Source organism: Larus michahellis, chromosome 1, assembly GCF_964199755.1.
Source record: "Larus michahellis chromosome 1, bLarMic1.1, whole genome shotgun sequence".
Lineage (NCBI taxonomy): Eukaryota > Metazoa > Chordata > Aves > Charadriiformes > Laridae > Larus > Larus michahellis.
In genome coordinates, this window is record NC_133896.1 from 15,877,043 (window position 1) to 15,949,131 (window position 72,089).

Below are 72,089 nucleotides of genomic sequence, written 5' to 3' on the forward strand. Positions count from 1 at the left end.
TGGTGGAGGTGCCGGCCCACTTCAGGTGAGCTCCGTTTCTCCCCTAAACTGAGATCCTGCGCCCCCTTAAAACCTGCTGGATGTCTGCCCGCATTACTTTTAGTTGTAGCATTTTCTATTCCTTGAATGTATGTCAAATGTTATTTGATGCGATTCTGCTTCAAAACGCCTGAGTTGCGATTTATATCAATTTCCCTAAATATTCTAATAATTTATGGTTCAGTAATGGTTGATAGCATTCCTTATAACCCATTTAAAATTACTGTGAATTCACGCCAGCACATATCTAAATATCTAATAAATATCTAAACTGGATAATTTGAAACCCTTGATGATTTTGACCATTTTCAAGAATATTGTTATAAAGAATGAATAAAAATAGATTTATATTGCCTTGAGAACTGGGCTTTTAGTTTGTACATTTTAAAATGAAAGAAATGATTCTCTGTAGCTGTAGATAATCTTCATTTCAATCTAGACACCGTGACTGATGCTAGCTGAGGTTTTGACCCTATACATGATCTGCATTATTATAAAGTCTCTCCTCAAAAGACAATAATATTCAAGGCAAGTTCCCCCTTGGTGAACCTGCAATGGCTCCAGGTGGTTGAGTAGCTCATTTACCAGTATTTTAAAATTACCTTTCAGAAATGCAGTGAATTACTTAATGTGCTTATTCTCACAGAGGCATATACATATTATGAATGCTGTCAACCAGCAATTGCATAACATATTTTCCAAAATATACAAGTGCCCCAAACTTTCATTATAAAGCGAAAAAGTCATCAAAGTTAACATATCACCCATATTCGACCCCCATTCCCCTCAGCTACCTTTGGAAGGCTCCTCCAAATAAGAAATGGTAGTGGTTTAATCTTTTACTAATTTAATTAAACCCATGCTAAGCCCTGGTGCAGTCACTCGCTCCAGTTTATTTTATACTGGCTCCTATTCAAGTTAAACTCAATGAGACATTGTTGCTCACATTGAAGAGTACCCACATAAGGGTTAGCACGGGTTTAATTAAAGCCATCTAATTAAGCCAGAATTTTCACTGCCATTAGCATTCTCTTACATCTGCATTTTGACACTAGGAGCCTAAAGTTAAAGTCCCAGTATATTGTCTGGAGGGAGCTGCTCGGTGCTTAGCGTTTGCAGTTCATGGCCTGAGCCATTCATTATTCCCTTGCAGGCAATGAGAACTGCAAATGTCCCATCACTTTGGAAAAAGTGGTCATTATTTAGAAGTGTAAATGAAGATGCCAGAGGCTAAGCTCAGGTCCTGTCTGAAACAAAGAGCGGTGTCTTTAATTTCTGGACTGTAGCAATGGATTGGACATATCTTAACAGAGAACTACTACATTTATCCTCAACATTATGTATTACACACACCAGAACTATTTTTCCTTGCGTATTCCTCATAGTCTCCATTCCTTTTCTAGCTTCTTCCTGATCATTCCTCCCTCACTGAAAGCTGAATCACTGAAATTCCTGCTCATTTGCTTCCTGCCAAAATGAGCCGGTATTTCCAAAAGCACCGCTTCCTCCCAGTGACTAATATCTTACAATACAGGTTTGCTTTGCTTGCTACGTGTCCTGGTTTGTCCCACAATGGATATAGAATTAAACAATTTAGTTAGAGAGCAAATATGATAATATGCAGATCTTGATCTGTATATGCCATGTATATGACAATAACAAAGGAAAAACGAGTCAGGAAAGAAACAACAGAGAAAACTGAAAAGCTGAGACTCCAGGACTCATGTAAAAATTATCAATAATGAAGAGTTGAGCCATTGCTGAAAATGGTTGCCAGATACATTCTCTATTTGCATGAAATATCTCACCAAGGCAGAGACTATAGAATGGCTTTCTCCAGCAGCAGGCATTTCCTAGCAAAAAGCTCTAGTGCTAGAAGTTAAAACACGTGAAGATGGAACTCGAAGTGAAGTTGCCCAGTTATAGAAAAGTGGAAGGATTAGAAAGTGATTAGAAAATGAGCAGAGAAAGACAAGTAGATTGCAAGGGACTGGCTCACCTAATGGGAAACTAAACCAGACACATTTTAAATTGCTAAAGCATCCAAGGTAGGCTGTCAGGGTGGACACAGGCATTTCATCCATTTATCTCCACTTTAGAAAAATATTATGAGTAGTTTAGATGGGAGACCTTATGAAAGTGAACTTAATTCTATCACAGGTGTAAATATGTTTTCAGTCAAAACTGATGGTTGCCTTCAGCCAGTCTCTTCTTTAAATTAACCTCCGTCGATTATGTGATACCCAGAGCAGAAGTGGAGAGATGTGTAGCAAAACCAAACTGGTCATTGCTAAATTAGTTCAGCCCCTATGCAGCCTTGTCCAGTCCCTCCTCATGGACTATCCTCCAGCACATTAGCTTCCCTAGAAGTCACTCACCACTTTGTGTTCAAATCCCTAGTTGTTTCCACTCTGAACAACATCTCCAGGTTCTGATCCAGAGATGCACCATTTAGTTATGGACAGTAAAAAAGGCATTATTTTCAGCTGTATGTCATGTGCTGATATTAAAGATGAATGAACCTAGAAAAACTAGGTAAAAGAGTTTTCACTGTGTAACCGTTTCGATATACAGCTCCTAGTACAGACTGGAGCTACTGGTTATCTGTCACACCCATGTTTGACTTCTAACTCTCCCATTATCACTTTTCAAACCAGTTCTCTCAAACTATTGCTAATATAGCACAGGATTCCTTAAGCACAGCGCATTGGCATGACTGCATTTTGTAGATCTGATTGATTACACACTGGTAGAAAAAAATAAGCCATGGTCTCCCCCAAAAAAATGTTGTATGCCCTGAACTGTTGCTTACTTGGGATTTATCACCAAAATAACTACTCTGAAAATCCTGAGGTCTGCGTCAAGATAAAATACTATTGAAATATTTTATATATATTTTATATTTGAAAATGTCTTCAGAATAAAAAACCTCTTTCCTGCCCAAGCTCAGCTGGCATGAAAATACACTTCACCATGTCTAACAGTTTCTGCATTTGAAATGCACAGCTCGGTAAGACGACATGAACGGCGTCAGGGAGCAGCACAGGCAAGCTGCCCCACCAGGGAAGGTGTGGAGGCCAGGGGCTGAGGGTGACAGTGACACAGGCAGGAGCATTGCCTCGCCGATGAGGCGTCCAGAAGTGGAGCCAGCGATTCTGGATAGGGACCAGGTCTGGATGCAGTGATCAGAGTCAGCCTCATGCCACCGATCAACTGGGAGACCTGTTGTGATGAAGAAGGTCTGAGGCCACGCCAGGGAGTTAAGTCAGTGAGTCCAGGGCAGAACGAGCATTAACTCAGAAGCATTAACTCAAAAGCAGCTCTCAAGGGAAGGAGGGGCAGGCTCTCTCTCTTCATTTCCTTCACAGCAGCTCTTACCAATGAAGAAGCTGAGCTTGACTCAGTCAGCCAAACTCCCTGGAGCTGCGGGAGGCACTGAGGGCTCTGGCAACAGTGCACTGGGATAGACTGAAGGTCCATCTGTGATAGTGGCCAGCTGTAGAAAAGAACTGGCTTCATCCACTTTGTTTTCCACAGTAGGCCAGGCACAGTTGCTGAACAAGAAGCCCTGCTCCTAGATGTCTTTCTCTGTGTTTTCTTCGCCCCTAACACCCAAGTAAAGAGAGGCAGAAACAAGGAGGGGAAGAACCAGCACCACCACGGCTGCAGCCCTCAGTGCCACCACCACCAGCATCAACAGTGTGAACACCACCTTCTGAAATTTCATCACCCATTATGTTTGGGAAGAGTCAAGGACTCTGTGACTACTGCTGCACCCAATACCTTAACATTACAGCATTACAGCATACACAACAACATTACAGCATAACCCACAATCATCACCTGAAGAAATGGCTCCCACCATTCCCAAATTTTCTTCTATGCCCCCAAGGGCTATCAAGGGCAGCCTTCTTTTCTCATGTGTATCACTACCCTTCTCAGCTACTGCTTCTCCCTTCCCTCCACTTACTGCCTCTTCTTTTTGAGCACAAACAAAACCCATTCACCTTTCATTTCCTCTCTATAATGTTTCTTTTGCATGCAGCTCCTCCTGCTCGCAGTCTGGTTTAATTTTCTTCTTTGTTGCTTTTTTTTTCATTTTTCTTTCACCTGTCAACAAACCATGTAATTTCTTCCCACTTGTCTACAGGCAAAGAGTGAGTTGCATTGTATCGGAGTGCACCTCTTGGCTCCTGCCATTTGCCATGGTTAGGTGGTGGTATCAGTGGAGGATCAGCCAGCAGCGCTAACAGAAGTGCTGCAAATTCAGCTGCAAGGTGGAAACTGTGTAGTGCTGTGGTGGGGTCCCTCTTTTTTTTATCCCTGTGCAAGGCTTGTGAGGGTGCAAGAAAAAAGCTCCAGTCTAGTTGTACATGCCTCCATTTCCCTCTGTTTGCTTGTGCAGGATGCTGAGGGAGAGAAGATCCTCTAATCACAGCTGGTGGCAAGTCGTGGCCAGCAGCTGGGCTAGCATCCGCATTAGGTGGAGTGCTGCTGCTCTGGAGCAACTGAGAGGCCACAGGGTTCTCCTCCATAACTGTGCTCAGGCTTACCCTAATCCACGAGAATTTTTAGCACTCACAACATCGCCTGCCCAGGAGCAACATGGGTCTCCTGCGCAATGAACACAGCCTGGAAACTGGCAGCTGGGGTTTAGATTACTCTGGAAAGAATCACAAGGAGAACATAAAGTGTTTTAAGGAGACCTACAGAAAGGCTAAAAGCAACAGTCCAGAAGAAGCTGATTTTATGAAGAAATAGACCGCATTACCGGTACCACAAACTCACAGCCTAAATGTATCCCGTGCACAGCGCTGGGCCAAAGCCATTATAAAGAGGAGGAGATCAAGACTGAAACTCTTGTTGCAGTGGGTTAACCAGAAACATGCGGTTCAATCATTCCTTTTTGGAAGGAACATTTGTAGTTGCTGTTGGTGAAAACATCCTCCTTAGCTTCACAAACATTGTACAAAAGATGTGATGCCTCTAAACGGCTGTGGCGTTCCTTGCACTGCAATGTCAACTGCCTGGAAAGCACTATGGCGGTAGTTTCAGGTAGGCAGCAGTACACACTACTGTCATCCCTTTGCTAAGTGTGTATTTCAAGAGCGTGCAAGCAAAGTTCCTGAAAGTAAGATTAATCATAGCCAGCCAGTGAGGGGCTAATCCCTTCTGTGCTCGTGTTTGATTTCATTGGCTTTGGTGTAGAGCTAGACTGCCTGTTGAGGGTACCTTTCCTCTAGCATCTATTGGCACAACTCTTCCTAAATCTTTGGATAGCGTAAGACTTAGGAAGCTGCGGATCAAACATCCTCCTCTCTCCAAGGGGCAAATGAGTCCAGGTGATACATTATTTAAGCGAAAAGGCATTTTTAGTAAAGGACGGGAAACCAAAATAGAAAATATCGGTCTGACTATAAATCTGTGGCGCGCCCCTTTGCATGCCATGTACAGGTCTCATCAATAGCTTTGGTATAGCAGACCTAGAAAAGTTGTGAGGATGAAATTTAATATGGTGAAGAAGCAATGGGATGGTTTCTGTACAAGAAATGAGTGCTTGGGCTTTTAGCCTGAGAAAAATAGGTTTATGGCAGAGAAAGAAAATCATGAGTGCACGGGACAGACAAATGGGGAATGGTTATGTGCTGTCTCTCATAATATGAGACCTAGAAGGCATAAAATCAAATTCTCAGGTGGCAAACAAAAGAGACACTTTTCTAGGCAATGCATAATCAAGCTGTGGAACTAATTGCAAGATGCCATGAATTTCAAAAGCTTACATGATTCAAAGAACAATTAGACAAATTCGTGGCCGAAAATAATCTCCCAAGCACTTAAATGAATTCATACCATGGGATCAGGCCTGGGTCTGGATGTGCTAGTGAGAAGCCCGGTTGTCTCCCCAGGATTAAGCACAAAGGATTGCCTGGACATGCTGATCCTCCTCCAGGTACATAAGTGGCAGTTGCTGTACTGATGATGATGAAAATAATAATTAACATTACAGGGCTAGATAAAATTATAGTTCTGAAGGATACTGCAATAGGGTGGACCTAATTTGAAGGTGGGAAGCATGGCAGAGACAGGGGCCCAGGGTTCCCCTCTAGCATGTGAAAACTAAACCTTATAAGGAAACTAGTGATTTTTGTTTACAAACTTTGCACTTATTCATTTAAAAAGTAATAAATATTAGTAAAAGGCATGTCATGATTGCTGTAACCTATAAGCAGGCCTCAAAGACTATAATTAGAAGGGGGGAAAAAGCATAAAAGGAGAGTCTTACCATAACCAGTTTTAACTGGGAATATGTTAATACAAAGTGGTACCTGCTGAACGAAGTAGTTTAACAAGAGGAAACAGAAACCTAGAAGGCTGATAAAAATATCCAACTTGTCTTGTCCTAATGCAGCAAGTGAAGGATGCAATCACATACTTATTTTAGGCATCTAAGTTAAGTTAAATGCTGAAAAGCCCATGGAAAATGCATAATTCTTGAAGTAAAGAAAAAAATGTGGCCTTCTAGTTTCAGATGCTCTGAATTTGTGTTGAAAGTAGGCTAAGGTAGGCAGTTTGCATGCCCCAGGATGGCATTCTCGTATTTTTCCGGGCTCTTATATACAATGTACTCTTCCGTTTTCTAAGCGTTAGCTGTACTGAGGCAACACAAGGGAATTCTTATGGATCCACTACAAGAAGGAAAACTATTAAAGGCCAGTAATGAGGCAGTCATCGCACTTCACCCAAGATAAATAGGCACCAGGATCAGAGCAAAGCAAAGGGAACACAAGAGAGATACCACCCTGAAGAGGTGCCTGTCACTTCCCTAAAGATTTTTTGACAGAACGGGGGCCAACCAGGGCCAGGTGCTGTACAGATATTTGTTCTGGTTACCTGTGGGAAACACTGGAAAATCCCGGAATTGGGCATCCTGTGCACCAGGACATGCAGATGTGTCCTGGGCCATCCCCTTGAGTACAGCAAACCTCCCTACGCTGAGTCTTGTTCTGAAATGAAGGCCACCCTTAGGACACTGTGCTTCAGTTAATGCCAAACGGCGGCAATCCAGTTTTGAGTTCAGCGCACACATTTGTAGCTAGCTGTTTGCAGCTGGCTAGCTGCCTGCCTGCAAAATTCCAGTAACATCAAGGTTATTTTATTAACACTGAACTTCTTACCGAATGGATTTGGTTATGTGACACATGGCTGTACGACCACTTGCAAAAAACGCAAACCATAAAATAGCAACCCAACTTTAAGTACCATAAACCAAACCTCAGACAAACAGTAATAAGACAACTGCCTGAAAAGGAATGGCAATGTGCCTTCTTCATTGCACAGTGCTATATTCCTCCACTGCAGTCTAAAATGACCTCATCTGAGTGCTCACCATTCGTCAGCGCGAGGCTGTGAGCACGAGACATTCCCTGTTTGTGTTACCGTCCCAGCCCAGCCCCATGAGTCATTTACCTACGAACTGCCTCTTGTACATCACCGGTGCCTTACCCTCCCCTCCCTGCATAAACTTCTTCCTTCTCCTGATAGGCACTTTGGAGGTGGCTGCATGCAGCAGCAATACAGGGTGGCTTTGGCTTCACTAGGGTTGTAGGCATGTGCTGCCCCCGAGTCTGACAGGAACGGACCGAAGGCTGGAGCATGCCCATGTGGAAAGTCCTTGGCTGAACATGTCAGGAAGCTACACCCACTCCAACCAAAACAAGCCAAATGGCAGATATTTTCTCTTTCTAAAGGGAAACAACCAGCTTCTCTGCTTTCCCCTCTCTCTTTCTTTTCTCTGGGAGCAAACAAACTTTGCAGCAGGCTGTTCTTCAGCTCAAGCCCACCACGCGAGTGCCCATGAGCCACATCTCCCAGCAGCCCCTTGCACTGAGGCTCCCAGTGAGTTCCAGCTCTCCCTTTTGGAAATAAGCTGTTGTGCCCTCACTGGTATTTGGAGTTTCTTCCTGACCAGTGAAGGACCAAGACTACCTGCAACTTAGCAAATATAGTCCTTCTCCCATGGCCAGTGACTGAGGACAAGGAGACAAGGGAGGGCAGTGCCACCATCAGCTCCAAAGGGTCACTTCATGCTTCTACCTACCCACACAGGTTTTCTGGAAATTTTTAATCCAAGGAGGCGTTTTTGTGGTTTTGATGTTATTCTAAATGTCTTTAAAACTTTTAAATTGAGGTCTAACTTTTTAAACTTCCATCTTTCAACTTAAAGCTACAAGTTTCTTAAAATTTCAATTTGCCCCAGAAAAGCCTAGTGTTGAAACTAATTAGTATTGCTGACTGCATACCATTCAGCTTCATATTGTTCTCCAGAAACTGTGACTTCTCCTTTTAAAAATATCATTTCCCATAAGTCAGCATGCGGTTCTACTGGTATGCTTTTCTTTCTCTTTTTTCTTGAATACAGTATAACTTGGTCCCCTTCTCATGTTACTGGAAAAATATTTATGTTTCATAACCATTTGGCTTCTTTTATTGAACTTGATAATATTTGCTGTATCCCTTTCGCTAAAATCATGACTAGGATCTTTACATCTGAATTTAATAATAACTTTGTCCTGTACTCTGCTTTCCTATATTACGGATAACTATTATCTTATGAGCTTGAATAGAAGCCGGCTCATCAGCTCCCCATCAGATTTGCTGGTGCTGTGAGGGTGCAGAGTTTTACCATCCTCCATGGTGATATTCTAGCAGATAATATTCTGTCATCAATATCCCACTGTGTCTATTAACTGGAGTGACAGTAGCTTTCCTACATGATGAAAGATTTTTACTTGAGAAGCTGTGGAGAGAAGGTGGCTGCACAAAAGCAGAGGGTTTGAGGAAAAAGGCTAAGCTGGGGGACAATTTTAACACCTTTGAGTTGATATCCAGCATCACGCACGGCAGGGTCACTGTTTCTGCTATCACGCACGCAGTCCTTCATGCTTGGGGTAGTTATCTGATTCGGAGAGCAGAAGAAATAACGTATGTAAGTTCCTCAAATGTGGCCCATGTAGAGCTGAGAGAAGGAAGAGCGCAGGGCTGATGGAAAGGCTCGACAAAAGCACAGGTGGCGCTCATGCTCCTGGGTACGCGTATAAGGTAGGGAAACATTTTGCAGAAAATAGTCAGAGAGATGAAGAAGACAGAAATGAAAATGGAGTCGAGATTCATGTTGTTGGGGAATGACAGCAGCCAGAACCAGCCCCGGCATCAGCAGCCACCCCGTCAAGCAATGCTCTTCAGTGCTGATTTCAGACCGACCTCGTATGTGAGAGAGATCCATACAACAGTGCCCTTAAGATGTCAGTGGTCTCACTGGTCTGTGGGACACCCCTGGATAAGCAAGTTTTGCCGACAATCCCCAGCTGTAACCCCTGGCAGAGGCAAGTTGTGAAGTTGTTGGAGACGCCAAGTCCACGTCTGAGCTCCTCAGCCTAAGCTCTCTGCTCAACTCTGGCGAAGCCTTGGCTCAAAACGCGGTGGGCAACTGATACACACACCGCTGACAGACTGAGCTCTCGCACCAAGCCTGTCCTCAGCAGCAGAAGTCACACTCTCTCCTGCTCTGCTCCTCTCTGCCAAGTCATATCCAGAACTGTACTTAGGGGTTTATTTGACGCAGTTTACGTGGTGACTTGGTGGGATGCGAAAGCTCTGCCAACACTCATTTTGAAAGACACATGTAGTTGTAGCACAATGTCCTGATTTGAGGAACAGAGGACTAATTTCTCTTCTAATGCTTGGGAAAACTGCACTTTTAGAAGACTCTAGTAGCTGAATTCATGAAAATATTCACTTTACAGCCAGATATGGTGTGTGGGCTTCAAGGTCTCAGTGTTTTCGAGCCTTACCAGGTACAGGGACAAGGAGGAGCGAGACCTGGGCACTTGACCCAAGATGGCCAACAGGATTATTTCATACCATGAACATCACATTCAATATAAATTAGAAAGTTTGCTGAGAAGTCCTCTTTCTCCCTTGATGGCTGCGATCCTGAGAACTTCTTGCCCCGGTGACGGACCCCTGAGCCCTACCCTTCCTCTCAAAGCCGCAGCGCTCACAGTCTCCCACATTTGTGGTCCACTGCTGGGAGTGCACAGCTTCCTACGGATAGAATGGGCTGAGTATAATCCTTGCATATTTCATATTAGTATTGGGATCAATACTGGTTCTTTAGTATTATTAATGTTAATTATTTAGTCTTATCCTAGTAAATCTATTTATATTTCAACCCCCGTGTTTCCTTGTTTTTCCCTGATTCCCCTTCCTGGGTGGGAAGGGGTCATTGGGTGAGAGAATAATTGTCTAAATGACAATAAATTGTTGTGGGTTTCTCAAACCATAACACACAGATATGCTAAAATAATGTCACCAACTCTCTCCCATAAACACACAAATATTTTGCATTTCCATACCCTAAGGATCTTAAATTACTCCAGACATTAATGAACGAAAACACACAAGAGCTGCGTGGGTAACTTTGGTGACCAACATTATCCTCCACATCCCATGGATGAACAAGAGACAGAAAGCCAAAGACCTCCCTTGCAAGCACACTGGAAGTGGGAAGAAGATCCATCGGCTCCCAAGTCTCCTCATAGAAATTCTTTGTCATCCAGTTTTATTTCTAAGGACGTGAAAGAAGAAGGAAGAGGACACGCTCTTTAAAACCCCCGGGCAGAAGGTATAGCTTTCCCCTGCGCCTGTTTTCCTCACGCCCACCGCCACAGGGCTCAGGGACCTTCCCTGTGGCAGCAGGGACGCGCTGTCACCCGGCTCCTGGTGGCAGCCAGGCAGCGAGTCCCTGTCCCGCCCGCTCGGGTCCCTGCGGCGGGACGGGGACGAAACGCGGCGCGTCCCGCCCCGGGACTCGGGGGGCCGGGAGCCGCGGGGCGGCGGGGACGGAGCCGCCGCGATGTTCCTCCGTCCCAGCAGGTGTCACCACAGCACCGGCGTCGCCTCCGTCCCGGCGGCGTGACGCAATGCCGGCACGGGCCGGGCGGGTGCTGACGTCAGACCCGCGGCCGGTGACGCGGGCGGGCGGCGGCAGCCCAAGCGAGCGGGAAAACTCAAAGGGCGGCTCTGGAGAGAAGAAATTTGTAGGAGCGGATTAATTTTGCGTCCTTCGGGCGGGCCAGTGTTGCCGCCATGTATGTCGGTGCAGCCGGGCACGATGCCTGGGGAAAGGTCAGGGCCCCGCCGCAGCGAGCGAACCCAAGGCGGGTGCCCAGGAAAGGTTACCCGCTACATTGCCCAGGCAGAAAATGGGGGCCCAGGGGCCCGTCTTTGGTCGGGATGGCAGGTCCGAGAGGTTTGGTACCAAAGCTCACGCACAGTGAAGTCACACGGAGCGTTTGCAGTCAACAGCGCAGCTGGAAGGTCAGCTATTGTAGTCATCACAGACAGACACCTCCAAAGGCTGATTTAAATCCTCCTCCATGGGCTAAATCTGGACTTCTGTTCAATTTCCTGGCAAGTTACCGTGGCAGAGATGGCTCACGCATCTCCCCAGGCGCATCAAACACGAGACCTTCCCTTCTCCCTGACTACAGGACCTGTGGTGGATTTGCTTATCTCAGAAATCCACAGTGTTTCAACATACATAATTTGTTTAAATGGGATTATCAGACTAACTCAAACAGCTGTTTTTTCCCCCCATTTATTAGTGAAGAGAATCCTTGTTTTTTGTATTCCTCCTTTCATGGAATTAAGGCTGGATGACAGGGTAATGATGACAGGGTAATGCCAAGTCCCTTTGAAACGACTGCCAACACACACTGCTACCATTGCACATGCACCCTCTGTGCACAAAATCAGATTTTTTCTGGACCTCCAGTATTGGCTCTGCATTTTTCAACTCTTGAGTAAATAGAACTTTTTTTTTGGGGGGGGGAGGAGGAGGGGGAGGGGGATTGACCATGCATTAGATAATGTTTTTGTTAATTAAGGATGGCTTGTATAGTCCACTGGCCTCCATGAATTTTATCTGCTGTAAGTTTCAGGCAGGTTAGTTCATGCTACTCACCTCACTAGTACTGGAGTGGTGGTAATATCTGGCAAGCTAAATCTGGGATTTCAGCTCAATCAGCTTTTGACACACCTTCATTCTTAGCAGACAGACACTGCCGTGAGTGTCTTGCTGTTTATCTAAGTGATATTCAGAGAGTCAAAGAAACTCAGCCAACACTGTTCCTTCCTGAGCGATTAACACAAGCATCTAATGTATTGAGCATGTCACAGTAAAACCACGGTCTTCTGGGATGCTTCCCTTCATTAACACCCTCCCAGACCCAAATCCTCAACTCCTGAACTCCCAGCAACACCTTTTCAAAGGTTCCGTTCATCTACAACTATTGCAATCCCAATTATTTGAAACAGAGGCAAAAATAAGGAAAAGGACGAACCAAAGTGTGGTTCTACCTCCAGTGCTCAACCTGTCAAGATACAAGGAGTCATTACACTCTTCTGAGGTTCACTTTTTGATGGGGCCAAAGTCTGAGACGCCCCTCCTCTGTACAGGCGCTGACACCCAAGGGACCATGCAACCTTGCACCACCCGCACATGTGGCTGTGGTGAAGCCAACCCGCTTCCCACCACATCTGCAGCCACTCCTCAGGGGTGGGCCTTGCAGTACCTGCTATCCCAGTGCCAGCAACTTCTGTTCCTAAAACTCTGCTAAGTGGCCTTCTGTGGCCCATTAGGGGAACCACCTCTTCTTGAGGGATTTTCAAAACGCTGCATTCAAAGTCACTCATTTATTTGGGTTCATTACACATCTCAAATATCAATCACTCCCCTATGGAGAGAGGGCATTCCTGATGAAAGGTCCTTCCCTAGAAGAAACTGCCCTCCTAGTCCTCCTCCTCTGGGCATAGCAGGGATTCACCATCAATGCTTCTGTTTTCTTCTCTTGGGGGGGTTGGAACTAGATGAGCTTTAAGGTCCCTTCCAATCTAAACCATTCTATGATTCTATTCTATGATTCTATGTCTATATCCTTATTCTTGTCAACCGACCGGACACTTTGGGGTACTGACGTACTTTGGAAAGGCTGCAGCATCTCGTCTACCCAGTACTAGGTCACCCTCTTCAAGGAGGAAAATTACACAATCTCAGCCACAGCATTTTGTTATTGGAGGCACATGGGAAAAATACTGGGAAAGAACATCAGCTTCCCAGGGAAGAACAATTGCTCCCTGCTGGGATGAAACACAAGGCTCCTCCATGTCTGCCTCATTATGTGAATTTAGGAAGACTTCCCGTAGCTTCTGAAATGCATCAGAGAGACTCTGAACGTTGTTCAAGAGATAAATATTGTGGGCTATGTCTCTTCAGCAGCTGATAGACAGCCAGGCGAACAACTACAAAGATCCAACTCCATGCCCTGCCTGTTTTCAGCCACACAGCTGCATTGCAGGCAGCCTGGAGGTGCATCAGTCTGACCAACATACTTGGGATCACTGTGTCCTACACACTCTGGAAAGCATGATCTCTCTGTCTGCCACATTTTAACTGCAAAAATAAAAGACGTAAAAAGTTTCTATCAATCACACCTATCTAGCTGGTACCTGAGGTGGTGTGACTCCAGCTGAGTCATGGTGCAGAGACAGACATTGCTACGTTCCCTTTGGGATGCAGAACTGCAGATCAATGGAGAATAGGGCACAGCTTACTTTCTTGGGCACAGGAGCGTGTGAAGAGCAGGCTCTGACCAGCACTTTGCAGCAGTTACTGCCTCCCACCAGGCACGAGGGCAGGCCCAGCCAAACTGGGCTAAAGTACCATGTCCTCCCCCGCTGAACAGCTCAGGCTTCATGCTGTAAAAAGGGAAAGAATAAAGAGGCTTCACAGAAGTTTGCTGGAGAGCCCTGGCTTTCTGCTGCAGGCAGGAAGGTATGGGGACATGCATTTTTTAGGTAATAAATTATTTGTGATGGTAACTCAAGGATGAGTCTGGCAATACCAGCTGTTTCATCTGGGCGATACTCCTGCGTTTGTCTTTAACCATCCCTAGCAGACATAGACAACGGAGGGCCACTTATGCAGACCAGACTGCCACATGATGAAGCACTAATATCCACAGCATAATGCTGCTCTCATTTTGTGGGTAAGGGTGGTTGACACTTCCTATCTTACTGGTTCCCAGCTTTTCTTATCTGTTCATTTCTAGGAAGCCAGTATACAAAGTTTCAGGTCTGAATCCGGCTTTTTACTCATTGTGGTTGTGCCGGCTGTCTGTCAAGGCTTTGATTTGTCTGTAAAGACAGAAGCTCTATACTCCAGTGTGAGGATAGGTGTTTATTTAGCAAAGATACCACTATGATGAGGTTCTGTCTCCTGCATATGAAGCGCTGTCACAGATGCGACCCCGACACCCCAACGGAAAACCCAGAACCCAGATGGGATCCCCCACCTCCTCCTAACAGAGAGACCTGCTCGCAGGCTCTCCTACAAGGGATGCAGCCCTTGGGAACGAAATCCTCTTATTCTGTCCAAAAAATCCCAAATGTGGTGATCTTCTGGGCCCTCTGCTAAGGCCACCTGTTAAAACTGTTGGAGAAGGTTAAAAGTATGTTTCCAGAAAAGATCAGGCTGCGAAAGAGCTTTCTTTGTAGCTGCTTTTGTATTCAACTAAACTCTGTGGAGCAAATATATTCCTACTTGAATGACTTTTTAGTACTACAAGTATTATGACAGCAGATCAATTAGCCTGCAGGGTGCCTGTAACTCTGGTAAGAAACACTTCTGTGCGCAAAGGATATGTTACTTCAATATACAACGAGAGGCAAGGAGGTAGTTTGAAGGGAAAACATTTTATGTTACTCATTTACAACAAAATACAGAAATCCTCTGATACAAGTCTACCCTCACATAACTGGTATGCAACACAAATATATTTACCTCCTCACAGACAGAAGGATGCACCAACAAATAAGCATACAGCTGAGCAAATTTTCAAAGACTGAGAGTAATAAATATCAGGACAGGAAGATAACACAGCAACACAGTTCAGAGAGCTTGTCCATGTAGTGTAGTCTGGGACGCAAATTAGACTCATTATTTTTGGCGTCAGAAACTTTAAAAGACTGAGGAAATCCTATCCATATCTTATATTTAGGAGTACTGAATATAACGCTACTAGACTAGAGGCCTTGTAGGAAGTGTGAGCTCCTTTACATTTCTATTTCTGACCTCTTTCATTTCCCCTGTCAAGTCCCAATACCACAAGATGATGCAATATTGCATCACCACCTAATACTGAGACCTCTGACAGCAGCACCAAAGAAACTCCTGAGTTTCCCCACCCCTCATGAATAACCAGTGGTCATAAAGATCTGCTTACGCACACTCTGCTGCCACGAGGAGTCCATCTCTCTCTGACAAACTCACACACATAGGAACAGACAAAAATAGGTATTCAAGCCAGGAAGTGATATTACGTGAGTTTTACATCTCAGCTCATGTGTGCACGTATGTGGTATGGAGGAAACAGCTTGCACTCCCACCCCTGTGCTTTAAATACCTATTCTGAAGTATAAGAGCCTAAATCAGTAAAATGGGAGACAAAGCCTTCAGCAGATGTATCTCAGAAGGTTTCTGAACACCTGCTGTTTCCTGTTTTGAAAGCTTTAGGTGTTTGAAGTGAGGGATTTTGTGCAGAATCTTGATCACCAGGAGCACTGACCTGGCAGGAGAAAAGAGTTTTTCTTGGAGGAGGAGGGACTAGAGATAGGCAAGATTCCTCTTCTCCTCGTTTGAGCTTTCCTGACTCTGCTCCACCCACAGATGTTCACAGAGATCGTTCTGGATCAGGCCACAAGACTACTTTCATGCCCAGCAGATCTTAAAAGATTCCCCTGGATGCCTCTCCCTGGGAATCCAAGCTCCCGTAGGAGACATCTAACGGAGATTTAACTGCTCGCTGGTATCCCTTCAGAGGGGCGCAGCAAGAGCCCAGCCTTAATTTGCTTTTCTTCTGGATCCACCCCCACTCCCCCAAGGTCTTCTACTGCTTCCCCAAGCAATGACCCAAAACTGGCATAAAAAGAGATGGGCTGCCTTTCCTATCAAATAAAGCTGTGAATGGAGGACAGATCTGCAGGCAACACTTAGCTATCAGTTATATGCATTACACGACCAGCCACCATTCCTAGAACATGATGCAAAAGCCAAACTAAAATCCAGTTTACTCCTCCTCTGCTTGTTGGCAAGTTATAGCAAGAAGAAAACCTTATTTTTGACACCAAAGTTGCCATATGATTGTGCAAATGGACAAAGCAACTGCAGTGATGTTAACGCAACTGATCGCGTATTTACATGATCAGTTTTCAGAGCAGAGCTGTAAAATAAAGGGATTCTGTCAATTTATTTTAAATCCTGCACTGAATACATCATAAAGTGCTTACAACCTAATCAGAAAATCCCAACATATAAATTTTGCAAGAAAGGAGAAAGCTACCTACCATTCCATCAGGAAGCACATTATATCCCACGATGGTTTATTTTTTTTCAATTTTCTTGACATAAGGAAGCAATTACAAAACTGAACGTAGCTATTGCTGGTATTGGGCAAGCAGGCTCTGGCTTTGTTGGTACAGGACCTACAAAGCTTTTGCATTTAATTTTTTTCTTTGCTGGCAATATAGAAAATGAAAAACAACCCAAGCTATTAGATACTATTTCCTAAATTGCAATGAACCCAGTCTGTCAATGACAACAGAACGTTTACATCCAGTTCCAACATATGTCAGTATATAAAGTTGCTGCTGAGCATTTAATGTGGCTGTTATTCTTTATTGTAGTTCTCCACGAAACAACATAAAAACTGATGTTTGACTGTGCAGAGGACACGAAAGATACCATCTTACATTTTTCCAACCTCCAAAACTCCCATTTAAGATCATGACAACAATTCCTTGTCATATTTTTATTACAGCTGAAAGATAAAGGAAATAATTGCATTTTGCCTGCACCCCACAAGATTATATTAGCAAAATGATTGCTTCTTTGCATGACTAATTTTGATTAAATCAGCTTCATTTAAATACCAAATTGTGTTCTTCACCTTCCTTCATTAAGCTATGGTATTCCTGACTGTTTTAAAGTTCCATTTTTTATATGGTAAAATGTGCGTTTCAATTTATTGTACAGGCTGTTCTTCACTGAAAAAAAAAAAGACCAACAGATAATTTATGGGTAAGGGTTTAAGTCACATTTGGAAACCCACAGGAATAAAGTAATGCTAAAGTGTGTATTTCCAAAGAATATACCACCTATAAGGAGAGCATCCTTGGCAATAGGAAAGTTTGTATTACTTGATTTGCCACAAAAGGCAATAAGGAAAACTGTGCTGTATATAGAGGAGCTGAAGATTAACTGCAAAAATTTCATATTTTATTAACTTACTAAGTCCCAAAAAGACAAAGATTTTCAGTTTACCTCCTTTTCTCAAATACAATACATAAAATAATTTATTCTTTCATTGCAAATAACATTTTGCTGACTTAGAGCTATTTTAAAAATATTTTATACAATTCTGGCTGAAGTCAACATGAAACGTGTCATTTGCTCCAGCTGTAAGTTATTCCCTTTATAACTGTCTTTTGACAAATGCCAGTCTTTTTTATTCAGCTGCTCAAATCTCCGTATGTTTGTGCATCCCCAAATAAAGTCCACGGGTTTTAACAGGATTAGTCGCCAAACTGGCTGCACTTGTGTTCCTGGAGTCATCCATCTGGGGATCCAGCCAACAACAACAGCAAAAAAGGCTTCCTATTTTGATAAGGTTTTTTAATCTCTTTTAAAGCATTCAGTAATACACGTGCTGTGCAAAGCTGAACTTCTTTGACCGGTACTACCCGTTATATCAGGCAAAACCAAGCAGAAAGTGAGCGAGTCTTCACCGTGTTTCCCCCATGCTGCACACACATCACGTGGAGTCATTAAAGGTTTTTACTTTGCTTTCTTCTTCGTAAAAAGGGGAACTTGAGGCCAGTACAGAGGTGTGATTTCTTAGAGCCACAGTTTGCTATAACGTATATTCATTTTGAAACTCCATGTTTATACAACAGTTTCTCAATTACTTTCTGCTTCAGGCTGGTATTATGATTCTTAATGTTGTCATGCAAATAATTTTTAAGTCAAAAGAACCCTACTGCTATAATGGCAATTATCCAACTTTTTATAATAGCATCTGTATGCGTAACATACTAGTTATTTCCTTCTGATATTTTATTTCTATGGAAGTTAATAACACGTACCTAGAAAAATCAAATCCATTTTTATAGTCTTTGTGGCAACCTATGGTCTTGTAAAGTGCTCCCTGAAGATGTAACCTTATGTCAGCATGTCTTTCAGGGCAAGCGTGCAGGCTTCATGCTATGCAGGGCTCACCTGAGAATCTCATTGCAAGATCAGGGTCAAAAAAGGTCTCAGCATAATCATGAAAAGAGTTTTGCTGCTCATTCCAAAAAAGAGCTGCAGAGATACAAACACTCAGCTCTGTTCCGAGCCAAACAGCCGGCAGCCAGGGTGGAGAAAAAGTGGTGAGGGGGAGTTGTCTGTTTGTTGGAAGTGAATGGTTATGCCTGAGCTGCATTTGGAGTCCTGGCACCGTAAGGCTGATGAATTAATCCCCCTGCTGCGGGCAGCCTTGGCAAGGCCTTAGCTGGAGTACTACTATGTCCAGTTTTGAGCAGTGCCTTCCAAAAACATCATGGCCCATTTGGCAAGAGCCCGGAGGCAAGCTAGAGGAATCGCAGGAGGTCTAAGGAACATGACCTAAAAGGAGAGAGCCAGGACTGCCCAGTCTGGAGATGGGTAAATAGCAGAAAAACAAGAATGCAGACCTTCGAACAAAAAGTAGCTGAGAAAAAAAAAAAAAAAAGAGGAATTAGACAAGTAAGAGGCTAAACCTGTAGGAGCAGACATTTAATCAGACAGCATGAAAATCTTTCTGAAGGAGAATGCCGCTGCGCACTAGAGTGAACTGCCATCTCCAGGGGTTTCTGAGGACAGCTTAGACAAAAGAACCTTGTCCTGGCCTTTGTGGGGGGGGCTGGACGGGCCCTCATCAGTCCCATGCATGGGCTTGGACGGGTGGCTGTGGCCTCTGGTGGCTGTGGCCTCTGGTGGCCGTGGCCTCTGGAAGCCAGCACCCCCAAGGTGGTGGCCACTCAGCAGTAGCCTGCTGCCAAGCCTGCCGCCGTTCAGGGCCCATGGGCGATGAGCACCTCTTGAAGCTGCGTCCAGGGAGGCTTCCTACAGCCTGTACTGACACCAGGACAAGCCCTGCGTGCCTTGTGCTGGACACTAAACCACACCAAGGCTGTGGGGCCTTACCCTAAGAGCGGACATACCCCCACGCCGGCTGATGTGGCCTAGTGGGCCCCGGACTGCGGCGGGGCTGCCCGCTGCCTGCAGGCGGCCAGGCCGGGCACGGCGCTCCGCAGACCCGCGGGGCGTCCCGGCCCCGCGCCGGCCCCTTCCCCGGGCCCACGCCTCGATCGGGGGAAGGGGCCCGGGCCCGGCGCCCGGCTCGTCGGCCGGCGGCGGGGGCCGGGCGCAGCGGCGGCGGCCGGGGCACGGCACCCCGGGGCCGGGCGGCGGCGGCCAAGCGGGGCGGGGAGGCCCCACAGCCGGTTCCCTCTTTGCCCGGCGTGTGATTGGCGGCGGCTCCGGAGCTGCCTACCGCCGGCCATGGAGCCTCCCCTCCGGCCCCCGGCCCGCTCCGCTTCCTGCTGAGGAAAACACCTGTCCGCAGCCGGAGCCGGCGCCGTGGCCGCGCCGCTGCGGTGAGTAGCTCCGTCCTGGGGGCCGGCGGGGGTCGCCGGCGGACCCTGCTCCGGGCCGGCGCTGCCCGAGGCCCCGGCTCGCCGGTGGCGGCGGGGCCGCAGGGCCGGGGTGGCGCGGCGCGGCCCGGCTCCCCGCGGTGGCGGTGCCCGGGGCACCCGGCTGCCCCGCCGGGCTGGGCGCGGCCAGGTTTGCCCTCGATGCGGCGACGACTCGGGCGCTGTGGGGCGGCGCGGCCCCGGCCGCCATCTCGGGTCGGCGGGGCCGGCAAGGACGGGCGCGGCCTCGGGGCCGAGTGAGGGAGGCAGCCCGGAGCCGCTGCTTCCCGCTGCGTCGCGCCTCCCGGGGCTGGCGCAGGCGAAGGGCTTCGGCCAGAGCCCCCTTCCAGCAGGGCATGTGTGGGCTACTGCAATCGGCAGGGGAAGGGATGAGCCCCCCCTTACGCTGCCCCGTCCTTCGCTCCTCACGGCCTTGGTCCCGGCTCACCTCCTGGCCCAAACAGGAGTCACTGGTTTGATGCAAAATCTGAGGAAACTATGTGGCATAAAACGATGCTAAGGGGTCACGCTAGACAGTGGTAGCAGTTCCCTCTGGTCTTAAGATCGGTGAGTCAGCTCTGCTACAACACAGCTTTTAAACAATAAATAACTGTTATTTCCTCATCCAACAAATAAGAACCTCTTGTGTCTGTCCGGTATGTATAGACCATAAAACTTTCCCCCACCACAAAGCATCTGAAATAACAGCTGAGGGCATTCAGGAGGTGGTGGTCGGTGGAGAGTAGGTCACGCTGTTAAAGACAGGTGTTTGAAGAGCTGGGCACAAGCTGAAAGGATAGGCAGTACCCAAATAGAGAATGTGTCCCTGCAGGAGCCATGGCTGCGATCTCTGTGTTCTCAAACTCTGTGAAGTGTTAGTTTAAAGGTAGAGCACCATCACTCATAAAACTCAGTTCTAGAACTTTGCCAAAGTTCTTACCTAAATTTTTGGAACCAGATAGAAGTTATTGTTTGTTCCGGAGGTACCTCCAAGTAGATCCCTCGTGTAGAAACCAAAATACACAAAGATCTGTAGTGAAGGCAGGGGGGTCCTGAAAATATTACAGCCATAATAGCAGCCAGATTCACTGTGCAGCCTCCTGGCAGAGATGTTCAGCTGTATCTGCTGATTAGCACGCTTTTTGATGAAGAATGTGACTATGTTATCTGTGAAGTTTACAAATGGGAAGCTGCACTGATTTAATTCCTGTCAGAGCTAGCAGTTTCTAGAGGATTTGGCAAAAGAACTGAGCAAAGCAGTTTTTATTGTTGTGTTCATACTTAACACGTTAGTCTGTAACTTGCCTCTTCAGCGCTGGATCATCATAGATGTAGGGAAGATGTATGGTACTCCTATCCAGCAAATGCAAAGTGGTCTCCTGCTCCGGGACAATGCGGGCAAGTAGATGTAGTGTGCTGCCTGGAAAACTTTGGGTCATGTCATAGGTGGGTTTTTTCATTTATCTTAAAGCGTGAATGTAAATAGATTATTATTATATTTGCATAACATGCGCATGAGGTGGTTCTTACTCTGATAGACAGTGTCTGTTTTCTTGCAGGTTATGTTGCCTGGGAAGGAGCTGACAGTAAAGTGAAAAGAATAATTTAAAAACATGGTGGATTAAACCAGCAGCAGAAACTAGTATAGAATTAGCATAAAAATAACAGTGAAGAATAAGTAACTGGTAAAACTCTTAACAAAGCAGTAACGTTTGACAGATATCTTGAATTTTTTGTAGCAAAATGTATGAAGTAAGTAATGATAGTACCACCTTGTCCTTTTAAAGCACCTTTCAACCCGTGTTGTCAAATCCTTTAACAAGTTTACTCGTTAATTTATCTCCTAATCTGGCTGTGAATTATGGTTCAGTCTCAGTTATCCTAAACTGCGCTGGCTCCATTCCCTTCCCTTCTTTTCCCTACCACTCTTGCAAGTGATGAGTCATATTAAGGAACTGATCCAGCTGAAAATTAACCACATTTTTTGGTTGTTGTTGTTATGGTCGTTTTGCTGACCTGAGTGATGAGATAGGAACACAACTGGAAACAAAGACGAGCATGTTTGCTTGCATTAGTTACCTTTTACAGGCCCACCTGCTGCTCCATTGCACCCCATCAGGATTTGTGGACTAGTGGTAGAGCAGTTCTCCTAATACAGGGAAATGTGGGGTTAGAATTAAATTAGAATTAATAATAAATAAAAAAGTTACTTTTTTATTTTTTTCTGGTGTTGTTGCAGTAGGCATGTAGAAATGTTAATCATGTAAGTAATGCTTCGGCATGACAACAGTTTTAGGAAGTCATTTTAAATTATTTTCAGTTATAAACATCCTAGTTTTCTGATGCATATGCATGAGGAAGTATGGTTTTGCCATGCCTACATACAGCGTAGCAGGAAACAGATGCAATTTGGTGTCATCCTAGGAATGGGGTCACTTTTGTGCCTGTCATTGCAGAGATGGATTAGAGACAGTCATCACTCCGAGAACTGGCTTCTGAAGCTGATGAAAAGGGGTCAGAGTTGGACTGGAGATGGGGATTGGGCTAGACTGGACATGGCAGGTCACGGCGCAAATGAATGTAGGAGAAGAGACAATCTTGTATGGGCAGTTAGAATGCAGAATGCGCGACAGTTGTGTATCTGATGCAGTTTGTGGGAGAATACTTGAACCTTTCACAGTGTTGCTCTGACAGTCTTTTTAAGTGGACGAAAGTGTCAAAAAATTACGTTCATTGAGCACTGTACAGGGTAGTTCTCTGCTGCACGAAGTAGAGATGCTGCTTTTGATTTTCTTGATGGTCTTGATGAATGGAGTACTACCAGAATAGCTTAGCAGGAGATGGAATATTTCTGCGTATATGTGTTTGAAAAATTAATCTTTAGGTGCATATCACGTGGCAGCAAGATGAGGACATTTTAAACCGGTATGCTTTCTTAGGTCTGGCAAAACTCAATCAGACTGTGATGCATCCAGGTTGACTTGATAGGGTCAGCACAACAGCTTTTAGAACAAGAGATATTTGCAAAAAACATATGTAGCCTGTTGGCATGAAAAAAAGCCTCACTGCTTATGTTTAAATGAAGAAAAATATGCAACTGTTTTACACATTTTAGGAATTATACTTCAAAATACAGACTCTGCAAAAGCATTGCAAAGTCAAGCTATCCAAAGTGGAGAAATTTCAAAACGTAGGTTTTGCAAAATACGTTTTCCCCTTTAGCATTGCTCCTTTTTTTTCCCCTACATCTCCAGCTCCTTTTCCTTTTTATGTGAAACCGGGTGCTTCCTTCTCCTCCGTCATCCTGGGCACTGCTGTTGAGGTTACAGGTGCTCGAGCTTTCCAGCAGCCAAGTGCTTTTTTCAGACAAGAGGAGAACTGGAGAGGAAAGCAGTGTGTAGTGCTGAGATGCCACAGAGACTGTGCCTGATGAATGCTAACGGGCTACACATGCGCAGAGGATGAGTGTTGGAGATGTGTTAGCCAAGATGAGTAGATTTCATGGCAGCGACAAAATGTTCAGGGCACCTTCACCACTTCCTTGAGAAGTTTCAAGTACTGTCTCTAAAAGATAGAGGGAGCTAGGGCAGAGTGTTTTTTCCCCAGACTCCCTTCCTGAGACCTCTAAAAAGAAATCAGTCTTAGCTGCCAAGCAAAACGATGCTCTGAGAATGAAGAGGTATGTCTATGGTGGAGGGTATTTTCTTTTTTTAACCTGGGCAAAGTGTTAATTTCAGAGCTTGTGAGTGCCATATTGGAGGCAGGTAAGAGACTGTCAGATTTTTTTGCCAATATAGAGAGAGCTTTTCTTCCCCCTTTTTAATGTGGAACGTGTCTTACAAGATAGCAAGCGTGCATACGTTAAAAAGGAAAAAAAGACACTACCATTTCACTGTTGCTAGAAGGCGTTTCATTTGTTTCACATTTTTTTCTCCTTCTCAAGAGTCATCATTTTTGTTGGATGTGTACTGATGTAGGATGGGTACTAGTTATTGCTTTTCAAAATGGTCAGTATTTCACTGGAAAAGTCATAAGGAAAAGGGATAAGATTAGAGGCTTTTCTCTCTCTTTCTGATTTGTACATGTTTTCCCAAAGCTTTTCCTATGGGGACTTTTTTTTAGTAAAGGAACAGCTGTTCAGGTTGTAGTTAACCACAAGAATTAGGGTTGAAAGTCCATGGTTTAAATTCTTCCCAAATCTTAAGTCATCATTTCTGGTGTGTGGTGTGTGAATTTAAGTTGTGAGTCCTCAAAGGGCTATCACCATGAAAATGAAAATCAGGAAACATTGCAGATTTCGTTGTCTTTTGTCTAATATTTTTATTTAACTCTTTTATGAAGTAGTTAGGCTCTCTAAAATATCTTGTTTTTAAAATGTTTTATTTGGATTCATTAGATTTATTGCCCGGATTATTCTTAGCTATTTTTAAAAGGCTTTAAGCGTGTCTTCTATGCATGTGTGTTAAAATTAAATTGATGGACTCTTAGTGCATTTTTACTGTTGTAACAGGAAAAGCATTCTGACTTTTTTTAAAATGAGCAATCTTATATATAATCAACTTGGTTAAAACTTCCTTCCTGGTAAGTGCAGCACTTCCTTTGCATCTGGATATGAGGGCGAGCAAGAAAAGCAGAACAGCTTAAACAAAGAAATTTTGTGTGAATGATATTCCTTTAAAAAAATAGGAACTTCAGAAATCAAACAAATGAATCGTCTTCAGCAATTCAGCCGTTATTTTATAAGCAGGTAATATTTCCTTGTGCTTTGTCAATTATAGAAGTGGTGTGTCCACAGTCGTTGCTTTCCGGAACTTGAAAGGAGGATTTTAGTTCGCATACTGTATTGTTTCAGTTAGCCTTTTATATTTTTATCTTGTTGTTCTGTTATCTGTTAAGGCATCATTACTTCGGTTTTAGTTTTTCCAGCAGAAAGATTTTATGAGAAATAGGAGAAGATTTAATGTGTGAAAAGCGTTGTCTGTAAAAGACGTTCAGTATGTTGCTGTAACTTAGCTTGCGTGAGCATGCTCAATCAACGCTGCCTTCCTCTTCCAAGCTCTCTGTGAATAATTTCCACTTCAGTATTGTTCAATGGAGATTAACTGCGAGCAACAATATTTTTTGTTTACTGAAAGCTGATAAGGTAGGCTACTAGTGTTCGAGGTTGTTTTACAGGTGTTTTAGGTGGATTTTATGTATAGGGTAATAAATCAGCATCAGTTTGGGAGTTTTTTCTTCTCTAAAACACAGATAGTTTATACTGGAAGTGTTTACTTTCAAAATGGATGGATGTTATCAGTCTGGTTAATTGATTTATTTAAAAGAAGCCCATCTAAGGATACTAGGCTTGAATTTAGATGCACGTTAAATATGTCTTCAGAAGTAGTCCCTGACTTTTGAATCTTAAGGGCTTTATTTGGTGTAAGTCCTTATTCTTCATCACTAAAAAGAGCAGAGGAAAATGGGAATAGGCTCACCTCTGTCCAGTCTGCAAATAAGTCGCTTGTTTTGTCATTCCTGTAGCTCGGTAGGATCGTATTCTCCTCAAACACAGTCTTTTGATTTCTGTGAAAATCCACTTATGTTAATAGCAGCATCAAAACCGATGAGGCAGCAGAAGAATCAGTGCTTGATCAAATAGAAGTAAGAACAAGTCTCAGTATGGAGGAAATATATATTGTCAGTGAAATCTAGGAAGGCTGTTTAAAAGCTCTAATTATTTAATCATTGAAGGGTTGTTGTTTGTTTTGTTGTTTTTTTTTTTAATATTTGGTGTTGAACTGAATACATTAAGTCTGAGGTGGCTTATGTAAATCAAGTCTTTATGACCAGAAATGAAGGGGAAGGGGAAATACAAAAAAACGTACACATAGCAGGATTCTGACTGACTTGTAATTTTAATTAAGAAGAGTTAAAAAATGTAAATGAGAAAGTAATTAAGTATTTTTATTGTATGTTTTGCTAGATTTCTTCTGGCATGGAGTTGGGCGATTATGAACAGCCTGTTGTTATGAGAGAGGAAAACAAACGAAGGAGAAGAAGAATGAAACCTCATTGTACATCAGCTAATTTGTCGTCAATGGAACTGATATCCATTGAGTTCATTTTACCTACCAGCAATAAACATACTAAAGTACCGGAAATGATGTTACTCGAAATAGCTGGCAACTGTACGGTTGAGCAAATGAAAGCACAGATTTGGATGCGTGCAATAGAGATGAGTCAAACCACAGACTTCTACCACACATTCACCCCAGATCAATTTATTCTGCAGTATCAGAAGAAAGGGCAATGGTATGAAATTTATGATAAACATCAAGTATTACAGACATTGGACTGCATACTGTATTGGAAAGTGTTACAGAAAAAGGTAGGCAAGATCTATGTTGTCCAGAAACAAAAACCATCAGAAGAAGTTCAGGAATTTCAGCGTCAGCTTAACGATTTAATTGGTTATGATGTCACTGATGTAAGCAACGTGCATGATGATGAACTAGAATTTACCCGTCGCAGATTAGTCACCCCACGAATGATAGAGGTAGCTTGTAGAGATCCTAAATTGTATGCAATGCACCCATGGACTACATCTAAGCCACTCCCAGAATATTTATTTAGAAAGATCACAAATAATAACATTTTCATAATCATACATAGAGGAACAACTAGCCAAAAAATTAAAGTGTCAATAGATGACACTCCGGATATGATTCTCCATAGCTTTTTCACAAAAATGGCAAAGAAAAAGTCTTTGATGGACATTCCTGAAGATCATAGTGAACTGGATTTTGTTCTCAGGATTTGTGGCAGAGATGAGTACATTACTGGAGAGACACCAATCAAAGATTTTCACTGGATAAGACAGTGCCTTAAGAATGGGGAAGAAATCCACCTTGTCTTAGACAATCCCCCTGACCCAAGTGAGGATGAGGTTCAGAAGGAAGAGTGGCCTTTGGTGGATGACTGCACAGGAGTTACAGGGTATCATGAACAATTGACAATAGATGGAAAAGATCATGAGAAGGTCTTCACTATCTCTTTGTGGGATTGTAATAGGAAATTTCGGGTGAAAATAATTGGCATTGATATCCCAGTTTTACCGAGAAACACTGATCTTACAGTATTTGTGGAGGCTAACATTCAACATGGGCAGCAGCTCCTTTCACAGAGGAGGACTTCGTCAAAGCCTTTTACTGAGGAGGTTCTGTGGAATATTTGGTTGGAGTTTGATATCAAAATCAAGGATTTGCCTAAAGGAGCACTCCTAAATCTTCAGATATACTGCGGCAAAGCACAGGGACTATCCACAAAGACGAACCTTCAGTCACATGAATCCCCCAACTCTGATTCAAAATGCAAAATTCAGCTTCTTTATTATGTCAATCTTTTGTTGATAGATCACCGTTTCTTGCTACGAAGTGGGGAGTATGTGCTCCACATGTGGAAAATTCCAGGCAAGGGGGAAGAACAAGGAAGCATCAATGCAGACAAACTCACGTCAGCAACTAACCCAGATAAAGAAAACTCAATGGCTATCTCTATTGTTCTGGACAAATATTGTCACCCAATTGCCTTGCCCAAGCACAGGATAACATCAGACCCTCAAGGGGATAGGACACGAGCTGAAATGCCCAACCAGCTTCGCAAGCAACTGGAAGAGATCATAGCAACTGACCCACTAAATCCACTTTCTCCTGAGGACAAAGAACTGTTGTGGCACTTTAGATATGAAAGCATAAAGCACCCCAAGGCATATCCTAAGCTGCTTAGCTCTGTGAAATGGGGACAACAAGAAATAGTGGCCAAAACATACCAGTTGCTAGCTAAAAAGGAGGTTTGGGATCAAAGCACTTTAGATGTTGGACTCACAATGCAGCTTCTGGACTGTAACTTTTCAGATGAAAATGTCAGAGCAATGGCAGTTCAAAAACTGGAAAGTTTAGAAGATGATGATGTTCTTCATTATCTTTTACAGCTTGTGCAGGTAAGGTGTGTTTGCATTCTTCAGCTCTACCTTCCGGGAATATTTGCATTACACCATCATCATTCCCATCGTAGTAGGTCTAGTTAGTAATCCCTGGGTTTGAACTCTTCAGTGTTTAGTCAAAGCAGTGGTAGTAACCAAATTAACTCAAAACACACTTTCTACATTCGCCTTTTGCCTATGTTGTTATTTTTGTGTTACCGTTGCCCTGCATCTTACAATTTGCATCTTGCATTTATGGTAGTATTTTTTTCTGGGAATTGTCAGCCCTAGCTCAGCTGTGATGGGAGCAAATCCTAACTGTGCTGTCTCTAATCCTAATCAAGGAACCTAATCTAATTCAAGTCTGAATCACATAGCACTGAAGAATTGTTGACCAGCTTTGCCAATGCTTTAGAAAGAAAGTAGACAGAAAGTAAAGGCAGATGTTGACATGGGCAAGGCATGAAGAAAAATCTGGGATTGGATTTTAGGTCAAGAATAACAGTGTAGTTACATAGCATATGGCAATGACTTCAATCTTGTGCTGTTTAAGGAGACCAAATTTATCTAGAATGGTCCAAAAAATTTTTAAAAGTAAATAAAGTGTTGCTAGGACTCCATAATAAGATTAATTTATTCAGGAAGGTTGGGTGAAAAACTGTTTTTAATGGCAGTGAATCACCACTGTGTCGATTTGAAGTGCTTTGTGTGTGGATCTGCCAGATGAAACGTCAGGAATGTTTATATCAGTTATACAAGAAAATTGGTTTGTTTGCTTTTTTGCAACGCGGTGCTGGAGCTGGGCAGCCTGTAAGTGGCAAAGTCATGTCTGATGGCTGATGAAAGGTGTAACCCTGCGGTTCTTCCTGGTAAATGCATCCCCTGAAGCAAGGTGACTCCACAGGCTTCCCACACCCAACAGGGCTCTGGTTCATGCGGAAGGGCTGTTGCCCCGCAGAGCAGGAAATGCTTTTTTCACAGAATCAGAGGACAGAATTGGCATTCAAAATTAAAAAAAAAAAAAAAAGGAACTGCTGCAGCCTGGGAACCTGTGGGATGGGGCTTTTAATTTCTGCAGGTTCAGAGAGAGAGACCAGGTTCCCCGGAAAATGAAGTTAGTATTTCAGATTTTGCTGCGCATCAGTAGGGCTTTAAACAAAGCCTTTTTAGCCCTGTCCTTGCTTGTCTAAAGATTGGGCTCCCCAGGCAGAATTTATGCACTTCTGCATTAACCAAAGGAGCCGCTACGGTTACCTCATTGGGCCTCCCACGTAGCTGCTGCTATATATGTGCCTGGCTTGTGAGCTTTTGCTGTCTACATGTGGCTCAGCAATTTTATTCGCTTTTGTGTCCAAATTAGGGGTTTTGGATGGTGATTGGTTGATATCAAAGTGCCTGAGAGAATGGGGGAAATAGGCTTTTTTTTCCATTTGTTTTTGAAATTAATTGTTTTCAGGAAGTACAAATATGGAGACTTTTAAAAAGAATAAATCTCTCTAACAGTAAATTAAATTACTGTAGCATAAAATCATAGTAGCTTAACTTCACTGTGTCATTTTTAGTAAGAGATGGAATAAGAAATGAGAAGATTGCCATCCCCAAAAAGGAAAAAAATACTAGATACCAATTTTTACCTCTCTGCTGCTTCCTTGTCTTTCCTTCCTTGGCTAACAATGGAATATAGGCCATCAGCATCCTGCAGCAAAGTATTGGTACCACAGTGTATTTCAAAATCCACGTTTTTCAGAGAATGGATGTCAGCCATTCGTCTATTCTACTGGACACATCCGAGATGTCTCTTCTGGAAACAGTCATCACTTTTCACATGCATGTCTTCATGAAAGCTTTATGGCTTATTTCACTCTGCTCAGGATATTCCCATTTTACCTCCCAGTTGAGTTAGAAATCAAGCAAACATTTTATTTCCCCCTAGGTTTATGCCAAAGAGAAGTAGCCATGCCATAAATAAACCTGCTGAGCTTCCTATAAAGGTTTGTTGTTCTCTGCGCAGTTGATAAAACATGGATAGGATAGTTAAAATACAACAAAATCCATTGTAAAACAAACACCAGTGACTGTACTGCTTGTATATGGCAGTGAGTAAAGCTCCTCTTCTGCTGAATTGGCAAGGGAAAGGTACGTGCAGGGACCTGATGAAGTGCCAGCAGACTTTTTTAATGGCTGCCTTTTATTTTTGCTATTCAAATGTTGATATTTGCCTCTGTGAAGAAAAAAGAAAAATGGGATTGACTTTTTACAATAATTATTTCTAAAACATAAGCATAATAAGGATGCTTATCATACATTTTTCTAATATTCTTTTATGTTAAAATATATTTGCAACCTTAATATATGGAGACTTTGTTTTGAAGTAGTGGCCGGATGTTTGGCTGCATTTCATTACTAAATTGTTTTTCAGGGATATGCACTGAGAAGATTCAGCAATGTATATACCAGAATGAGGGTTTTAATAGGCCTTTCTTGGAACTGTAAGCAAATCCATTTGAATTTATGTAATAATTACTGCTTTTGGGTGCCTTACTGCAGTGAAAATTAATTTTTATTAAAAAACCCTCATACCTCATAATCTCATACAGAAAATAAAAGGATCTATATATTTTAAAATCAGTTTATGTTTGTGAGTTCTCATTATCTTTCCTAAATAAGATGGCATTGCTTGGGGAAATAAAACAGTATTGCAGAGACAGTCAGGATGGTTCTTGCAGAATTATAATACTGTAGAAGGGCAAGTCTGGTGCTTGGCTTTCTCGTTTGTCTCTTAGCCAGCAGCTAGAAAGAACAAGTCTTCGTAGCATTTTTATAAGTTGGTTTGTTCTAGAAGGTTGACTGAAAAAGCTCAAAATTTTTTTTTCCTTTTTTTTCTGTTTAATAAACCCAGAGGACGATTTACATTTCAGAAATAGTGTTGATATTTTAATAATAAAAAATACAACTGTGTGCCGCAGTGCTTTTAAGAATTTATACAACCCTGTGATTTGTTTGATGAATTTAGTAGACCTCTGCTGATGGCTTGGTTGCTTCTTTGCAAGCTGCAGACCACAGTGATCTTGAAAGAACCATTATATTCTGTTGAATAACTATCGCTAGAGGTTTGCATAGTTTGTTGCTTCTGAAAACTGAGCGTACTACATGCACCCGGCTCTCTGCACATCTCTTTGTTTTCCCTTAATCTCCCTACGTGCTGCTTCCTGGTGCTCTATTTCCAGAACCAGAAGCTATTCACCAGCCCCCTCCGTCCACAATGGGAATTTTGTCACTCTATTCCAGAGATTGTATGCTTCTTATTTCTGTTTTCTTGCCATGGGTGATACATGCATACCCTTTCCCCCCCCATGAATTTAATACAAACCTCCTATAAACTTGAGTCCCTCAAGCAACAGGAAAGATGATGCCAGAATCCCACTTGAAGTGGACAAGTTTCCCAGCACAGCCCAGTACCTGAAAGTGTGATAGTTTTCTGGTAGGCCAATTCACTTGGTTATTGGGATGGGGGAGAGAATAACAGCAAAAAAAATCCAGTCCTGCCAGTTCAAAAAAGTTGTTGACTTTTTGTTTCCACCCTTTTTTGGCAGTAACTTGGAAATATCTGTGGGCTTGGGTGGAGGGGAGTGGCTGCTGGAAGAGAAAAAATACAGCTGTGCTCAGAGTCATTAAAAAAAAAAAAAGCTCTGGCAAAGTCTTCCTTTTAATTGTACTCCATTAATACAGGATGTGCATCAGAGCCTTTATTCTATTTTGTTATTCATTTAGGGGCTAAAGGCCAGAATGCCTGAGATTAGGTGCTCCAAAAAGCTGCTCCCGTATCCCGTGCTTGCTGGGGGAGCCAGCAGTGAGCCCTGGTGCCCCAATCCTGAAGTGTCAGATGTTGTAAAAAACAATGCTTTATTATTGAAAATTTTCATTAAAGAATGATTACAAATACGTCATTTCATTTGGCAATCTCTTCAAGCCTCCTCAGTGTCAGTCAGACTGCAGACTGTTTTCTGATCTCGCTGGTTTTTGCTACGGCCTGAGAACGGTGTTGCTTTGTTCACATGCCTTCATGTGCTCAAGTCAGTCTCGCTGGTTAGCTACTCCCTGCATTGCTTTATTTGTCACGTTAATAATATACCTGAAAAGAACCTGTTGCAAAAAAAAAAAGTGCTCCTTGAATCACAGAGAAGCCTTGCTTTGTTTTTTTCAACTTTGTTTTCGTGAAAGACCTGCTTTGTTACGCATTTTCTATTCCTGCAGCGGTGTATTCTCTAGATGTCATCGGTAAAGTACAAGTACAACGGGATCTTAAATGTGTTAATAACATGTCTTCTGTGTTTGTGTTATTCAGGCTGTGAAATTTGAGCCGTATCATGACAGCGCATTAGCCAGATTTCTCCTAAAACGGGGTTTGAGAGTAAGTACTTCAAAATACAGCCAACTTATGCTAAAGTTACTGGCATTATTAAAACCCTTTGTGAAGAAATGCATGCTGATTGTAGTATTTTTCTTTACCTCTAGAACAAAAGAATTGGTCACTTCTTGTTTTGGTTCTTAAGAAGCGAGATCGCCCAGTCCATGCACTACCAACAGAGGTTTGCGGTCATCCTAGAAGCTTACCTTAGGGGCTGTGGAAAAGCGATGCTACATGATTTCATGAAGCAGGTTCAAGTAATTGAATTGCTGCATAAAGTCACAATGGAGATAAAATCAGTTTCTGCAGAAAAGTATGATGTCACTTCTCAAGGTATTTACTAACAACTGGCATATCTTCATTTGTAATAATATTGGTTTTTTCTCTTTGTGTGAGAAAATCTAGGCAGCAAAGTATACTGTTTACTTAGAAAATTCATGGATAAATTACTGTCAAAGGGCACCATTATTCTTATAAGGTGCCAGTGTAAGTTGGTAGTGATTGAAGCAATAATACATTTGTTTGCTTGTTCCACCCCCAAGAGGGAGGAATATCAATATTATAGACACCCACTACATTCCCATGCTTTGGCTTCTCTTCTTGAACCTAACACCATGCAACTGGGAAAGATAAGTTCTTGTACCCTTAGCTGAATGCCAACACTGAAAAAAGAAACAATCCCAGGACACAAATATTAACTGGAAATAAAGAAGAAAAGTGACCCTTGCCAAGAAACACAGCCTTACCCTGAGCAGTCACCAACAGACTCTTGGCAAGAAGAGTGGGGAGGAGTCCAGTACAGCCTCTGCTAGGCCATGAAAGTAGCTGGTGGATCAGCGTTGACTATACAGAGCCCATCTCTGGGGCTTTGGGATGTGCTGAATAGGAGTCCTGTGAGACACAGATGTGGTATTGTTACTTCTAGTTCCTGTAAGCACTGCTTTGGAAGCCACAGTAGGGTTATGCAATGCCTGTTGACCACTGGGTTTTGCCTGCCTTTCCCCACCTTCCCCCCATGATTTCCTTAAAAGCTTGTTTGTCATCATGCCTGTTAGTTGCTTGGTGTTGGGAGTAATTGCAAGAAGACATATGACAATATCCAAATTATGAAAGGTGTAGAGAGACCAGCTCTTCCTTTATTCAGCCTGGTATCTTCTAGGCCAGGAAGTCCTTGGTTCTGCAAACCGTTCCACTCTGGTTATGCAGAAGTGGCTGTGGTGGTGTTTCAAAAGAAATCTGAAGTAAATATGCATTTATTCTTCAATATATAATGTAATATCATTTACTTTACCATATAGTGGGAGTTAGGGGACTTACTGATCCCCCATATAAAATATTCTTTCTAACCACCTTTCTAAAATGTATCTTAAAATGCTCTATAGTCTAAATATATTTGGGCAGAATCCTATGATTTGAAAAGAAACTTTACAGCCTTGCAGATGCACATGTCTGTAACAGCAGTGGTTTCCATAATACATTTTTGAAGGCTATGTGGGCAAAGAAAAAAAGTTTCAAGTGAAAGCAATCACATTAACACCCACCAGGTTTTGAAGTTAAAGAATCTTTGTATGTAACGTACAGCAGAACACTGAAAGATGACTTATATAATTGACATTTTCACTGAATAAGGATTCCTGAAACTGTGGAGTGTCCTAGTAATGCTATATCTAATTTAATTTATTCTCAGATTATCGAGGATACGATTTTTCTTACAGGCACCCTCTACTTCTTATATTTTAAAAAATGTATATCCTAAAATTTCTTCTTTAGTTTATTGCTTCTTTTTTACCCCATCATTTCTAATGTTCATAGTTGTTTGTATTTTCAGTCTGAACGTTTCTGACTCTTTCATTTCATTCCGCCATGCAGCCTCATCTAATTCTTGTATATATCTTTCTTCCTCCAGTATTTGTGGATTTTTTTAAAGAATAAATTCCTTCCTGTTAGGCCCATACTAGGCCAGTAGCAATCGTGCTGTCAAACTGTTTCTTTCACTTTTCCTGTAATCTCTTTGCTTGTATTTTAACATAGCTAGTAATAATAAATAAATTCTTACGATCATGATAGTACGGCTTGCATAGGATTATCTGCTTTCATCACCACTTCGTTAGATGATTTGTCTCCCAAGAATGTGTCTGTGCTGCTGTTTCTTCTCTTAAAATGTATAGCACTTTGTTCTTAAGTCAGATGAACTTGAAATTGTTTTAGCAAGTGCCTTTGCTTGTGTTTTAAAATTAGGTACTTCCTAATCTTTACTAGCTTCAATTGGTTGGCATACAATTTTCAAATTGTTACATTACAATGAGGACGCTTACTGAAATCAAGCTGAATTTTCCTAGGAAATCAATAGTTACATTTTAGAAAGCTGTTTCAGGACGCGTGTTACTACAACCTAGGGGTGTTTTGTGTTTGGTTTTTTGTTTGTTTTTTTTTTTTTAAAGGTTTCTAGTATAAAGTCCACTTAATAGCTCACGTTATCTTGCTCTCAGATTTATTTTATTTTTTACCAGAAGAGATACCACATTTGTCACTTTGCACATCTAGGTAGTTCTTTTCTAAAAGCCTTTAGGATAGGTGTAACATTTGTGTTCTGTGAGTTCTCGGGTAATTCTTTTGGCTTGACTTTCTTAATTGGACAGCAATTTTTGAAATGTCTTCATTTTCTGTACATGAGCCGACAATGTGCACTCACAGCCCAGAAAGCCAACTGTATCCTGGGCTGCATGAAAAAAAGGGTGACCAGCAGGTTGAGGGAGGTGATTCTCCCCCTCTGCTCTGGTCTGGTGAGGCCCCACCTGGAGTCCTGCGTCCAGCTCTGGAGCCCTCAGCACAGGAAAGACATGGACCTGTTGGAGCTGGTCCAGAGGAGAGCCACAAAAACAATTAGGGGGCTGGAGCAGCTCTCCTATGAGAAAAAGCTGAGAGAGTTGGGGTTGTTCAGCCTGGAGAAGAGAAGGCTCCGGGGAGACCTTATTGTGTGTGGCCTTTCAGTACTTAAAGGGGGCCTACAGGAAAGATGGGGACAGACCTTTTAGCAGGGCCTCTTGTGTTAGGACAAGGGGTAGTGGTTTTAAACTAGAAGAAGGTAGATTTAGACTAGATATAAGGAAGAAATTTTTTACCATGAGGGTGGTGAAACACTGGAACAGGTTGCCCAGAGAGGTGGTAGATGCCCCATCCCTGGAGACATTCAAGGTCAGGCTGGAGGGGGCTCTGAGCAACCTCATTGCAGGGGAGGTTGGACTAGATGACCTTTGAAGGTCCCTTCCAACCCAAACTATTCTATGATTGTATGATTTTATGATTTTGTATATTAAGTGTCCAGGTCCATGTCTAGCCTTCTCATTGCAATTTTTTTTGCTCTTTAATTTTTATCTCCAGAATTACTTTAACATGCATATGCAGCCTCTGCTGTGTAGCTGCAATTTCTTTTAGACCAGTGTTCACGTCTTTGATTTACTGAAGGGTGACAGCCAGTGTATTGTTTATGCTGCTAACACCTGCTAGCTGAAATGAACAAAGCGCATCATATGTAGTATAATTCATGATGTCCTAAGCTGAAGATTCAGAAGCTTGAGGATGTATGAGTGAAAATATTAATTTTATATATGAACATTAGGCTTCTTGTTCATGTAAGTATAGTGCACATTTTCTTCTTACTGGAATGTGAGATTAACAAGACTGCACTATGAAACCAGTTTTAGGAGGATAGGAAATTCAGTATCTCTGTAGTTGGAGTCCTTATATTTACAGTGTAATTGGCTCCAAGAATTCAAAAGCCACTAGTCTGTCTGTGAGAGAAATGACATAGGTCAAAATATTGGAAAATGCAAGGTGCTTTTAATTGCCTCCTCCTTCAGAGCCCTTGGGGTAGATTCAACATTTCTTTGGCAGTTATAAGGGCCAAATATTTTTTGGTGTGTTATGCTGTGTTTTGTTTTGGTTTTTAAATGAAAGGTGGCATTTTAATATAATGTCTTGAGTCTTCAGAAGAACACCAGGCATTGTGCAGCACTTCAAACATTGTGTAGAAGGCACATGACTTATGAGGTGCTTGAAGACTTTACCTTTAGGTATCTGAAACAGCCCTGACCATTAATAGGGCAAGCTAAAGAGTCTTCCTCCATTCCTCAAATCAGGACATCCTTGAAGAAAGCAATTTGAAAGGTAGATAAAAGGAAGAGGTTTTTACTTAAATCATGATGCATAACAAGTTTGATTACCTATAACTTTTTGCCTTTCAACTTTTGATTTCCTTGTGTTTTCGTACTTGTAATTGCAGTTATTGCACAGCTGAGACAAAAACTTGAAAAACTACAGAGCAGCAAACTCCCAGAAAGTTTTAGAGTTCCATATGATCCTGGGCTAAGAGCAGGAGCTCTAGTAGTAAGTATATTTTGAATTTTCTTTTTGGAAAAAATCTCCTATTTGTAAGTATGTGTCATTTGGTAAAAATTTTTGCTAATATATCCAGAGGTCTTATTTCACTGTGACTGTGATGACATTTCATGGACTCAGTAAGTTTTTGTTCCCAAAGCTATTAGCATTTTTCTAAATGTAATGAAATGCCACCATGCACTAAAAAAATGCAACAACCTGTAAAATTCTAATAATTAAGTGTCAATTATTATTTTTCTATTAGTTTAATCTGGGATTTAACCAGGTAATTGACTTTTTTTGTATTAAATACCTGCATAAAACTGGTTTGTCTGACTTCAAGGGCTTTGGGATATTCAGTTTCTGTTCCTTCTGGTACTTTCTGTGTCTTACCTTGATTCGTATTTGTCATTAAGGTTTAGGTCCAGACCTTCATCTTACTAACAAAAAATGTCTACCTTAGCTATTTCTGATTTTCCAATATCTCTATGTTGCTTTAGTTGCTTTTATTAGAAAATACATTAAGATTTTGTTACAAATACATTAAGAAACACTTGGATTTTTCTGTGTTGCTGCCTCCAGTTTTGTGGTGAGACTGCAGTGTCTTATGTCGACTCAGAGTTAAAAACAAGATTAATAAATCAGCAGATGTGTAGTGAAAGGGAATTGGCTTACGCATCTACTGCGCAATGTGAGGTCTGGGTAAAGCAGCACAGTGAAGATCCTTGGATTCACTTGATATGCGACGTGGAGCCTACAGAAAAAGAATCCCTTGGTTTTTCTCTTAGCTAAGGACAGACAAACCATCCAACCTAAGGAATTGCCAAATAGTAGGGTACTCATTTGGGTAACTGGTATTAGTTGTTTAGATCCGTCCGTGTTTCTGTTTCATAAACCTGTGCCTTGCTAGACAGGCTATAAGCTAGTCTGTCTTCAAGTTGAGAGAGTTAAACACCTGCTAGTTGGGCAAGACTAAGGTATTGTTAGTACAGAAGTCAGTTCAAACATTGTTTACTTAGAAATACAGAATTTTTGACTTCTTAAGTATTATTTTTTTGATTGTATTTCTCTCTCCTTAGTCTTTTGTGTGCAAAAATCACCAGCTGCATGACAAAAAGTGGATTTCAAAGTAAAATCAAACATCTTTCTGCATTTTTTAGTTTTCCTTCACTTAGGAAGTAAGCAGCCCTACCAGAACCTTCCTAGATGAAGGAAGCAACGGATTTACAATGGAAGATTGCTATGTCCAAAAGTAGATGGATTAGAGCTTTTTTTTTCCCCAAAACTATATAAACAAAAATATTTGATATAACAAACTGTATTAGTAAGCTTTCATTTCATCTTCATTCTAGCAAGTGCTGCTTGTCCATAATCTTCAAACCTTGAAATTTGTCTAGTCTAAACCAAATATTAGAAGCAAAATCAGTGTTTCTAGTAAGTTAAAATATTTAACAACTTCTTCCCTTTTTAAAAACAAGGATGGTAAAAACTGCTTTGTTTTACACTGCAAGCTCAGAACTTCTACCTATGAAACACGAATACTCCAAAAAACTTTTCTCTGATGTCATCAATTCTGTCAACTCTCAAACACTGATGTGCAATTGCTTCTGTTATTTTAGATGGCTTTATTGTACATAGTAACGTCCAACAATGAACCAGGAATTCCAGAATGGAAAATATTACATACTGCAGTTGTATTAGACATAATTAGTTGACAAAACATTTGAAATAAGGCAGTTTCAGTAGTTTCAGTGATGAATGTCTCAAGACTGAAAATGTAATAAATCTAAATAGGGAATTAAATATTTTATGAATTATTATGTTAAATTTAGTTTCACAAATGCCATTTTCCCCATGAATTTGAACAATTTGCTAAGGGAATTGAATCAAGCAGCCTGAAATAACTGAAGTTGCTGGAAATCACAAAGGTGGATGATGTCATCAATTTCATTGGACAATGATTATGTTCCAGTTCTGCAAAGCACCTGTCAGAGTCCATTATTTGCCAGTTTTGTCAGAATCTCTTATTCCTGGTTTAAAAGGCCTTTTTTTTCTGCCTGAAGCAGATTTACAAGCTAAATCCAGTTTCAGAGAGTCAAGGTGTGCTTTTTCCTGTATCACGGACAGTGTTAAAAATTGTACAGGTTCAGTGAGGCTTTATATGGCAATTGAATGCCATTCCTTACATATGCTTTTGATGTGTTTCTTGGCGTATATCTGATTGGAAGTTGATAAACTACTCTGTAGCTAGTGTGTGAAAAGGTTAGCCTGTTGATGTTGGAGTACAATGACTAGCAATAAATGTGTCTTTCACAGATAGAAAAATGTAAAGTAATGGCATCTAAGAAGAAGCCCCTTTGGCTTGAGTTTAAATGTGCAGATCCAACAGCTCTATCAAATGAAACTATAGGCATAATCTTCAAACATGGAGATGACCTTCGTCAGGACATGCTTATTTTACAGGTAAGATAGCTAAAATGTATAAAATTAATAATGTGAATATTTTAAAATGTTTTAAAATCTTTTTACTTTTCAGAAGTGTATATACGTTATCTTTACTGTCCACATGAAATATGAGGTTATCGTTTGTTTTTTAAACTGTGTATGGAAGGCTGACATCAAAACTGGATCTTCACTTTTGTACTGCTTTTTTTTTATGTTACTGTGCTGTGGGTTAACCCCGCTGGGATGGGGAAAGAGGAAAGGAAGAGTAAAAGCAAGAAAACTTGTGGTTTGAGATAAAAATTGTTTAATAAGCAAAGGAGAAGTGGAAGAAGAGAGAAAGAAAACAAAACAAGTGATGCAAAGGCAGTCACTCACCACATCCCATGGGTAGACCAATGCTCAGCCAGTTCCTACGAAAAAGATGGTTAACCTACCTAACCCCCTTCCTCTCTGCTTTATTGCTGAGTGTGACATTATTCAGCATGGAATATTTCTTCGGTTGGTTCGGGTCGTATGCCTAGTTGTGTCCCCTTGCAACCTCTTGTGCACCTCCAGTCTATTCACAGCGGGGCAGAGTGAGAAACAGAGGCAGCCGTGACGCTCTGCAAACACTGTTCAGCAATAGCTGGAACGTCAGTGTGTTACCAGCATTGCTTTGGTCACTGGCCTAAACCACAGCACCAAACAAGCTGCCCTGAAAAAAATTAACTTCATCCCAGCCAGACCCAGTACATACTGTTAGCCTCTTTTCTCACACCATGTGCCGTACATAATTCACATTTTGGTGTTCCAGAGAAGGAATCTTACTTAGTGCAAAATGGCCTGTTTTTCTGATGAAGCATTTTTATCATTTATTTATGCAATGGGTAAAGTTACAAATGAAAAAGAAGTCAGTAGGTAGCATTGCTCTAGTAATATTTCAGTGATTGTTCTGACAAACTGATTTATTAGCACTTTTGAGGATATTTATGGTGAAAAAATGGACATACTTGCTAATGTGTTCAATCTCAGTTCATGTAGAAATCATACAGTATATTTATTAAGACTTTATAAAATAGTAGAGATTGGCTGGGCAAAGGACAGATGAGGAAATATAAACCCTGGGTCTGTAACTGATAATCTTGAATGGCTGCACACTTTCTACATGTATCTCTTAATCTGTAAAATAGACAAATACGTTTAGCCCCATCTCAGAAGTCTGGGTAGTGTTATTTGTGTGATTAATAAGTAACGTCCAGATAATTTGAAATAACAGTGTATACCTTTTGTTTTTACTAGATTCTTCGAATTATGGAATCCATTTGGGAAGCAGAGTCCTTGGACCTCTGTTTGTTACCGTACGGTTGTATTTCTACAGGGAACAAAATAGGTATGTGATCACATGCACTGTGATTAGAAATTCAAAATACCATAGTTACAGAAGTTGCGTATAGAAGAACTATTCTAGTATGCACTGTGGTCCTGAGATAAATAGCAGTTTATTACACTTTCTGTGAGTAGGCTTCAGGTTGCATCTTAGCAATGGTTTCTGCCCTTCTGAAGGGTATCCTTCAACTGCTGCGCTGGCTTAACTGACTGTGATTCCTGTGCAAGTCCAACTGTTTGGATCCTGCTGCAAGTTTCTCTTTAATAACAATATTTGATATGAAAAAGCGGTGAAAGTGAGTGACTTATTCAGGATATGTTTTAATGCGTTGGTAAGAATAAAATAGAGGAAAGAGTTAAAATAGCAAAACATTTATGTTTTTTTCCTGACCTGGAGCTTCATACCCTATACTACATAGAAGCAACAGCATTACTCAACAGGATGCTCAGGCAATATATCTCAGTGGGCATTGGTTCCTGCAGCACAGATGATGTGTTTTCCAGAATTCATGGTGGGAGAAATCAAGTAGTTGCTTACAAAGCTTCTGGAGATCTGTGTGATGGTGTGTAGAGCAACCTGATCAGCTCTGGAAGAGTCCAATTACATCCAGAAATGCCAAACTGATGTATAATTTATACATCCCGATGGCTCCAAACTGACTCTTTGTGGTTGGATTTGCGTATGTTATGTAGCCTAGCACATCCACATTGCAGTTTCCTAGTATTCACATTATACAGAATTGACTGTAGAGTCAATTTTGCCTGAGCAGTTCTTGAATGATTGGCTGGAGGAAAGGCTCCTCAGTGTAGAAAAATTGGCCATGCCCAAATAAAGCTATTGTGCTGAAAGAAATGTTTTGGCTGGTATAAACAGCGCGTCAGTGAGACAGATTAGCAGTACAGCTCTGCCGTTTCCTTATAAGCTTGAACGTGTGTAAAAATTAGGAAGTCTGTTAATTCCTGCCATCAGTGTAGCTGGCGGTATGATAGTAACTGCATGGATTGATAAAATAATGATAATAAAAATATTGCTATGTGTCTTCCATGATCTACAGCTTTTTTTTAGTTCTTTCTTTTTCAGCAATATGTTTTGTTTTATGGATGGAAGAATAATGAACTGCATCCCAGTAAAATTAAGAACTATTTTGAATATATATCTATAATGTACTTCCTCTCTAAAATACATTGCCACATAACATTTTTATCATCCTTTCTTTTGGCTTCAAGATATCTTAGCAATGCAGAAAACCCAAATTCACTGATAAAATACTTGGTAGTGTGATGCAAAAGAGTTTCTTTTCTCCTAATAGAAGTCTTTTAAAATTAAATAAATAGTATTGATAGAATTCTAATAGTAAAGGAAATGGAACATTATATGTTAAAATACTAACTGTAAATATAATGAGGATTGGTTTTGTTCTTCTCCTTTAGGTATGTTTTAACAAACCTAATTTTTTAGAGAGATTTTTAGGATTTAATTTAATTTTGTTTAAAATCATCTTAAGACAATGTATTGAAATAATGGAGGAGAGTGGAAGAATTCTGCCAGTGATCCTAGCATTCTTATATTCAAGTTACAGACTTCATTATTCTTTCATGAATTCTTAATTGACTCTCCATTATTTTATCTTGAGGAGATAATTGTTTATTTTCCTATACGCATGGGGGAGATGTAAAAATGTAGCATCCTTTCAGCACCGCAGTAGGGCCACGGTTAATCACATAAAGACTCGGGTTCAGTTCGCTGAGAATACCTGCAGCCTAAATTAGTAATACTCGATGTGGGACACTTTGATGTAGAGCTTATGCTTGTTTGGAACAAAACCAAAGAGTAGTGGCATGCAAATGTTCTTTCACAATATTCATATGCAGTCTTCTTCCAAGCTTTTTTTTCATTCCTCCTTAATATTTCTGTGGAACTTGGGGCAGTTTCTGTGTATTCACACAAGGAGAGAACCCCATTCTACGCCGAGCACAGGGAAACAGCCAGGTGTCTTACACCTGGAGCATCTCCTCCTGAGTAGAGCTTTCTGTCTGTTGAAGACATCTGCAGTCAATGCAGTTTGCAGTTTTAGAAACATCTGTCCTCTCCGCTGCTGCTGCCAAACAGACCTCTGTAGGAAGAACTTTCTCTTCTATGTATCACTGGTAAAAGATCATACCCTGTTCTCTCTCCTTTTGACATGGCCGTATGTTCCCAGCTCTCCGAGGCAATTGTCACTACTTACTATGCTGCATCATTGCCAAATTTAAGAAGTTCAAGCTGGCACTTAATGGAAGAGTCACCTGCTTTAGTACTGCAGATCCCCAGAAACACATAGCACAATGCATTTACTGCTGCTCTGCCTCCCAATTGAATACAGCCCAGATGAGGTGGTTTATCCCAGTTACTGAAGCTGTCCTGGTTTCAGCTGGGAGAGAGTTAATTTTCTTTCTAGTGATTGCTGTGAAAGGGATGTCAATAATACCTGTTGGTTTTAGTTGTTGCTAAGTGATGTTTACACTGTTCAGGGGCTTTTTTCAGCTTCCCATAGAAGCGTGGACAGAACAATGGAATGGCCAATGAAATATTCCATACCATAGGTGTCATGCTCAGTATATAAATGGGGGTTAGCCAAGGGGTGGGAATCTGCGATCACTGCTCGGGACGGTGCTAATTCACCAGGCTATGGGAGTGACCTGTGTCATTATTATTATTGTTATTAATTTCTGTTATTGTTTCTATTAAACTGTGTTTATCTCAACCCACTAGTTGGGTTTTTCCTCCCTTTCCCCTCCTGTTTTTTTCCCTCTTCTCCCTACTCTTCTTCGCGGGGAAAAGGCAGGCGGTGAGCGGGCGGCTGCGTGGTTCTAGTTGCCGTCTGGGGTTAAACCACGACAGAAGCCTTCTGCAGAACTAACCATACCTACCGAGAGGCATGTCTGTATTTAGAAGCTTTTGCCCGTAGAGCTATACTATTCCAGTAGATAACTTTTTTTACCACGATACCTTTAAAATATTTACTTGGGCAGAATAAGCTGCACAACATTCTGTGCAGGTTTTGGCAGCGTGGTGGAGCAAGCTCAGTAAAAGGTTTTCATTAGCAGCTGCTTTAAAATCTGTGGACTTTTCACACTGCTAATCAACGTAGCTGGGAGAAGTTTTAAATGCAAGGGGAAGCAGAAAATGCCTCCTGCAACAGCTTCGCTCCCCTTGAATCAAGGAGCTGTTGGCCGGTAGAGGGAGATTCGCGAGCACAGGCAGAGGAAGCCTTTTCAACAGCTTGAATGTGATCTGGAACTCACTCCCAGGAGGAAATCAACAGCTTGACAAGCACAGACCAAAATGCAGAGTTTTGTAATTTGGTGGTGGTGGTGGGTTTTGGAGGTCATATTTCCACAATAGTTTTATTACAAACAAATCCAGGCCACTGTCAAGACAGAAGAAATACCTCCAGGGGTATTCAGCCATGAATTTAGCCACACATGGAAAGCAGGGGCAGGAAGAGATTGCTGCATTGTTACTCTGTTACTGAAAAATTTGCACATAATTCAGTAATTGCAAAAGGGTAGGACTGTGAATAGAGAGAAATTAATCCATTTCAGGGCAACAGTCAAAATGAAACTGAATCAGAAACTGCTTTGAGTCACTTTTGGGAGAAAGGGATATTTTTGTTTCCTTGCTTATCTTTTAGTTCGAGCTGAAGCCAGGGTTTTACCTACAAGACGCTGTTGAACTTTAACCAGAAGAAGAAAATAGAATATTTCCAGTTACCAAATAAGTTCAACTAAAATCTGACCTTCCCCCATACAGGCATGCTCAGTATGAGGGCAGACTGCATTTGCTGGTCTTGGCTACAGTGCAGTGTTGCAGCCTCTGTTTCTGCTTTTCTCTCCAGCTTCCCCTTCATCGCGTGCACGTTCGTATGAACAGTACAAGTCCTTGTTTCTGCACCATATTGCTGTGATGGGCTGATTTGCCTTTGTGAGGATCTGTTCAGACCTCTGGGCCCCAACAGCCAGGGCTTTCTACCAGCAAGCCCACTGCTATACCTCACTGTGTGCAGGTATCTCTGTGCGGGACCAGAGGTAGTTCTTTTCCTTGGGAAAAGCCTTATGCAGAGGGACCCAACTCATCATGTGATTCTTTCCATTTTAAAAGGTTTTACATTTTCATGGAGGAGTTCAGGATGCCAGCCTAGTTACAAGCTCTGGCTGGTTTCAGCTGGGAACGAACAAGAACCGCTGTTGCTTGTAAAATAAATTTCTGCTCACAACCTACAAAGTTCTGCAGCTGATTAAAAAAACACAGTTTTAAATTTAATTTTGAATATTTTTTTATATGCTTTGATATAAGTTTAATAACTTCTTCTAACTTCTTGTTTTCTGTAGGAATGATCGAAATTGTGAAAGATGCTACAACAATTGCCAAAATTCAACAGAGTACAGTTGGCAACACTGGTGCATTTAAGGATGAAATACTAAATCAGTGGCTTAAGGAAAGATGCATGATTGAAGAGAAAGTGAGTTCTTTGCATTTTTAAGTAGGATTTTCAAATGCACCCTACTAATTTAGGAGCACAGAGCCCATACGGTTGTGTTTGTGTTACTTATGTGAGTTTGAAAAATCCATTCATTTTTCCCATACTCAGCCGCGGGTGTCTGTGAAAGATCCAGCTGGCAGATGAGCTCCTGAGAAACAAGATGCTTTAGAAATTACTCCTTTGTCAGGGGTATTTAGAAATGATACAGGAGGAGCAGATTGAAAGGATGTCTAAGAACACTGAAAGGCTGTGTGGTTTTAGAGGACTTAAATACATGTTTGGATAGTCACAACTCCTTTGCTTAGGTGGGTCCACTGACCTACTAGAACTTTCTGGCAGGTTTTTTTCTCAGGAAGCGTGGACAGCTATATGCTTATTTTATTTGTGCTAAGAGATAGAGCCTGCTCGTGCAGTACAGTGAGTGCAATGCAGGGCTGTGATCTTGATCTCCACTGTGCAATGACGCAATGATGTATTTTATAAGACAGTTCAACTGTTGATAGATACGTGTCGACAGAAAGGCATATGACTTTGAGAATGACTGAATTTGGTTTCTAGCATTTAACATCTCTAAGATTTATTTTTAGTTTCAGGCAGCTGTGGAAAGATTTGTTTATTCTTGTGCTGGATACTGCGTGGCAACCTTTGTACTTGGAATAGGAGACAGGCACAATGACAACATTATGATTACAGAAACAGGTGAGTTATTTTTTGAGAATTTCAAGAAGTGGGGACTGTCTATACTTCACTAGGTTTATCTTTAATTTTAATAAATAATGTGTTTAACAATGAAAGAAGAGACACAATCCAGTTTCGTCAGCATTGCTTACAAGTTTGGGTCCTCCTGTGACATTGAAATGTATTGTTACCCCTTTTGGCCTTCATGTAGGCTCTAGATATTTATCCATAATAATGCCATTCTTTTCCAAGGACGAGTTTGTTACAAACTAAGTCAGGAAGAATGTAAAACTGATATTTTATTCTTTTTTTTTTTAGTGTCTAGATCTAAGACCTAAAAGCCAAAAACCTTTAAAAAGCAGACAGCTGTTCACCTGTCAGGAGTGTGGATGTGGTTTTAACAGGGTGCAGTGGAACTGTATCTGTGTCAGAATTCAGATGTTACTGAACTATTTTCAGTTCCAAGGAACATATTTTTTTTAGATTTTATATACCTTTATAGAAAATCCTAGAAAATAATTGTACGTGGAATGTATTGGTTTTGCTACTGAAGTCTGTGGGTTGGTTGCAATCCTCCTGAAAGAACCACATTTTTTTTTTGTATTACAAACTTTGGGAATTATTTCTGTAGCTGCACCGTGGCTCATCCCTAATTTTACTTACCTGTGGATGCCCCAGAAAGGACCCCAGAATGAGCAGTACATATGGAGGAGTTTTATTTGGTCTAAGAAATTCAATTCCAGTTTCATGATCCTTTTGCTTCATAATGAGTCTTTACATAATGCTAAGAGACAGAAAATACTTTCGGGCTTTGTATAGAAGGCTGTATATTTAATATTAATCACATTACAGTTGAAGTTTTACTAGTTGATGGCTAGAGAGAAGTACCCTGAAGGCAGAAATGAGCTAATTGAAGACTACAATAAAAAAATTCACCAGAAGTCCTTGAGGAAAAGAAGACAAAGAAATTCTTTAATTTCAACATTATATATAATATAATGCAATGTTAGTGCCCATTGGCAGAAAATGAGGGACAGAAAAGGGAGACAGAGAAAGGAAGGTTATTCTTTTGTGGTCAGGAGCAGGTTGGCCTTAGAGTCTTTAATGGAAGCTGTCTTGAGCAACAGAAGGCAGAAGGATATCAGTCTGAGAGGTCTGCACAGAATGTCAGATTCGGGGTAGGTTGGGAGGACTCGGAAACGGGCTGAAATGCTGGAACATCTAAGGATGTTCCACCTAAGGATCACTGTTAAGTATCATCTTACAGCATTTGATGTTTTATCTTTTTGTATACATGTATTACTATTACAAATCTATTGTTTTAAGTAACCATACTCTTTTATCCGGACATCTTGTCTGCCAGTGAAAGTAATAAAGTAACCTGAAGAGCAGCAGCACGTTCCAGTCCTGTAGGTGTAGCGATCCTTACAAGGGGAGTTTTTCATCGCTTTCCTAGGACCCTATACCCTTATCCAAAGGGTGACAATGCAAACTTACTCTGCACAGCACAGGGTGGTTTAGAAATTGGTAATGTAGGTCTGTGAGGAAGAAGCGTGTTCCTAGTGAATGACATTAGCCAAGGAGCTGGATAACGCCAGAATCTCATGAGTATTTGAAATACAATCCACAAGTCATTTCTGTGTAATCATGTGCTGGGAGCTGATTGTTATGGATCTGAGGCACAAGCTTTCCTTGGTTGATTTTTGAAAAGCTGTGAGTGTATGTTTAGAAAATACAGCAGTTCTGTCAGGTTTTTAACAACTGCTAAAGATAAATAAAAAGTAATTTTGCGAAGAGGATAGAATTAGATATTTCAAAACAAAAGAGAGAAGATAGTCTTCTCTGCTGAACTAAAGAGAGATCATATATACCTCAAAAAAGAGGTTTTGGAATTATTGTGAATACAAATAAGTGTTCTTTGCAGTTTATTGTATTTGAGCCTAACCGTGACTTCTTCTCGTCATGAAGGTAATCTCTTCCATATTGATTTTGGCCATATTCTTGGAAATTATAAAAGCTTCCTTGGAATTAATAAGGAAAGAGTTCCATTTGTGCTGACTCCAGATTTTCTGTTTGTCATGGGGACTTCTGGAAAGAAGACAAGTCTTCATTTCCATAAATTTCAGGTAAGGGTGACTATCTAGCTGCAAATCGATTAAACAGTATTTTTTACCCTCTGAAATTAACATTAGTGCCTTAATTTTCATAGGTCTAGGCTCCTGGGTATTATGTTAATAAAATTTACTGTATCATAATACAACTATGGGACATTTTAGGCCCAAGTAAGAGCAAAAATTATCTGTAGGATTATGGGAACTAGAATTTAAATATCCACAAAGCCACATTGAAAAGCTTCAGTTAGCAGCAGACCAGATAGGCAGTCCTTTCTTTCTGTCTTGTCTTGATCAAAAATACTTTGTAGAGGGTTTCAGTATTTGTGCAATTAGAGGAGATTCACAGCACTAAGCAGAGCTTTCTATGTATGTAGTACCAGCAGGTGCGAGGCATTCCTCAGCTGGCTTTGACAGTGTTGTTCCCTCCTGATTCTGCTCTTGTGTTCCGGGGCATGGACTGCTGCATCTGAATACAAATCTGCAGTGACCCTGAGCTATGTCAGATTCTGATTTTGTGAAGCGGATGGACTTAATGCTCTGAAAGAAAAGAATGGTGTTAAAAATCTGTTCTGTTGAAGCTTCCATTTGAAATTGAGCCCCTCCGAAACAGTTGTAATTTTTCAAGTTTGTGTAGGAGCTCGGCAGCAAGGGAGCAAAGCAAAATGCTCTTTAGTATGTTTAATGAAATGGCTGAGAGCGTGGCTGAGCAGAAGTAAATGGATGTCTGGGGTGTTATTCCTGTGCTCATCTTTAGGGATTTTAAGTAAGTGCCTGATTCAGAGAGCAGGTTCCCTATAATATCAAAAGTCTCCTCCAGAGTGTGAGTCAAAAGCAAAAGCCTAACTTAGATATTCGGGATTCCCTGTGGATGAACCAGCCTCTCTGTCCTGGTAAGGAGTCTGGCTTTCTAACCTGAGTAACTAATTAAGCCTTTATTGTTGGATAGTGAGTATGTCCCTTGGTACATATACGTGATTGTACAGCAAATAACGAGGCAATTGTCATCCTTGAACCCAGACTTCTGAAAATAACTAAAGAACCATGTGTGATTTTTGAGTCTTTGTTTTGCATCAGGACTGAACTTTATCACAGTGCCAGTGTTTCAAAGGGGGCTTGTAGCTCAAAAGATTGCAGAGCAGGGCGGGTTCTCCTGTGGGAGGGGATTGCTGAGCCCACGCTCTGAGAGAAGCCTGTGAGCTGTGCTGCATGCAGGAAAGATGCTGTTGCCGCAGCTGTAAGCCGTGTGCAAGTGTAGGGCTGCAACGCCACTCTAGGGTATGTCATTGCATAGAAGACCTCTGTTCTGAAAGCAGAAAATAGTTGAAAATGTGAAAGTGTGCTAATGGAGAATGGGAAGACTAGCAACCTCTTAGGGTCTGCAGTGAGGTAGTGTTCCGTTCATATATATGGATCATCCAGCTTTTTAGGGAATGTCTGACCTTTACTTCAGCAGCCCAAATACCAAAAGCCATAGGAGGTAATTTTGGTCATGGCCTCTCTGCAGTAAGCCATGCCTTCATCATACGGTCCTGGGTTTGACTGAATACACATTTCGTTACTCCGGTACAAAGTTCTAAATACAGCTACCATCCCACTCCTGCAGACGGTTTAGGAATGCCGTGATAGTGCCAGTGTCGTTTCCGCTAGTGTCATTAACCAGCTGAAAGGTGATTAACGTGCTTCACTTTTGTGAACTGTGACCATGATATGTGACGTCATCATTTTAAGTGGGATGATTTAGATACAGACAACAATGACTGAAAAAATGTAAGTTCATGAACAGTTCTGCTGCGTTAGGTACTGTTTGTAAACCGCTGTTCTGGTAATACTTTAAAAAGCTTTTCTGACTCCAAAGACCAATAAAAAGAAAGTTAAAATACTTCCATACAAGTAAAATAGTAACACAGAGCAAAATCTGCATCACATATTTTGCTGTAAAAAATATATGTTTTAATCATATGGTCAGAGTACAAAAATAATCAGAATTACAGCTTCACTTTTCAACTGGCTGGTTTCATCATGTTTCCTAATACTGAGGGATTCATTCAGTGTGCCTGCTGACTCATTCGGGTATTAATGGAAAAGTCTCGGCATTTATCCTTCATTAATTTTTAAGAGCATCTCTCATTAATTTGTAATTGAACTACATTAAAATAGGTTATACTTTAGAAGAATCCTTTGGTTTTTTACAGGGTTTGGTGCTTTTAATATTTTAAAATATTGACCTTTTTTAAAAATTCTATTTCTCTGTCTTCTATTGGATACAGTCCATACAGGTGTGTTAGCCATAGCTCATATTGCAGGTGTCAGAGGAGGTTAATTAGACAAATAATTTTGACCAAAGTTCACTGCAACAGAGTATAGTTCATTATTAGTGAACTTCTAAAGCCTTCAGTGGCCCAGCAACTTTTCTGGAACTGGCAATAAAGCTCATTCCTATTAGCTTTAAATCTAAATTTTGCTTCCCGTTTTGTTTGCGTTCCTTACGATGGTTCAATGAAATTTAAAGGCCAGGGGTTATTGGGGACATCACAGAAATGCTTAGTAGGAAGCACTATTTGATGGTCTTTTGTCCTAATCACAAAAAAAGTATTTAAGCATGACTTAAATCTGAGAAGACAAGTATTTTTTCTGTTTCATCTATGCATTTTCAGCTGCCTTACTACTGTCCAGATTTCTCTTGCTGTAAGTGTCACATGTGGTAGCATTTCCTTTCCAGCCTTTGGCTGAAACCCATGCAACTCTCTTACCCCTGCGTACACACAGCTTTTTCACTTCTTGCTTGTAGAGAGCCTCTTCATAATCTTTCGAGCTTTGTCCACCTACCTATTATTCCTTTCCCTAAAATTGTCTTCGCTAGTTTTTGTGTTAAATTTTGAATCATTTTTATTCATTTTATTTAATTTATTTATTTAATTGGTTTTTCATTACTGACTTGATAATACAGAGATCTCTATTTTCAGTACTAACCAAATTCTTCTGTACCATTAGTTTACAAAATGTCATGTATTTTGTTGTCAAGTAAAGATGACAGAAAGCAGAAGGGTGTACAATTTATTATTGAAAAACACTTATTTGTAGTATACTGTACAGGGAAGGGATGGCCTATATAACAGAATTTGGGACACTTTATAATATAAAAAAAGCCTGACCATTAGGATACTAATACTTAGGAGAGTTTCAAGCTCTCAAAATAATTATTCTTTATTGTCTATTGGACAGTGAGACTTTGGGTTCTCCTCAGCTCCTCTCATTTTGCCAATGGCTTTACATTAGTTAGCAGCTTTCTTCTTAATCCCATGGTAAACATCTACATATCCTTGACACATTTGTGTGTGTTATTTTTGGTTCTCTCTGCCTCTCTCAGAAGTGTAAAAATTAGTTTTCTTGGAAGATGCTAATTCAAAACTCCATTCAGTTCCTGTCTGAATAAATAACCGTAACAGGCAGATACAGATTTTTTTAAATCTTTTGAATTCCTGGAAGGACTGCCTTTGAGATGCAGAGATGCCAGGTTCTTGACTGCATAATTGTTTTTCTGTCTCAGACACCCGCAATAGTGAGATGCATCATCCACAGAGAAATGTAAAACCTTCTTTGATATAACTATAAAAAGCTTTCATCTCTTTCAAGGGGAACAAAACACACACTAACTCTTGTGACAAGATTTCCTGTTTGAAGTTGATAATACATAAGTAGAATTTCTTTTTTTTGTGTTTTTTTTTTTTTTTCCCCCTGGTGTCATGGAGAGAAACTAATCCCTGTGATAAGATGATTGTGTTTTCTGTTGTAAATTGTGCTTTGACCATTTCAATTTATCTTCTGCTTCTCTAGAGCTAAGCTAACATTAGAGTTCGTAACTATGATGTGATTTCAGGGCAGAATTTCTTTGGAAACTGAGTGAAAGATTTAAGGGCCCAAACGATAGGAAAAAGGAAACCCTACAGACAGATGTTGTCTTCAGCGTATCATCTTGCTTCCTGCCTGGTTGGTTGTCCTGGCGTTGCTGATGTGAACAATGATAGGTGTTAAGACTATTTGTGCGCTTCTTACTGCTTCTATGGAAGAAAAAAACCATACATCTTGTCAAAAATAAGCGGTGTTCTAGAGGGCTCATGAGATTTGATGAAATTTTACACGGAAATACTTGGATTTCTTAATAGTTCTTTAAGAAATTCATATACATTTGTGGAAAGGTTAATTTGTATATTTAATTGGGTAAAAATTAGCATTGCTTCAACTTTGGTTTTAATAGGAACAACTTTCTTGGTTTCTCTTTTTACATTACTGCATTGCAGGCCCAATTTAACTTTCTAATAAATGATTGATTTCTTCATTGCATTGTCTCCCTTAAGATGTTATTTCTAAAATTAAATGAGTAATAAATTTAATATAAGAAATAATCATTTCAGTTTACGTATTAGTCACTTAGCATTAAACATTCTTTTAAAAAGCATTGCATGTTTTTCCAAGCTGTAGAAATTTCATTCTTCTAAAGGTTACGTTGTTAAGCACAAATTACTTACATATGGAAGTGGAAAAGCTATAAAAAAAATCTATGGAATCCAGTACGACAGTACATAAATGTAGAAGTCATACAGCAAGGCAGTGTGCCTGAAAAGTGGAGCTGCCAGCTAGGAAAATTTCTCAGAACACCAAGCCCGAAAAATCTTCCCCATTAAATAAGCCGTCACCTCTGCGAAGTTAATCGATATATATATAAAATGAAGAACAGTCCCCTGGAGGTGCTGCTTTATTCAGTATCGCTTGCCAGCCCTCGTCTTTAAATGGGAACATACCAATTGAACAGGAAGACAACTATTGCTCTTTTAACAGCCACAGAAAGAGATTATATGACAGGGAAATGAATTTGAAGTTTTGTTGAAGCTCAGGTTTTATGCTGTAGTAATTAATACAGTATTATTAAAAAGAGCCTTTAGTTTGTGCACCAAAACAGTACTTGTTGCCCCAAGGTGCGGTGGTGAATGAAGTAATGCCGAGTGAGGGATGCAGAAGTTTGCCTGGCGTTTGTGCCCAGGTGAACCGCTCTGTTGGTTCTCCGCTCTCTGACGTGCTCGAGTGATTGAATAGCGCTGGTTAGTGGCAGTCCTGTGAAATTCCTACACCTTCCCTCTTGGTTCACCTCATCAATTAACAAAAAATTCTTCTCTGTTGTAGGACGTATGTGTGAAGGCTTACTTAGCTCTTCGACATCACACAAACCTGCTGATTATCCTCTTCTCCATGATGCTGATGACTGGAATGCCCCAATTAACCAGCAAAGAGGACATTGAATATATCCGGGATGCACTGACAGTAGGGAAAAGCGAAGAAGATGCCAAAAAGCATTTTCTTGATCAGATAGAGGTTTGCAGAGATAAGGGCTGGACTGTGCAGTTTAACTGGTTTTTACATCTTGTGCTTGGAATCAAACAAGGAGTAGAAAAGCATTCTGCTTAACGGTTTATGTAAATTAACTGTGGGTGTGAATAGGAGGTTAGTGAATCTACATGTTATTTATGCATTCCAAATAAACGAGCAGTCAAAATTGCCTTTACTTTGCTGGCAGCTTAAATGGATCTTCTAAAATGGCAAGGACTTTTGCTCTGCCCCTCCAGGAGATCTTCCTGCAGTTAAGATATTTTGGGGTTTTTTAATGGATTCTTTTAACTAGTTGCTTTGCTGATGTGGCCTGCATTTTTCTTGTTTTCTTGGTTTTTAATTTCATACAAATATGAAGGAGGAGCTTGAGTAAGATGACAAATGACAAGATGGCAAATTCAAATAGAAGTCCCCTATGACATTACCTTAATTGCCCTTAAGGTCAAGCCCTTCAAAAGCAGAACAATCTGTTTAAAATCCGTGGTCCCTGTAGGCAATCCACATCTTTCTCAGGATGGCTTACCCTCAAGTGTTCTTCACCCACACCCTTCTCTTTTGTCTCTTCCTTAACACTTTGTCCTTTTGGGATTTTTAATACATTGTCAATAGAAAACAGCTTTTACTCTACCGCTGGAGGAAATGACCTTACTGTTATTGTAGCCTCCTGACATACACAACTGAGCTTGACTGTCCAACCAGGAGAACTTCATACTTACCTGGAATTTCCTCAGGTTTGAACCTGAAATTTTGAAGATTTAATTTTGAAATGTTTTTTACTGTACTTTTTTAATGGGGAACATCCATATTATACTACAGATTATATTCTTACTGTAAAGTTACTAAAATTCCACCTGTATAGTAAAAGCTTTGTAGGAAAAGCAATGGTACTTCCTTACTCCTCAGAGAAAACTCCTTATGTAAGAGTAATTGACATTTTGCCAAATATTTGAGAAACCCAAAGTTATTTATTCTTTGGTGATATATTTTCAGGATATACGTAGAAGGAATTAAGTGTAATCTTTGAAATTGTGTATATTTTGCTATTTATTTTTAAATTCCTTAAGAGACTATACTACTGAGAAGCTATTTATGATGGAAAAAAAATACTTATCTTTAATTTCAATATTTAAACTTAAAAGAGGAAAAAATGGGCAGTGTTAAGTAGAATTTTAACTTCTGTACTCTTGGATGCCTGCAAATCATCAAATCTGCCTGTGGTAGGAAAGGAAAAAAATATATAGCATGGGTTAGTATTTGACTTGAATTATTATGGTGTAATTCCTGCTAATTGATTTTTACCAAAGAGAGAAGATGGCTTACAATATTGCTTTTTTGCACTTGTGCCCGTGTAATGTCTTCTTTCATTGTAGTGTTACATGGGTTTTACATTACATATAAATGATGAACTGAATTTTTTAAATTCTGTTATCATTTGCTTTGATCATTTCACAGAATTGTTAAGATGTTAACTACTGCTACCACTGTTATTACTGAGTGTGTTCTGGAAGGATTTTTAATAAATGTACTGTAATTGGTGTCTCAGTTATGAGATATAGCCAATCTGTTCTTGAAATATAGATGTTTGGTTACTGTGCACAACAATATTTTTGATGTATATGGTAGACTCTCATTAAGGAAATCTAAAAAATTTGAATATTTTGTTGTTCTGTTACATTATTATTCTGTGCAAGATAGGCTTAAGACCGTACTAAAATGTAAATGGAATGGTGAATATTGTCTGTAAAATTATATTTTTAGATTTGTATTTTATAGATCTGAAATAAATTGACATGTTCCATTCATTTGATTACCATTCATGAATCAGCAGCTTAGCCCAAAATACACATAAATATTTTTTAGCCAGTTACTTAAAGACTATGTAATCTCAGTAAGAAATCATATTCAAAGACACTTGTTTTAGTTCCATATTAATAGCGCCATACGATGTCAGATATCTTAAATTTAAATAGTCTACAGTATTAGAATTGCAATTATTATGATTGTAAAATGTGAATAGAGCATTCCCACTTTCTAAGAGCATTTTATTCATTCCCGGATTGTTCTATAAAGAAAAATCTGAAGATTTTAGTAAGTTCCTCGTTTTAAAAAATAAGTGAATCTACTGCTAAATTTCGTGGGGAAATAAATGCTAATCACAAGCTCAAGGGGAATGGCACTCCTGGAGCAGCTTCCATCCGCAGAAAAAGGTCTATGGGAGATCCGCACCCAGAGGAACGCGGTTTAGTCCTGCACTAAACTTAGACTGGCCATTTTTATCAGCAGTTTACAATGTGCTGTATTGAATTGTCTGACATGTTTGTTACAGACATCTGAAATACCTCTGTGCCGAGCTCATTAGCAGACTCCTTCATTGCTTTCCTTGCCCATGAAGCCTGCGGTTGGGCTGCCTGGGCAGTGCTACGCTGCCTCGTGTCTTCCTTTGAACGTCCCCGGCCGCGCTAGGTGTTCGCCAGCCTGACTTCTGCGACATCGAAAGTAGCTGCCAAGTCTCCTTTTTACCTACAGAGCAAGCTATCAGGCAGCTTACCAGCACTTTGTTTATAAGTAGCTGCGCATTCATACGGCTGATTATCTGTTGGCTTTGGTGTGACTCTGGGAACCTCCGCCCTCAACTGACTTTCTTTTCTGTCCAGGAGAAACAAGCCCAGGTGTGGTTTGAGCCAGTCAGCGTCAAGGCGGAGCGGAATTGCTTTTCAGGTGAGGAGGTGGCACGAGCACACGTCTGCCCGTCCCAGCGCAGAGCAGAATCATAGAATGGTTTAGTTTGGATGGACCTTAAAGATCATCCAGTCCCAACCCCCTGCCGTGGAACTTGATGGCCGTCGCTTTCAGCGCTGGTGGCTACCTACCCAAGGCCTTGAAAGCCAGAGCTTTAGCACAGCCCCCACTGCCAGAGCAAGGAGCAGAACCACGGTTTCCCAAGTCTGGGCCTAATGTTTTCCAGTGCATAAACACACCAGCCCTTCAAAATAGCTGGTTTATAAGGGCTATAAAACAGGAAATGTAAATTGGTCAGTAACCATGTTTTTCACATGCTCTTAACACAGCATGTGGAGAGAGAAAATTACTAAATTTTCTGAGTAGGTCTCAGTTATCATCCTTGTCTCCTGTTAACCTTAAGATAATTTTTTGAAGATTATTTTTGAAAACTTATTTTTAAGGGCTGCTTTTTCTTTAAGATGTATTGTATTTTCTTGTTAGTCGAACTGCACCTGGGAGTGGAAATTCAAATCCATTCTTAGAGTCAGTGCCTCGGACTCGGTTGTGACTTGACAAATACTTTGGCTCCAGCAAGATCATCGAGGTGTTGGTTTGGGCTGAGCGTGTCCCCAAGGCTCCAGCCTAATTATATTCCAGGACAGGAAGAGAAGTCGAAAGGGAGTTAAGGTGTGCAGCGTGATTATATTTAGATCTTCATTGAATACACTGGTTGCACTTGTTAGAGGTATTTAATCTATCATTAGCAGAATATTTAGCCTTATTTAACACATATTTAGCAGAGTTTTCTCTAAAATGTGACCAATGATACAGAAATACAGATATGAACAACTGGCTTGAGAAAAATAACAACGGAAATTATAACTCTCTTGGAGTATTTTTCCTTATAAACCTTTTTTACTGTTTACTAGCAGCGTTCTGCAAATCTGCAGGAGTAGTCCCAAGGATTATGTAGATTACAAACTCTGTGCTCATGACTTTATAACTCAGTTTGTGTATAGTAGTCTTGAAAATAAGAAATTATTAAAATCTGTGATACCAAACGGTCTGCAGGGTCTGGTGGGCCCTTTGAGTGTCCCAGGAACACTGAAGTGTCTGAAAAACACCCGTGTGCTTTCATCAGTCTTCTAATGGCAACGTTCACAATATATGTTGGAAACAGCGCTCCGGGAATCGCCTGTTCTCCTGGACAGAAATCTGCAGGAAGAAGTTCCTGCCACGCTCACCCCACTCTGCATTTTGGAGGCAGAATTGGCCAGAAAAAGCACTAATATATTTTTAAACTGTGGCACATTTACAGAAAGTAAGATTCATGATGGAGAAGAGAAAGCAGTTTGTCTACAGTTACACCAGTGATAATAAGGACTAATCAAAGACACAAATGACATGGTTATAACCACGTGAGGTTGGTACATCATTATGTCATTAGAGAGAAGAATCATTGGTGACTGGTTCTAGTATGATACAGGAAGATCGTCAAGAGGACATGGTTTTTCCTGGCTTTTTGAGGACCTGTGGGTCTCTTTTACCCAGCAAGAGCAAGGCTGGTGTCCGGCCTGCTGATAATGAGCAAGTGGGCACTCGATGGTTGCAGTGGGTTGACCCTGGCTGGACACCAGGTGCCCACCAAAGCCACTCTGTCACTGCCCTCCTCGGCCAGACAGCGGAGAGAAAATATGATGAAAGGCTCGTGTGTCGAGGTAGGGACAGGGACATCACTCAGCAAATAACATCACAGGCAAAACAGACTCTGCTTGGGGAAATTAGTTTAATTTATTGCCAATCAAATCTGAGTAGGGTAATGAGAAATTAAAACAAATCCCAAAACACCTTCCCCCCACCCCTCCCTTCTTCCCGGGCTCAACTTCCCTCCCGATTTCTCTCCTTCCTCCCCGCAAGCGGTGCAGGGGGACGGGGAATGGGGGTTGCGGTCAGTGCATCACGGGTTGTCTCTGACACTTCTTCCTCCTCATGGGGAGGACTCCTCACGCTCTTCCCCTGCTCCAGTGTGGGGTCCCTCCCACGGGAGGCAGCCCTCCACTAACTTCTCCAACCTGGGCCCTTCCCATGGGGTGCAGTTCTTCACAAACTGCTCCAGCGTGGGCCCTTTCCGTGGGGTGCAGTCCTTCAGGAACAGACTGCTCCAGCCTGGGGTCCCCTGCGGGGTCACAAGTCCTGCCAGCAAACCTGCTCCAGAGTGGGCTCCTCTCTCCACAGGGTCACAGGTCCTGCCAGGAGCCTGCTCCAGCACAGGCTTCCCACGGGGTCACAGCCCCCTTCAGGCATCCACCTGCTTCAGCGTGGGATCCTCCATGGGTTGCAGGTGGATCTCTGCTCCACCATGGACCTCCGTGGGCTGCAGGGGGACAGCCTGCCTCACCACGGTCTGTGGGGGAATCTCTGCTCTGATGCCTGGAGCACCTCCTCCCCCTGCTCCTTCCCTGACCCTGGTGCCTGCAGGGCTGTTTCTCTCACATATTCTCATTCCTCTCTTTGGCTGCTGTTGTGCAGGGTTTTTTTCCGCTTCTTCAATACGTTATCCCAGAGGTGCTGCCACTGTCACTGATGGGCTCAGCCTTGGCCCAGTAGTGTGTCCATCTTGGAGCCAGCTGGCATGTGCTCTATGGGACACTGGGGAAGCTTCTGGCAGCTTCTCACAGAAGCCATCCTGCAGCTCCCCCGCGACCAAAACCTTGCTGTGCAAACCCTATACAACAGGCAAAACTTTCCTTCCTACCCCTGGGACTGGGGGTTTGTGGGTTCAGAGGGAGCCCGGCAGCACTCGGTGCAGCGAGAGCCCTCCGCAGGCTGGGGAGGGCAGGTAGGCAGCGTTTAGAAAAAGATGTTCCATTTCCCAGGTGATCTCCTGGGAATGCAAAAGAAGAGGCTGTCACTTTGGAAACAGCAGCAGCAGCACGGTGCCAGAAACACATGCCAGTTAATTTTAGCTAACAAAAGAGACCTGCGTATGGCAGAGTGCTATATCTAGTAGGTACGAGCACATCCCACACTCCGGTGCGATCTCTCTGGTGTTCAGTGCTGGGAGTCACAGTTTGCAAGCGCTGGTCACGCTCTCAGAGCTGTAGTGTTTATGGTCAGAGTTTACAACCGACCCATTTATTCGGCGCGTGAAGAAACAAATGGAAAATAATAGTCTGTAGATAGCAGCGTTGCTTGAAAAGATAAACATTGAGTAGATACACAAAGAAAGATCAAATCTAATGTAATGAAGAATAACCAGGCAATATCCCTCAAAAGAGAGAGAAAATAGAAATGTTAATGGCTCATAGTACAAAATAATTTTAAAACTACGGCTCAGACTTTGTACCAGAGCCTTCTATGCATTTGAATGCATCATCCTTTATCAAGACTAATATGACTGTTTAATGACGCAAGAAATCTGCTGCCACAATGCAGTTCCATGGTAGAGTTCATTAACAATTCGAGATATGGCCGGAGCTGAATTTTGCTCAGACTATTTACCGTTACACTACCTGACATTAAAAAAAAAATGCAAAGAAACAATTAGTCTTGTGTTTCTGCCCCAAATCAACCGACAAGCATCTGGGACTGGCACTAAACCCATTACACGGGGAAGTTGTTTCCCATCATGATGGAAATGCATTTTTCTCCAAAGTATTTGGAGCTGGCCCCTGTCAGGGCCAGGACACCGGCGCGGAGAGGCTCTGGCTGTGATGCAGGATGGCGGCTCTTCTGCTCCGCTGTCAAACGCCTCTGCACAAAAGAATCTCGGTGAGATAAACAGGGCTCCTCAGGAAACGCTCTCCCTCCACCCAAAGTTATCCTTCATTTTGATGAAGTTCATGACAGCATCTCTGTTTTACAAACCTGCTTCTTTCCCACAGAATATGGTGTATTTTCCAAACCTTATAAACCAGTAATTCTGCCTGGCTGGACAGAAAAATACCCAGAGATCTCAGTAACTGTAAAGGAGTCTGAAACTGAAACCCTCTGGGCAGGGACCTTTCGAGTCAAAGCGATGCCTCATGCAAAGGCAGGCAGTTCGTCTTCATGCCTTGCGTTCTAATTAGCTAAACATGTTCATTTTTCAGAGGATCATCTCTGAGAATCTGTCGTTGTAACAGCAGCACCGCAGTGAGGGCAAAGAGTGGCTTCTAACAAGACCAGAGACTTGAAGGTGCTGTGGAGAATGACACCAGCCTCCTGGGGAGCAGGTGGCCGTTGGGTGCAGGTGCATCTTCTTTGCCAGGGCAACAGGAACCCATCGGCAGCAGCCTTGGGCAAAAATGGGGGTAGAAGTCAGGGTTTCAGTGCCAAGACGAGCTGTGTGTTCTGCGGCTTCGAGGCAAGGCTAAGCGCGATGCACTGAAGGCCAGACCAACGTCATTTGGTGAGAGATTCTGCCCCCGTCACTAGGCTTTTCTGAGAAAAGAAAGGCAGGCCCCTGACCCTCCGCCTGAGGAGGGAACGGCCCCGCTCGCCCCCCTCGCGGGCTCCGGGGCACAGCCGGCACCGACAGCCGCGCTCGGACCTGAGCGGGTAAACGGTGCGGTACTGAAAAGCCCCGTTCGCAGGATTCATGCAACTGCTGTGCACAACTGTGGCTCGTTAACTCAATGTTAGTTAAGTGTCCCTCTCAGGGATTTGAGGAATGCATCTCTTGGAAGACCTTTTCCTAAAGGCTCATTTATTCCCAGTGTTCTCCTTTTCTCGTTCTCCCCCTGCTTTCTTCTGTAAATGCTAACATGAGCTCTTCAGAGATTAGTGTGTGCTTAAAAATCCTTATTTATGCTTATATAAAAGCTTATTTAGTTTACCCTGTCCTCTGGAGTTCCATATTCCCACAAGCCAACACAGACAACAATGTATGGCATTAGGGTTTAAAAAAAAAAAGAGTGAGAGGGCTGTTTTCACAATGTTGTTAGCACCCGAAGAAAGGAACCAACTGTCTTCAAGGGGGCTGAAGCACAAGACCCTCACCCCAAACTGGAGATGAAAAAAACCCTCCTCACCAAGTGTATTTGTGGAGTATTGACTTCTTTAACTCCCTTCTCTTCCTCTGTCCCCATGGGTACACGCAATTGTCTTATTCTGAAAAGCCAGCTGTGGATGCACACATAAATAGATGCCTCTCCATGGCTGCTCTGTTGGTGTCTCCTCTAACCCTCCACCACCTCTCCAAGAAGCCGACCACCATTCATCCCCTGCTCTTAATTCTCTGTTGTACTCCTTTCCCGCAGGGGCCCATATTCCTTTCCTATACCAGGCCTACAAAGTGCATCTGGAAAAAGAACAATGAACATCCAAGTAAAATGAAGCATTCTTCTTCACCTCATGTTTCTCAATAAAGATTTCATGAGCTGCAGAGATCTGTATGTGAAGGAATACTTTTTGACATCAGCCACCCACATAAATGCTGGGAAAAACCCAACATCTGCAGAGTGGTCTTCAGTTTAATGCAAAATTTATCCGCACAGTTCTTAAGAACTGGTATTACCAGGACTATCCACTGAGAATAAATACATGGCATATAATAAAAACTTGCTTTTATTTTATTTTTTTTAATCAGTTGGTAAAGCCTTAATGTGAATGATTATGCCCTGCTGCTGCTGCTCAGCAGCTTCACCCCGGTTCCTCAGTTCTGTTCTCTTGTTGCTGTTGCTTGGACCTCAAAATCTGAAACCAGAATAGACTGTCCACTTCTTATAGCCAGGAAATGCACAGCTGAGCGTTAGCAAAAGAACCAAATGTCAAAAATGCAGGTAACTAGAGACGCTGTCAACACCTGCACTGTGAGAAACCTGCTAAAAATTCTCCTGACTGTGAATCCCTCTAGAAAAGGAAACTAACAGCAAAAGAAATCAGGAAAAGCTGTGTGTATGTGCTTCAAGGTGCAAAGCACTGGAAGACCAAGATTTCCCTGGGTGCAATGCTCTACATTCACCCTCCTGATTACTATTATCAATAGGCTCAAGGTGGACAATGAACTTCATAGTGAATGTTGTAAAGTGGTGAAATCTTGTTGCAGTTAGTGCCGTAGTAGCAGAAATGCAGCCCTTCTCCAGGATGTCCAAGACTCAAAAAAAGCAATAATGTGGGACCGCTGCAGTCTAGTCATCCCAGCCGGTATCATGTGTGCATCCCAGCCAAAACTGTGGTCAATCTAGGAGTGGCATCCGCGACTGGACCTGCTGAGAGGCAAGTTAACTACTTTCAGTACTCCTCGCAAAGCAATACTTCAGAGAGCGCCCTTTAGTAAAACATGTTCACAAGACACAGGCCAATAAGAGACATACACGAGCCTTTATCGTAATTGCAATATCCCAATTTACAACAGCTGTTGATCAAAGATAAAACACAAGAAATATCTATTAGTGTTATTTACAAGATCAAGAGAACATAACCTGAAACTGAATCATAGGAAAGCAATTAAAAGCACCGTTTTGTCAAAAAGAGGTGGAAACCACACTACAGATACGAACAACTTGACAGGATTTGTTTACACCCAGCTGATATCACATGGTCCACAGCAAGAACTCCCGAAAACTCAAAGGCTACCACAACCCTTGAAACACAATTTAAACACCACTAGAAGTAGCCGAGTCACTGGCACCAGTGAGAAGAGCGCCGTTACAGGGAGAAGCTCCGTGAGTGCAGACGAGGGTGCAAACTGCCGTATAGCAACGTTTCCATTCAAATAGGGAAAGGGAGTAGCTGTGGATGTCAGAAATTCCACAAATACACAAAGGGTATGATTTAAAAGGCATAAAAGTATGGCATGAAAACATATAGAAGTCCAGAAGAAAAAATACCATGATAGAAGGCTGAAAAAAACCCCAACATTTGCAGAAACGCCCACAGATAATTCCCCCCAACTGCTCAGTGCCTACTAGAAATGAAGATCAAATGAGACAAATAAGACAATGAATCTTTTAGGATAATCAGTCCTTTAGGAGAATTTAAGAAATGTGGTTAAATTGCAGAACAACAAAGTACTCTTAGCTACTGAAGACTTTTGGAAGGAAGAAACGAAGTTGACTCTAGAGTATGGACTGCAGAAACAGAGCACCTAGTCATTATACCCACCGTACCTCGGTGCCTCTGAAAAAGATACTCAGGAGACCCCTCAGAATGGCACACGCAGGGAAAGACGGGCTGTGCACTTCCCCAGCAGGAATGATCAAAACCAGTGAGAGACCGTTTCCTTTGTTCAAAACACCAGAACCAGAACTCAAGGAGCTTGACGGCAATGCCCCATGCACCCAACAGAGCACAGCAGGAGCTGGCGGCTGCTCTTTCTTAACACAGAGGAGACCATTACCTGCTGGTAGTTGATTACTACAGTGATTTTTCAAACTCAATCAAACAACATGGGAACCAACAATACAGCAAATCGGGCCGTGACAGAGCCCTACGAAGCTCCCGGGCTGTGAGGGGAGAGATATACAATGCAAGAAACTTCAATCTTCAATACGTTTTCACGTCTATGTATCCCATTTAGTCTCTACCAATCACTGGGAGCAAGATGTTTCTTGTTAGTTTGCTGTGTACTTTCTCCTAAAATCTGTGGTTTACAAAGCCTTATACCAAACTAAAGCGACCGTCTGGCATAGAACAGGTGCGGGCAGGAAGCCTGATGTTAGTACTAAGCCCAGTGGAAGAATCCAGCCCCTTCCCACGGGCATCGCTCGAGCCCTGGCTGCATGATCGAGAAATCAACTTGCAAAATGCTTTTCTGGCACTTTTGCCAACACCTGACTTTAACACACAGTGACTTGTTGAACTGAGTATGAGTAAGTGCAAGAAATAAAAGGAAGGTGCTATCTGCCACTAGTCTCAAAATTTTGCAGCAGGATCTAGCCCAGGAATTCATCTGTGCTCAGTGGCTTCCTGGATTAAAAACACCTGTAATGAAGGGACAGCCGGGAGAGGAGATGCAATAGGACAAGTCCTTGCTAGAATCTGCTTTCAGTCCAAATGACAGCAAGGCCCTAAAAGCTGAGAGCTGGGCTGAAAATCCCTTGCTGCAACTTAGTTTCTTAACTGCCCAAATAAAAGCATCTTTTCCTTAATGCTTACCAAGAAGTCTATTGGCAATGCTTACCAAGAACTATTCCTGTAAATGAAGGAGTGCGCATTAGCTTACCCTTGAGCGCCTACCCTCCAACAACTGGTTTGTGGCTTGCACTTTCCTTAATGCTACTTTATTAATGAAAAAAGGGCTCTGTTGGAAGATGCAAGCAAATATGTTCCTGGCAGATAAGTGGACGAGAGATGGTTTATGACTTGGAGAACGTTCATACTCCTGAGTCACCACAGGGCAGTGTTTGCCTGCATAAGGGATCTGCAGTGAATTTATTCAAGTAATAGTCAACAAGAAACATCTGAGGGATTTAACAGATCTGTACAGGATGGATGTTTCAGACGTGCAGAACCTGCTCTCCATATTACTCTTGGCCCAATAGGCAGAAAGCTGAGAAAGATACAAAAATAGTCAATCAGCTACTAATCAAAGCAAATGAGGGTTGTCAAGACCTTCCCTCAGTTTACTGAACTGCTGAAAATAAGCAAAAGCTGTGAGTTGTTTCTAATGCCAAGAGTTATTAATCAACATTTGTTCACTGGAAGATGAGCTAGAAATTGTACTATGATAAAAGGTGTCAAATCACTTAAAACTTCCACAAGAAATGTCAGTATTGTGACAAGAAGCCTAAGAAGATGATCTGTCCTAAAAGTTATTAAATCAGCAGAACAACCTAATTTTTACGTGCACAGAACAGACATACAGGGAAAAAGGAAACTCCTTGCTCTTAGTCGTGCAATATGCTGCCAGCGATACTGAAACGGCAAATGAAGAGAAAATGCATGCCATATTAGCAAGCCCTGGGAACTTCCTGCTTAGCATATAGAAGAGAAAAATCCAGTACAGCCAACCCAACCGCAGATGATTTTTCATGTCTTGGCTACAAGAACCAAAAGCAAGACTTGCTTCAGATGGAAGAGAAGATTTAAATGCCCAAGCGAAGGTTTATGGTACATTTTGACAATGTTTTTAAGAATACCTCCAAAATTCCTTTGCTTATGAGAATGTGTGGCAAGACACAACCAAATAAACTGATGTATGAATTTTTTAAGCAAGGAAGAGGAAATTAGAGTCCTCCTTAATCTTTTTCTCATGTGCCTTGAGCTGAGTTGTTGTGAGTAGAGTGTGTGTTGATAAGTTTTGTTAATAAAGAGCCTGTTTCATTTAGCTCATCCCATATGGATCTCCATTCCTTCACACAGCCTAAACAAAGGCAATAAAATCATGTTGACATTGGGATATTTGCCTTTTTTTTCCTCAAGAGATAATTTCTTTCATACTCTTACTATCACTGCTATATATGGAAAGCTTAAGCATAGAGTAAATTTCCAGTTGAAAATGTAACTTAAATACAAACAGTAGATAACCAAGATCATCGTTCCCATAGGCACGGCCTTCTGGGAGAAGGAACCTCAGATGCTCTTGTTGAGCAGTAGATGTCCCTGTGGCCAATTCAGGGTGGAAATACATAAGAAATAAGATAACCCAATGGTATCGCTTCACTTCTTTGAGAGGTTCCTGATATTACTGTTTCACAAGGGGAAAGAAGAGAGGAGGAGAAATTCCCACAGTGAGTGCCAGGGCACTTTTGCCAGGCAAAAAGTGCCCAGGCACCATTGCCTTTGATCTCAGGATGGCACGTAGGCCATATGCCCATTGCCGATGACAGGCAAAGAGGGTTTTGATAAGAACAACTGCTGCTTCTCTCTGGATCTCTGCTCTCAGCGCATCTGGGAGCATATGGGCTTTAGGTAGCCAGGACAGCACATGCCACCAGAGTAGCAGGAAAGGAGGCGGCTGCAGCCAGGGTTCAACAAAACAAGGAGAGCAAAGTTTTGGGTACCAAGCTGTATATGAAAATAGCCAGCTTTGTAGGAATCCCACCAATGCCAAATCACAACAAATGAGCTCTAGATCAAGCTGCAACACTGCAGGCCTGGGCTTGGGAGCAGGATGTACTGTACCCAGAGAAAACAGGAACAAGAAGATTCAGAGCTGGAAATTCAAAGCCCACTTCAGCCATGTCTTCTTCAGCTCTTGGAAAACAGCTTCGGTAAATCTCTAGTCCTGTCATCATGACAATTTTCCCAGCTTGTTGGCTAAACAGTACCAGTACTAAATATAGGCCTCTTTGGCATGCCAGCAGGAGCTTGCCAAACATGAAGGAGAGCAATTTGTCCTTCCTGAGAAGACACATGCCACCATCAGGCAGATGGTACCAAGCCAGAAATAAGTCGCCCCAGGATGGCAAACAGCCCACTACCGGCTTCAACCTGATGTATTCCCACACTGCCGTGTTATCATACTTGTAACGGGGAGGATAATTAGGACACTTCAGGGCAGTGGTTTTTTTCCAGGTAAGAGTCACTCCTGTAAGAGAACTTACTGAAGTGCAAAGTTAAAAAGTAATGTCATCCTTTAAAAAAACAGGGAGTAATCTGGTGAATCTTCACACCGTGTTTTAAGGTCCTAAACCCACAAATGAGACTGATCCACCTCCAGCTACTTTTAATATATGAATTGATATGTACTAAGCTCTGTGACAAACAGATTGTCACAGCTGTCAGAGTGGGTCACAGAGAAATGAGCTGCATTTGAGAGTGAATTGGCTTATCCCTTAAAGAACAGGCCTGCAAATAAACAATGAACTGCGGAAGATGTATTTAATGTAATATATGGGTTTACTTTGCTCAGAAAATAAGCTAATCCTGGGGGGAAAAAAGCAACTTATTTGTGAATCTCTTCTGATGGATTATATCCTTGTAAACTCAGACAGACTGGTACAATTTTTAGTAGCTTAGTTGGACCATCAACAAGGTCCAAGAACAGACTTTAAACTAACACAAAAACATGACTTTTCCATTTTTTCAGGACCCCTGATCTTTCCCCCAAGAAAACTAATCAGTTGCAGTCTTAGACTGGAAATGGATTATTTACAAAAATACTCTTGAGAAATAAAGTGGCAGACTTTCATCCACCAGCAAAAGCTGGTCAGGCACAAAGGTCCACAGGCATACATCTCCTTGTAAGATCAGGACCTAGAATAGAGGAAAACACTGAGATCTGGAGAAAGTAATTGTTATTTCAGATACAACGAATATGTTCAGAGATAGCCAGAAGTAAGGAAGGAAATCAGCGTTGACTAAAAGTAGGTGTATACCTACATAAGGGGAAGACTATAGAGTTTCCCATGTAAAGAGCTATACTAGCTGTGTTCAAAGAACTATTTTTTTCTAGTTGAAAAGGTTGAGGAGAAGGAGAATTGAGTGCACTGGAACAATAGAAATTATTTTTGTATTGCCCATTAACTTCTCCTTGAAGGAACCACCAAGATGTGCTAAGCAAAGAGCTTTGTGCTGGAGAATTTTTTTCATTTCCAACCTACGGCTAGGGAGTACCTGCCACAAACAACAGCTAAGAAGCAAGTTAGGAAGTTAGTTAAGAATTTGTGGGATCATTGTCTTTTGGAGGGAAAATCAGAAACATCACAAAAGGAGCAAAGGGCAACAGGACAGCAATTCAAATTCAATTCTAGGCTCAGAACTACTAGCTGCAATTACATTAGCTGTGATGTTTTGAAGGATTCAGAATTATGGGCCTTCCTCTGTGGTAAATGCCTTCTGCTATAAGCGGCTTTGGAACTGGCCAGATGTGGCAGAGTCCTCATGCAGGGTCTGGTCACACCAACTGGACTGTCCTGGAATCCTGGAAGTGGCATGCTGCCTCTTCTAGCAAACTTTAAGTTAAAGATCAGCCTAGAGGTGCTCAAACTAGAAAAGGTTGTAGAAAAGTGCCAGAGAAGAGAAGATTTATGAGTCTGGGGGATTTTTTCCCCCCTTCACTTGGAGTAGTAAAAGAATTGATAGAGTTCTGCGGCCTCTTTCAATATTCTTTAATCATAGACTCATAGAATCATAGAATCATAGAACCATAGGGTTGGAAGGGACCTCTGGAGATCATCTAGTCCAACCTCCCTGCCAGTGCAGGGTCACCTAGAGCAGGTTGCACAGGAATGCATCCAGGTGGGTTTTGAATGTCTCCAGAGATGGAGACTCCACTACCTCTCTGGGCAGCCTCTTCCAGGGCTCCGCCACCCTCAAAGTAAAGAAGTTCCTCCTCATGTTTACGTGGAACTTCCTCTGCTCAAGTTTGTGCCCGTTACCTCTGGTCCTGTCGCTGGGCACCACTGAAAAGAGCCTGGCCCCATCCTCCTGACACCCACCCTTTAAGTATTTATAAGTGTTGATAAGGTCCCCCCTCAGCCGTCTTTTTTCCAGACTGAAGAGACCCAAATCCCTCAGTCTTTCTTCATAAGAGAGGTGTTTGAGCTCTCAATCATTGTTGAGCTGTGAGTAATGTTCCCCTTTAAAACCTCCTTGACACATACCCTGGTTCTCATCTGAGTGCTCTTTGTCTGGAAAACAGCTATTAGGCACTCACCCTTATCTCAAGAGTCAGACAATCAGTATTGTGGTGTCATGATGTGTTCATTCTTTTTAGGTTTCATATGTACAAGCTGGATTGCTTGGAATAGAAGTGGCTTTTCTGTCCTACTGTGTCAGGAAATAAAGATATTTCTGCCATATAATACTTTTTTTTTTAAGGATAAGGTCATCTTACTGTGCCAAGGAATCTCTTTTTAAGGCCACAGAATGAAGTAATTCCAAAAATGCACTGATTTTTATTTATGTTAATACATAGTTTTCAAGGTTTCCGTCTAGCCCAAGGCATTGTTAATATTGACATGAATACATACTTGGCTTCCAAACAGGCCTGCAATCACTGTAGCTCATCTATATTAGATATAAAAACCTCTAAAAAAACCCCCAGTTGTTAAGACATCACTGCAGTCTAACCACTTAGCAGGAGGTTCTCATCTGTTTTCAAAGCAGATTTCCATTGGGTTTCAACTGTGGTCACTTCTTCAAAAATCACAGATTTGTACACTCCTGCTTGTCCTGTTTAATCAGAGAGTGAATAATCTTTTCCATATTTGAGTTATTACCATTTTAGTAGAGGAGCTCAGCATCATTTTGTACTTTCTGCTGGGTGAGTAATTCCTGCTCCCCAAAGTAGTCCCATTGAGTTTCCATTTGAGCAAGAACTTGCAAGATCAGGACCTTTCACCCTCCGCACTGCCCCTTTTTAGAGTGTAACTATTTTTATTCTCGAGCTTCCAGGCATAGAAATGTTGACATCTAATCTGAGGAATGCCAATGATTGAGACACAGAAAAAAAATAAAAGCCATTAATTAAATTATGTTGAATTTTTTCAAGACATTGTGTTTTTAAGCAAGGATTTGTTTACACAATGGAGTAATTTAAAAATATCTACATGCTTTAAAAGTCAAAATCTTGAATGCTGCACGTTGAAAACTAAGTAATATTTAATGCTTTACTAAGTAGTAGATATTTTTAAATAGTAGGTATTTTAGTAGTAGATAATTCAAAATAAATTCTAGAACATATTAGTCCGTCTCCAATAAAATATGCTCTTCCATAAACATTTAGAAGAACTGTTCTTACATTTCCTTATATTTACAAGCAGAAGCTAAACTCTTCCAGGGAAAAAAATCCTTACCTGCTTCTTGAAACAATTAGGGTAGATGTTAATCTGTACTTTCTGTCTAGCCGAAAATAACGAAAATATCGAGGACAGTCACTAGCGACTTACCCCAGGGTACTAGGGGTACCAAGTATGATGTACGAGGGTGCATCTATGTTAATGACCTGGATGGTGGGACAGGGTGCGCCCTCAGCAAGCTCAGAGATGATACAAAACTGGAAGTGTTTGACACACCAGATGGCTGCCCTGCCATTCAGTGGGACCTCGACGGGATGAAGGCTCTCTGGTACTTGTACTGGGGCTCCCCAGTACAAGAGAGACATGGAGATTTAGAATTGTTAGGGTTGGAAGGGACCTTAAAGATCATCTAGAGATGATCTTCAGATACTCTACAGTGGTAGAGATACCACAGTGAGTCCAGCCAAGGGCCACTACCATTGATTATGGGCTTGTGGCATCTGTCATACAAGGAGAGGCTGAGAGAGCTGGGAGTGCTCAGCCTGGAGATGGTGCCAGACTGGTCAGTGGTGCCCAGTGACGGGGAAAAAGGAACAGGGGTGACCTGAAACACACAATGTCCAGAGGTCCCTGACAGCCTTAGCTGCTCTGTGATTCTGTGATTTTCCTCTGTACTTAAAAGACTATGAAACACTGTTCTTATCTCTTTTTCACCTCTGTTCTGGTTTAACACCAGCCGGCAACTAGAACCATGCACTCACTCACTCCCCTCGCTCCTTCCCCCCCCTCCTCTGTAAGGTGGGGGGAAAAGGGGAAAAACAACAAAGGGAAGGGGAGGAAAAAACCAACTCGTGGGTTGAAATAAACACGGTTTAATAGAAACAATAACAGAAAAGGAAAAATAACAATATTAATAACAATAATAATAATTATGACATGGCTCACTCTCACCACCCAGTGAATTGTCACTGTCCCGAGCAGTGATCGCAGACTGCCACCCCACAGCTAACCACCATTTATATACTGACTGTGATGTCTACGGTATGCAATATTTCATTGGCCATTCCATTGTTCTATTTATGCTTCTACGGAAAGCTGAAAAAAGTCCTTGAACAGTGTAAACATCACGTAGCAACAACTAAAAACAATAGGTATTATTGACATTCACATTTCATAGCAATCACTAGAAAGAAAAATTAACTCTTTCCCAGCTGAAACCAGGACAATTCTAATGAAGTTACCATTTCACAGGAGAAAATGATATGAATCCAGTAGGACTTGACCCCAGCATCTTCTGTAGTGGGCAGCAGCGTTCTAGCAGCTTCAGTGAGCTCTGTATCAGTTCTGCACATGATGCACTGAAACACTGACAGGACATGAAAAGATTTCATTCATTGTAACATGCAGCCATAATCAAAGCCCCCTGTTTTCTGTGAACACAAATCAGTTTTTACTATGCTACGGTCAATCCTGGGTCCGCAACGCCCTCCGCCATTTAGGAGTGTTGTGCCATTTCCATGGCAGAAAGGAGTGTGCCCAGCTCCGTACCGAAGCCTCTCCTCACAAAGGGAGGGCTGCCTGGGGAGGCAGAAGCCTGCAGTGCTGCACTCCTCTTGATGGCTTTCACTGAGAGCATCTCCGCTGCCCAAAGTTCACTGCTCTTACTCTGGCGATCAAACACTGAAAATTCTCAGTTGCTAAGAAACCCAAATTGACTTGGCAACTGGGCACATTAGAGCCCAAGACATGATTAGTTGCAGTTCTCCAGGATGGCCCCTGCCAGGATACGATGCCTTTTAGTCCCAAGAGAGCCAATACACTGCTGTCTGCCTGCCCTGGTCTGCCCTCCCGCCCCATTCCTTTCCTCCTCTCTTGCCATGGATCTGAGCCGACATCGAGCAGGGAACAGTGCTGCCCGCACCAGATATATAACAATACACGGAGGTGCAGGTGGAGAAAAGGTCTGCAAGGAGTCAGCCCTTCCTCCTGGTCTGTTATGGTACTCCCTTCTCTCTGCGCCTGTGTTGAAAAGGCAAGGAAGAGGGGCAAGAAACAGTGGAGACTCACAGAGAGATGTCCTACTTCTGGGATCATACACCAGATTTACAGATGTGCCTGATCTGGACCTTCTCAGGACAGGTGAGGGGACCAGTGAATTCCAGCCCATGTTCCTTCCCTCCAACCCCAGCTGCAGTCATGACTGGGCTTCTCCAAGTATCTTAATCCATGTGAAATTCATTCCATGGGGAAGACCATAAAACTGGGTTGGCACGTTCTGGATTAAGGAAAAGATCTCAGCCTTGTGAATATCGCATTGGAAGCTGGCCAAGGAAGCAGTGTGGCATGGATCTCACGCTGAGAATCTCTCTGTGCTCTCCATAATCATTATCCTGTTCTACAATGAGGATAAGACCAGTTGGACCTTGCTGCCAGCTCCCAGAGGACAATCTGTCTGCCTAATGTTAGTAAAACAGGATATCCACTGCCTGCATCTTCCTCTTCGATTCCTGTTCAGGAAATCTGTGAAGCATCCCTATTGTAGTCTTTCCAGCTGCACCTTGACATTTTTGAGAAGGATAAAAAGCTGAGAGCTTACTTTGAAAAATGACTGATCCTGCCAGGACTATGGTTGGTCAA

At 41.9% G+C, this 72,089-nt stretch overlaps 1 protein-coding gene across 1 annotated transcript; it reads left to right on the top strand.

The window, feature by feature from the left end:
- Positions 1-19,683: 19,683 nt before the first annotated feature.
- On the top strand, positions 19,684-54,926 carry PIK3CG (phosphatidylinositol-4,5-bisphosphate 3-kinase catalytic subunit gamma). Its single transcript, XM_074579309.1, has 11 exons — positions 19,684-19,833; positions 25,835-27,850; positions 32,178-32,243; positions 32,348-32,573; positions 36,523-36,626; positions 38,934-39,080; positions 40,341-40,431; positions 44,799-44,929; positions 45,538-45,649; positions 47,597-47,754; positions 52,921-54,926. The coding sequence occupies exons 2-11, from the start codon at positions 25,847-25,849 to the stop codon at positions 53,200-53,202; spliced, it is 3,321 nt and encodes a 1,106-aa protein (XP_074435410.1). The 5' UTR covers positions 19,684-19,833; positions 25,835-25,846; the 3' UTR covers positions 53,203-54,926.
- Positions 54,927-72,089: the final 17,163 nt, after the last annotated feature.

Bases quoted from the DNA above. Each gene is read 5' to 3' on its own strand.
- PIK3CG (XM_074579309.1), top strand. From the start codon at position 25,847: ATGGAGTTGGGCGATTATGAACAGCCTGTTGTTATGAGAGAGGAAAAC. The intron at 36,627-38,933 runs GTAAGTATATTT...TGTCTTTCACAG, and splicing joins TAAGAGCAGGAGCTCTAGTA to ATAGAAAAATGTAAAGTAAT. The intron at 45,650-47,596 runs GTGAGTTATTTT...CTCGTCATGAAG, and splicing joins CATTATGATTACAGAAACAG to GTAATCTCTTCCATATTGAT.